This window comes from Haliotis rufescens, unplaced genomic scaffold (genome assembly GCF_023055435.1).
Source record: "Haliotis rufescens isolate VD_foot unplaced genomic scaffold, xgHalRufe1.0.p SCAF_10, whole genome shotgun sequence".
NCBI classification, from domain to species: Eukaryota; Metazoa; Mollusca; class Gastropoda; order Lepetellida; family Haliotidae; genus Haliotis; species Haliotis rufescens.
Window position 1 is genome coordinate 642219 of NW_025963780.1, and position 60948 is coordinate 703166.

General features: G+C 41.7%; 3 protein-coding genes across 5 annotated transcripts in view; 1 reads left to right on the top strand and 2 right to left on the bottom strand.

Annotated features, from left to right (window-relative positions):
* The window catches only part of LOC124112076 (parathyroid hormone/parathyroid hormone-related peptide receptor-like), a 201280-nt gene extending 198754 nt beyond the window's left edge, over positions 1-2526 (top strand). For both annotated transcript variants that reach the window (XM_048386243.1, XM_048386246.1), the window contains exon 13: positions 1225-2526. In XM_048386243.1, the coding sequence (XP_048242200.1) occupies positions 1225-1572 (348 nt within the window). In that variant the 3' untranslated portion in view covers positions 1573-2526. The remainder of the gene's footprint in view (positions 1-1224) is intronic.
* A 12146-nt stretch (positions 2527-14672) lies between these two features.
* LOC124112072 (2-amino-3-carboxymuconate-6-semialdehyde decarboxylase-like) lies at positions 14673-32472 on the bottom strand. The gene is made up of 10 exons (XM_048386253.1): positions 32370-32472; positions 28813-28954; positions 27296-27345; positions 25319-25478; positions 24126-24202; positions 23117-23210; positions 22381-22476; positions 19252-19424; positions 16014-16112; positions 14673-15443 (listed from the first exon to the last, which is right to left on the bottom strand). The coding sequence occupies exons 1-10, from the start codon at positions 32424-32426 to the stop codon at positions 15381-15383; spliced, it is 1011 nt and encodes a 336-aa protein (XP_048242210.1). The 5' UTR covers positions 32427-32472; the 3' UTR covers positions 14673-15380.
* Positions 32473-45770: 13298 nt separating this feature from the next.
* LOC124112071 (tubulin gamma-1 chain) lies at positions 45771-60001 on the bottom strand. 2 transcript variants are annotated; one of them, XM_046472005.2, is made up of 13 exons: positions 59902-60001; positions 59048-59098; positions 58427-58488; positions 56823-56990; positions 54625-54693; positions 53827-53906; positions 52367-52493; positions 50774-50860; positions 50344-50493; positions 49889-50047; positions 48658-48819; positions 47666-47857; positions 45771-46026 (listed from the first exon to the last, which is right to left on the bottom strand). In XM_046472005.2, exons 1-13 carry the CDS (start codon positions 59948-59950, stop codon positions 46003-46005), a joined length of 1380 nt encoding a protein of 459 aa, XP_046327961.1. In that variant the 5' UTR covers positions 59951-60001; the 3' UTR covers positions 45771-46002. The 2 variants fall into 2 exon arrangements, with proteins under 2 accessions (XP_046327961.1, XP_048242218.1); XM_048386261.1 differs by having other exon boundaries at positions 49853-50047.
* Between the last annotated feature and the right edge of the window lie 947 nt (positions 60002-60948).

The window sequence follows — 60948 nt, forward strand, 5'->3', positions numbered from 1 at the left end:
GATTGCGGATTTTTCAACGCCGTCATTAACACTTGCATCCATTTGCTTGTTCAGTTTAATTAACAGAAAGTTGTTGTTGTTTTTTTCCAATTTGTGTTAATCAAAAATACAGAATGAATAATCTATTGTTGAGCTTAATTTTTTTCTAATTATTGTTGATGTAATTACATGAATAAAACATATACTTTGTCCGTACGCCGAGTTAAGAACATTTGCGGGAAATATTAATACATGTATAGATACTGTGCGCGTATTTCGATGCCTGCATGAAACCTGTAGATGGGATGAGTGAATGGGGTTTAACGTCGCGTCCAAGATTAATGAACTTATTATATAGCGACGCGAATGCACGTGTGTGTGTGTGGCTGCTTGTACTAGTCCGGACTGATGCCGATTTATAGTGCTAGCTCACTGAGATACCATGTCGCAGTTTAACATGTATACCCCACTCAAACACAATATACTGACTCCGAGCCCACTAGTCCTTCTTTTAGCCCCTTAATGCCGAGCACCAGACAGGGTAACAACAAGTACCATATTTAACGTCTTTTGGTATGACTGTCGGGGATCGAAGCCCGGATCTTCCGCTCTCCGGGCGAACGCTCTACCACTAGACCAGGGAGGCGGTCCAAACGCGTAGACACGAGAAGACATACTTGTTCTAAGTAATCTAATAAGCAATATATGTGTTTAGTATGCCTCTAAGTGAGATTGACCAATCAGAGAGCAGAACTACTGACTCCACATGAGCCCGTATACCGTCAGTAACAGCCATCTTGGATTTTCCAACACCCACCTCACATATTTCACATGAAAATTCTTGTACCGAAATTCGTTATTTGACACTGTTTTGTGTTTTACTATCATTAATTGTCATGTGCAAGGACAGTAATCTGTTTTTCAGATCACGTTCGTTACTTTTTTGACAAAGATTATAGTTAAAATTGTCAACAAGGTTTGGCCGCTAAGGTTTGGAGAGTAGTCTCCCTTTGACCCTTAAGGTCAACGTTCGGTTGTAAGTGTCACGTTTGTATTTTGACAAGACACGTGCCATATAGATACCAGAGAGTGAAAACTTTTCGGCATAATAAATTCGTTATGGTGTCTTCAGTTGCCGTATACAGTGTCATATTAGGTTAGCAGGAAAATATTGGGCGATGCTAACCTAATATGACGACGTTGACGGCAACTAAAGACACCATAAATAATAGTGTTTCTTTTCAGGTCCACGCAGAGATAAAGCGCATGTGGTACAGAAGGAAGAGCCGACGGGGAGACAGTGTGGCCTTGACGAAGTCATTCGTAGTGTCTTCCTTCAAAAGGGCTTCCTATATAAACAGAGGACAAGTTCGAAAAAACGGCACAATAGTGCCGACGGAGGTTCCCAAAAATGACGATATTTTAACCAAATTACGCACTAGAGCTTTACGAATATTCAGAAAGCAGGAAAGCACAGACGAAGGGGAGATAAACGAACTCCAGTCTGTTGGAGAGAGTAAAGTAGCCAAAGACAAGAACGACAACCGTGCTGAATCTTCCGCTTGTGCAGATTCTTCCGATCGAGTGTCGTGAATTCAATCGGAGCAGATCGTTTTTCAAAAACATTTTACAATGCAATGCGGGATTCCGATTGTCAGATGTTGAATGACGGACCAGTGAACTGTGCACAAAATTGAGTGTGGTCGTGAGTTGTTCATAACAATATGCTTAAACGTGATGATTTGTTCATTGCTTAGGGATATATATCATGTGGACATTTTGTTCGATTCTGAATAAAAGCCGGATGTTGGATCATCCAGGTGATCCACGGGGCATTTATCTCTGTCAGAGTGGATCTGACGTTGCAAGGATGCCTATTTTTCATCACCAACACGTTAATTTGTATTGACAGAAGCAAGGCCAAACCCTCGTTAACTCATATTGTGTCGCTAGAGAATCAATATGCTCAGTGGCCTAGGATTTTTATTTCAGAGAACATTTCTAAACACATTATCCCTGAAGAGAGAACCTAAACATCCACCATGTCCAGTAAACGATGTGTTTGTTGTATAACCCCGGAGGAAAAACTGATGTCCATTGATCCCCAGCATTCAAAATTATTTTAAGGCAGTCAGCGCACGCGCACACACACACACACACACACACACACACACACACACACACACAATAACCCCACCCCCCACCTCTCTGCGACAACAGAACAGCATATTTACCTCGACAAGGTGTGAGTGTTGGTATAATGGAGTTTAACGTTGCTTTCAAAACTATAGGCTGGTCGGGTAGCCTAGTGGTTAAAGCGTTCCCTCGTCACGCCGAAGACCCGGGTTCGATTCCCGACATGGGTACAATTCACTCACTCACTTCAAAACTACAACGCTTATGCCTCAGTCATAGGGAAAGATTAGTTTACGATGTTCGATGCCCGGCGACCGTTGTATATGTCACTGAGTCATTATATAGCGACGTGTGTGTTTGTATATGTGTGTGTTCGTGTGCGTGCATGCGGGGTGTGTGTGTGTGTGTGTGTGTGTGTGTGTGTGTGTGTGTGTGTGTGTGTGTGTGTGTGTGTGTGTGTGTGTGTGTGCGGATGCTTGTACTAGACCGAACTAATGCCGGTTTTATAGTGGTAGTCCACTTGGATACCATGCCACAGTTTTTTTAACATGGATACCCCACTCAGATACTCAGTATACTGACTTCCAGCCGACCAGTACTAGTGGTAGCCCCTTAATTCCGAGCGTCAGACAGGGTAACAACAAGTACCACAGTTTAACGTATGTTTGGCATGACCCGGCCGGGACCTCGACAAGATGTAACGAGAACAGGACAATATTGGTTGTCCGTCTGGAAATATAGTCTTAATATTTTTTCATTTCTTAATAGATGCTGATACATGACAGGGACGCTGGGACAGTTTTCATTTCACTCGGATTGTGTGCGTAAGATAAAATTTCTTTGAAATCGTTTCTAATTATATTGTGGGAAAATTATCGGATGGAGGTTCACGAAGTAATACGAGATGGCGATGGCAGGATAGGGTCATTGCGAATGATTAATGTTCTGTTATATATCAGTGCCCGTGTCCTCTGTTACGTACTGGCAACGTTTCGCGACGTTGATAACGGAACGATATGCGAAGGTATATTGTTCTCTTTCAGTGTTTGAAACACAGACACCGCGCTCGACACTGATTTGGCTTTTAAAAGTTCAACCTTCGTGATCACTCACGTAATTCTGTGACAAGCCATTTTGTTACCGGAAAGAAACGAACGGAAATAATTGCAGTTCAATATTACAGCACTTTATGCTCGCTGGGCGATCGGGTTTTCATTGTCTTTTTCCGTAGCATTTCTAAGACTTGATCAATATTAACACGGTTACTATGACAGTCACGAACAAACGGTTAGAATATGGATATTAATGGTTCATCAGTTACATATTTACCGGCCAGAAAAAGTCAAAGTACATGCGTATGAGGTGGTAATTTCAATTTGCGAGAAATACGTGATCGAGTAGAGATTTAACATGGCTATGAACCATACATCACAGCGTGTCGTCTACCACGCAGATGGGCATGGTGCTGTAAGATCAAGAATTATGTAAAAGGCGTATTCGGGATTCGAATCCTCCAGGAGAGGATTCTGGATACAGCGTGATCTAAATCTGCAAGAGGTGAGGTGAGATGGGGTGAGGTGAGGTGAAGTGAGGTGAAATGGGGGTTTACGTCGCGTCCAAGATTATTGCACTAAAATAGCATAGCGACGTGCATGTGTGTGTGTGTGTGTGTGTGTGTGTGTGTGTGTGTGTACTAGTCCGGACTGATGCCGATTTACAGTGCTAGCCTACACCATGACGCACATTGATACCCCACTCAGACACAGTATACTGACTCCGTGCCGACAAGTCCTTGTTTTAGTCCCTTAATGCCGAGCACCAGACAGGGTAACAACAAGTACCATATTTTAACGTCCTTTGGTATGACGCGGCTGGGTATCAAACCCCGGACCTTCCGCTCTCCCACTAGACCACGGAGGCGGTCAAATCTGTAAGAAATAAGAAATGGACATCCTGCATCAAATGTTCAGATACTCTTTAGACATTGTCAAACAAGATCCGTGCTCGTGGGGTCACAGGCGCCGCAATTTGATGTGCAGAGTTGCGGCCCTTATGCACGCAAGGAAACTATGATTGTCGGTTAGAATCCCGGTTTGCCCTGATTGTGTTTCTAGGTTTGTCAGCACCATACCCGTGTTCGTAGGTTTCAACACAGTGGTAACCATCTGAAACCTGCATCACTTCGGGTCTCCCTACCACATTAAGCTGACACGCCGTTATGACTGAAATGCTGTTCAAAGCGGCGTTAAACCCAACAAACTCACGCAGCAGTCTATAGACACAGGAGCACATTCTTGAGAATTGCCATTTAGAATATCACCAAATAGTGTACGGAAATAAGAACAGCTGCGCTGTCATGAATGCTTCGCTCAGACTGAATAATTTAGCCCTCGGCGCTGATTGGGTGATTAAAAAATTCGCATGATGCGACCCCCGATGGAGGGGTGTCAGGGTCGTATCGGAGAAAACATTTTAATGAGATTGTCGCTTGTCTTCAAGTTTTTGTTTTCGGAAAACAGAAACTACTTTCTCTAGGACGTAAACATGACGTTGTTATAGCTGTGAAAACAAGACTTTAAAGCTGGTGCTCTAATAGAGTGAGTGAGTGAGTTGGGTTTAACGCCGCTTTTAACAGTATTCCAATTATATCACGGCGTGTCAGCTTAATGTGGGAGGAAAGCCCAAAGTGATGCAGGTCTCAGACGTTTACCACTTCGGTGAAACCCACGAGCACGGGTATGATGCTGACAAACCTAGAAACATAATCGGGGCGAACCGGGATTCGAACCCACAATCATAAGTTTCTGGCGTGCCCAAGGGACGCAACTCTGCACAGCGAATCGCGGCGCCTTAGACGACTGGGCCGCCCGTGCCCCCTTGCTCTAATAGAAGAGACTAGTGCGTGTTTGCCTCGGTCAGATATTAAATGCACGAAAACATCTTTATCCTTGCCAAGGGACCCTCCATTTTGTCTTTTTATGTTAATCCGGATTTATAAAAATGTATATAGATTTGTTGATAACATAAGTACATTGTCGGGCAAAGGCCTGGGCTATAGCGACAAAGTGTTCATATTTTCAATATTTAACAAATATCACAAAAAGAAATTATTCCTCCCAAAGCAGATTCCTCGGCTACGAAGATCGCCATTTTGTTATTTGACTTGTCCGGGGAGATGCTGACGATACTTTGAAATGTTGATGATGGTGAGTGAGGCGCCATGGACTTCTGCCATATATGAAAGGAAGTCGCACACGAGTTTGACTTTCATTTAAAACATCATATGTCTTAGTACAGATTATTGAATTGAGTATTTAATGTATGTGTGGTCACTGACGATGTTTGAAGGAGACTGTGTTTGGTGATGCATCATAACTGCCGGGCAAAAGACAGCATACACTTAAAACTTGGATTTAACCGAAAATTACAAAAAATATCAAAACGTTACAAGGCCGAAAGTAGTCACCAAAACACTACAAAAAAATACAAAAAAATGAAGCCCAAACACAACAACATATAATACTCGTATCAAATACATCACCATCGAATATTAACCATTTCTTGTTCGTTTTAGTTTAAGCCATCAAATTTGGTGTATACATTTTTCGTCCGGCAGTTCACTTTATATAATATATATGATGAACTCTTTAATGAAAGAAATTTAAATTCCATACCATGCTCAAAGTGACGACATTTGTTGCTGCGAAGACGTGAGTGCAGTGACACAATACAGTGTTTATTCCCGTGATGTTTATTGTGATGTGTTTGTCTACATATGCGTTGGTTATGTTTGTGATTCTGTGTACACGACAACACGTTCTATTGGTTGCTCATATTTGTATTAAATATATACCTCGTCAACTCATGCAGTCATGTTTTTACTGAATAAGTTTGTAGAACGCCCATTTAAAGAGTGTTTATGTTATATCACGTCATATCAGAAGGTGAGGTGAAATGGGGTTTAACGTCGCGACCAAGATTATTGCACTTATATAGCGACGTGCATGCATGTGTATCTGTGTGTGTGGCTGCTTGTACTAGTCCGGACTGATGCCGATTTATAGTGCTAGCACACTGAGATACCATGCCACAGTTTAACATGAATACCCCACTCAGATACGGTATACTGACTCCCAGCCTACCAGTCCTTCTTTTAGCCCCTTAATGCCGAGCACCAGACAGGGTAACAACAAGTACCAATGTTTAACGTCTTTTGGTATGACGCGGCCGGGATCCAACCCCGGACCTTCCGCTCTCCGGGCGGACGCTCTACCACTAGACCACGGAGGCGGTCCCAGCTTAAAGAAGGCCATGGAACCAATCATGAAGGTTTGAAGACATACAGAAACGCGTCACGACATTCATTTTCTGCACACGACACCACTGGCATGACGTTCAGTAAGTACTAATGTGTCGAACACCTCTGTGGCGCTAATGAACACGATAATGCTGGCCACGAATTTAGGAATGCCGACAGGCTTGAAAAAATATCTCATTGATAACTTCAATGGGGGCGAAATGTTGCTGTGGATTTTTACAAGCATTTTCGGGGACAATTAACATTTTCGTTAAAATCCCAGCTCCTCCCGAGGAATTTCAAATGGTCGGTACAAGGATTTGATCTACTCTGTCAGCTGTGATCAGACGTTTATAATCCTCCATGAATGAATGAATGAAAGAATGAATGACAGGACAATCTCTCTCGACTCTTGTCCCTTAACCTATATTTGTTTGGAGGCACAGTACGGTTCGGTTCTGGTGGTGAGGTGAGGTGAAATTGGGTTTAACGTCGCGTCCAAGATTATTGCACTTATATAGCGTGTGTCTGTGTGTGTGTGTGTGTGTGTGTGTGTGTGTGTGTGTTGCTGCTTGTACTAGTCCGGACTGATGCTGATTTATAGTGCTAGCCCACTGAGATACCATGCCGCAGTTTAACATGAATACCTCACTCAGACACAGTATACTGACTCCGAGCCGACCAGTCCTGACTCCCAGCGCCAGACACGGTAACAACAAGTACCAACTTTTAACGTATTTTGGTATGACGCGGCCGGGGATCGAACCCCGGACCTTCCGCTCTCCGGGCGGACGCTCTACCACTAGACCACGGAGGCGGTCCGGTATGAAAGCGTTCCAAGTGATGGTAAGTTCCAAACGTATTCCGTAGTTTCACATCGAAACTGTACACCAAAGCCTGCCAACACTCCAAACCGATCGCCACTGGTGAAGTCTGCGCATACCGGATGTTCTCAACATAAAGAGCCTCAAGACTTCCGCCGGTGACCGGAAGGATGACCTGCGCTAGCTCAAGGCACATCTAACCGACTTCCTCATCACCTCAGTGCCTAGGGACCTGGCTTCTTTGTAAATCATTGATAGTTAGTCCGTCATCTGACTGGGGAAAGGGGGGCCTAGTGGTCTCAGACATCGTAGCCAGTTAGAATTTGATTCTGGTAGTCTCTGTGTGGTTCACATCGAAAATGGACAGCACGGATTGTACCCTTGTACTGGTGCAGTGAACACTTCACACTTGTCATAATAGCTAGGCGCCTTTGCTTGTCGTGAGAGGCGACTAACGGGTGGTCAGGCTAGCTAACTTGGTTGATACATGTCATCGTATCCAAATTGCGTGGATCAATGTTCATGACGTCAATGAATGGATTGTCTGGTTCAGACTCGATTATTTTACAGACCTCCGTTATATAGCTGGAATATTGCTGAGTGCGGCGTTAAATAACAACCAAACCAACGAACACTTCACACTCAAAGTCACTCACCTACAGACGCCCGTATCGTCGGTCTGTATTTATTATAAAATATTATAAAACCTACCTTTATACATCGGGTATACCGACACAAATGCATGTGTGCCATTACTTTGGTGAGTGAGAGAAATAAAATGTAAGGTTGTATCGGTAGTGTTTAAGCCTCTTCGTTAGTGTTTATCGTCAAATAAAAATAATATATACAGGAATTTCTTTACATGAATGATTATGTTTTTTTTAATGTGAATCTGCGCACCAAATACGATTCTATCTGCGTTCCGCGAATGACACTGCTGGGTACCGAATACCCTTAATAGACCCCCTAATCCTATATAGCAAAAGGGGGTTGGCAGCCTCAAAAATGCCAAATTACTCGGGACAGCTTATCTGCAACCCTCAGTTATACTCTACCATGGTGTGTCAATTCGGAGTTGTGTCAAACGGTGTTCGGGGGGCACGGGTGGCCCAGTCGTCTGAGTCGCCGCGATTCGCTATGCAGAGTTGCGTCCCTTGGACATGCCAGAAACCTATGATTGTGGGTTCGAATCCCGGTTCGCCCCGATTATGTTTCTAGAATTGTCAGCACCATACCCTTGCTCGTGGGTTTCACCGAAGTGGAAAACGTCTGAGACCTGCATCACTTCGGCCTTTCCTCCCACATTAAGCTGACACGCCGTGATATAACTGGAATACTGTTAACAGCGGCGTTAAACCCAACTCACTCACTCACTCACCAAATGGTGTTCGGGGCAATGTCAAGGTAATGACAAGTTATGTCAGGGCCAACCAAACCCAAGCTTCACATATTTTATTGCGCATCAAACCACGCGTGACGAGCTGACAACTAGCCACTTCACTACCGGACATCCTGCCAGGCACCATGTATACAGCATGCTTCTGTCAAGCAAGCTTGATTACAAAGAGACCACAACTGTTGGGTATCAGTAGACACCGACGTACACGCCGGTAAAATGCCCGTACAAAAGCGGAAGTAAAGCGATACCATCATGCATTGCTTTTACAAAGGAGCTGCACATCCGAGTGCCCGCGAACGTCCACTACTAATGTAGGAATCGAAGAGCAATGATCCGATATTAAATCGATGTTTCATGTCTGCCCCAGATTATGGTTTGAGAATCCACATTGGAATTCCTACGAAGGTTAGGTCGACCCAACGTTTGCGGAAGAGTCGATCGGGTGATCATTTTTAACATCGTCGCTTTGCGGACACCGTACTTCGCTACCGTGCACGGGAATTGTTGTTCTGGCCATCAACCACTGGTCTCCCTAGCCCGAAAACCGAGATGGGGTCCGCCAGTCAGGACATGACCCTACGGGGAGACCAGTGGTTGATGGCATGAACAACAATTCACTTGTCCATCACGATGTAGGGTCATGTCTTGACTGTAGAACCCCATCTCGGCTCTCAGCTAGGGGGAGACCAGTTGTTGATGGCATGAACAACAATTCACGTGCAGGTCACGATGTAGGGTCATGTCTTGACTGTAGAACCCCATCTCGGCTCTCGGCTAGATAGACCAGTGGTTGATTGCATGAACAACATTCACGTGTCCATCACGATGTAGGGTCATGTCTTGACTGTAGGACCCCATCTCGGCTCTCGGCTAGGGAGACCAGTGGTTGATGGCATGAACAACAATTCACGTTTCCATCACGATGTAGGGTCATGTCTTGACTGTATAACCCCATCTCGGCTCTCGGCTAGGGAGACCAGTGGTTGATGGCATGAACAACAATTCACGTGTCCATCACGATGTAGGGTCATGTCTTGACTGTAGGACCCCATCTCGGCTCTCGGCTAGGGAGACCAGTGGTTGATGGCATGAACAACAATTCACGTTTCCATCACGATGTAGGGTCATGTCTTGACTGTATAACCCCATCTCGGCTCTCGGCTAGGGAGACCAGTGGTTGATGGCATGAACAACAATTCACGTGTCCATCACGATGTAGGGTCATGTCTTGACTGTAGGACCCCATCGCGGCTCGCGGCAATGGTCTCCCTTGCCCAGACTCGATAACTTACAAAAGTCTGCGATAGAACAAACATTCACAAATTTTTGTATGAACGCTTCTACCAAATTAAAGGAAGTTATTGAATATGCAAATTTGATGCTGATATGGTGGTTACCGGTACCCATCGGAGGGGATGTGCACATTTGTTGCTTTGGCATTTATTTATACTAGGGCCGGTGGGTCATTTGACTTCAACAATTCAATTGGTTCATGTCAATAGGGTACATTTGTAACATACCCGTGAAGATCCGGGGTAGAATGGGTCTTCAGGAACCCATGCTTGCCGTAAAAGGCGACTATGCTTGTCGTAAGAGCCGACTAACGGGATCGGGTGGTCAGACTCGCTGACTTGGTTGATGCATGTCGTCGTATCCTAATTGCGTGGATCGATGCTCTTGATGTCAATCACTGGATTGTCTGGTCAAGACTCGATTATTTACAGACCGCCGTCATATAGCTGGAATATTGCTGATTCCGTTGTTAACCAACCAACAAACAAGCAAACAAGCAAACAAACAAAACATTTGTAACTCACTCGCATACTCAGAAAGTCAATTCGGCACGGCTTTGCTCTAAATGCAGACACTGTTTGATATTTTACGGCGCTTCATTGTGCGTGGCCAAGAACGCCTGTATTTTAAACTTCCTTTAAAGGTCGCACTGTTTCTGGTCATTGGCGAAAGGATAGAGACGTCAAGCACGAACACCGAGTAGGTTTTGTGCATACGAAGAAAACGGCATGACTTATTAATAAAAATACTGCGAATCGAGGAAAAATACTTCTAGGAACAGTAGGTTCAGCGGGTGCAGCAAACAATCCATTCCAATTGAATGTTCATACCCGAACCATTGAGTTACACCACGGCGTGTCGTCTAAGTGTGGGGAATGGGGGAGTCTGAAGAGATGCAGGTCTTTGACGTTTGGGGAAACATACGTGTATGGGTTTGGTGCTGACAAATCTAGAAACGTAAACAGCGAACCCTTGATAATGGATAGACTGCATCACTCGTCCCTAAAGCCTGTTATTAAGGGAATACGGCACATAGTTATGCTAAAAGAGTAATACAACTCCTGTAAATGACCTGTGAGCATTCGAACATGAAATTCTCAGCTCCCTGGGGAGTATACAACGCATGTAAGACACTAGTATCTCATCATAGAAGCAACAGAAACTAATTTCGAAGGCAGTCAACTTGCCTGAAGAGATGTCAACTGATGGAGATACATATTTGTGTGGGACAGAATGTGTCAGGAATTAAAGGTCATGGAGTGGTCTTTTCACAAAATCTGGCCACTTTGGCTCAGGAGTAAGTGAGTGAGTTGGGTTTAACGCCGCTTTTAACAGTATTCAAGTTATATCGCGGCATGTCAGCTTAATGTTGGAGGATAGCCCGAAGTGATGCAGGTCTCAGACGTTTACCACTTTGGTGAAACCCACGAGCACGGGTACGTATGGTGCTGACAAACCCAGAAACATAATCGGGGCGAACCGGGATTCCTAGCATAGGTTTCTGGCGTGCCCAAGGGACGCAACTCTGCACAGCGAACCGCGCCCCCCCTTTGGCTCAGGATATTCGGAAATACTACAAATTATCTGAAAATGCAATCGATATCTTTTTGGAGTAAAAAAAAGTGAGTTAAATTACGCTTTGCCCAATAGATCATCTGTCATTCTTCACAGCTCGGTGGTCGCAAAATGACTGAAATAATACGGATGCTAAGTTTTAACTCACGCACTCACAGCTCGTTAACCCATGCTTGTCGTAAGAGGCCACTAAAGGCATCGGGTGGTCAGGCTCGCAGACGTGCTTGATGCATGTCATCGTATCCCAATTGCGTAGATGATACTTATGTCAGTCGCTGGGTTGTCTGGTCCTCACCCTGTCTTACCGCATGGGACCCGTGAAGTTTAGAATAGGTCTTCAGCAACCCATGCTTGCCGTAAAAGGTGACTATGCTTGTCGTAAAAGGCGACTAACGGGATCGGGTGGTCAGACTCGCTGACTTGGTTGATGCACGTCATCGATCCCAATTGCGTGGATCGGTGATCATGATATTAATCACTGGATTGTGTTTTAACTCACGCACAAGACTCGATTATTTACAGACCGCCGTCATATAGCTGGGATATTGCTGAGTGCGTCGTTATACAACAAACCAACCAAACCAATCTTACCGCATGGATATTGTGTGGTGTTAAACGTAGGAGAGACAAACCATGACTGATGATGGTCATTCTCTGAAAAACTTCTGTGTGCACTGGTGCAAGTACATAGACGCAACCACACATTGGGGCCAAGTAGATCAGTGGTCTCAAACGCCAGGGACTGATTGTTGAGATTTTATTGGAAAAAAATATTGTCTCAAAAAATGCTTGAAAAAAAATAGTTATTCTTCAGACTGTTGGAAGGGGCGGTCGGGTAGCCCAGTGGTTAAAGCGTTCGTTCGATCGTCACACCGAAGACCCGGGTTTCGATTCCCGACATGGGTACAATGCGTGAAGCCCATTTCTGGTGTCCCCCCGCCTTGATATTGCTGGAATATTGCTAAAAGCAGCACTCACTCGCTCACTCTGACTGTTGGAGAAAACTGTGTGCCACACATGTTTGGTCTCTTAATTCAGCTTATGGACCAACAAGGTCCATACAGTAGGGTTTTGTTACTGACCCAGTGTACAGTACATGCATTCAGTGGTGAGTGAGTTTTCCAGCAATATCAAGGCGAGAGACACCAGAAATGGGCTTCACACATTGTACCCATGTCAGAATCAAACCCGGGTCTTCGGCGTGACGAGCGAACGCTTTAACCACTAGGCTACCTGACCGCCCCCTCAAACATTTAGAAGAAGCCACAGCCAATGGTAGATGACCAGATGGTTGAAACACGAAAAGGTTCATAAACCCAGAATAGACATGTCAAAAATGGGTGTTACCCTGGGCAAGTGACTTGATTCAGATGTGCCTTTGTTAGTGCCTAGTGCCTAGTGAGTTAGTGAGATATTGAGTGAGTATGGTTTTACGCCGCTTTTAGCAATATTCCAGCAATATCACAGAGAGGGGACACCAGAAATGGGCTTCACACACTGTTCCCATGTCGGGAATCGAAACTGGGTTTAGAGACGAGTGCTTTAACCACTGTTTATCTAGCAGGGAATGGGTACCCAATATGTGAGTTGTATGTAAAAACCTTCTAGCTCCTGTTGGCAGCATGGATTGTATACTCCCCAGGGAGATGAGAATGGTAACTCGATTGCTCTGGATCGACTGACCAGGGATCAAATATAAACTGCATTTGAGCAGTGGATAAGTGTCAAATATAAATAAATTGTTCCATCTTTGAAATATATTTATTTTGTCCCATTTTTTGTATTGATACGCTAAATAAAAAACATTGCAATGAATCTGCAACACATACAATAACTTCCTAGTAGTAGCAATATATAATATAATGTCCACAGGAGAAACAGGCTCGCTGACTTGGTTGATGCATGTCATCGATCCCAATTTCGTGGATCGATGCTCATGATGTAAATCACTGGATTGTCTGGTCCAGACTCCTTTATTTACAGACCACCGTCATATAGCTGGAATATTGCTGAGTGAGGCGTTAAACAACAAACCAACCAAAACAACCAAAGGAGAAACTAGCGATTAATACAGAGGTCCAGTAACAGATTACATATAGTGTACATGAGTATGTGTGTATGGTAATAGTGAACATTACATGACTTACCAGTATACATATATAAGACATAGCATCATACATATATATAATCAAAGAAATATATCGTCGGAAATTCATTGAAAAGATGACTAGCGACAGGTTATAACACACATAGTGTGCATGTATGAAGAACAATACTTTCTATATTTTTAACCAGGCAGTATATTTCTTTAGGAACAAGAGTTTGCCACTAAGGTGGCTATATCCTCCACCCCTGTTGCAGAATTTATGACATTATTAAATTTAAACAAACCCTAACCTTTTTTAACCGAGGTGGAACTTGTAAAAAAAGAAGAGTTTGGAACCCAAGTCCAACTTGTTGCCATGGAAGCGAAAAAATAAATTTTTCGAAAATTTCGAAAAAGCAAAAGGCACCAGTTCAGCATGTACTTGACAGACCTGCAGAGTTTCATGAAAAAATATTGAACGGTTTCTGAGTTATGCTCCGGAAACGAAACTTAATAAAGGGAGATAATAAAAAGTGACTAGATACGATGGTCCTTGGTCTGCAGCAAAATGGGCCTTTTGGCTTTCCCAACAAAATACACATCTACAAATTGAATGATTTTGTACTGACGAATACTTTTCAGAGCAGCATTTAACTACTTTCACTCACTCACTCAACCATTCACTCACTCAACCACCCAACCACCAACCATCTTCCTGAGGCAAGGCAGCTAACTGACTATAAAAGTCCAGTTTCCGCCCTTGTCGACCTAGGCTGGAATTTCTGGGCTCAGCACAAGGAGTGGTTATTACAAGTTGTGTCACTTCTGTGCCTCTCCTATTGACCAATCAGATTTCGCCTCTTGTATCATTTGCATTTGTTTCAAACAAAATGGCAGCCCAGATTCAAGACTATCTGATCAACATTCAAGATCTATATTCTGATAAAACGGGTCTTACATGACAAAGTGCATCAAATCGTGTGAGCACCTTGATAAAAAACATGAAAAGATTTGGAAAATATCTGTTGACGCCAAATTGGCAGTGCACATGCTTTCCAAATCCGTCATTCAACTGAAATCTGCACGACAGTTTAGGAACCGGATTTTGATTTCCTTTCACAATTTTGATTGGACTATGCATAGCCTTGTTAGTCCAGCCAAAATATAACTCAAGAGTGGAAACTTTACTTTTAAAGTCAGTTAACTCATTTCCCTGGGGAAGATGCCCACCCACTCTCACTGGTGAGATTACTAAATAAATGTCTAAGGCGTAGGCACTACGAGGTCTACCGCTCACATTAAGCTGCAATGGCATCACATATTTAAAGCATGGTTAAAGGGGTGTTGTGTGTCAGACTCACTCACTCACACATAATACCTACCTGATTGTAACCAATTGGCAAGTACCGGTAATATATCTGACACAACCTTGCATCATTCAGAGCTCTTATTTCATATTCATGTTACATATTTTAAAGTTTGTAACCAAAATTGTGCTATTCAATCGTCTCCAATGTATAAAATTTGAAGGCAACCACTGTCAGTGTGGCAAGCGATTTTTGCGGAGGATAGAAATATTGACTTTGTTTTTTGTGTGTTTTTTTTAAGCCATAGCAGCAATATTCCAGCTATATCATGGCAGCTTGTATATCATTGTCTGCACCATTCTGTCACCAGTTACTTAAGAGCAACGTCACACAGTGTCCAGGATTTCAGTTTTTGGTTATCTTCAATTCTTGGGTAGACCAGTAGGAGGGTGATGAAGACATTGTGTGGTCTTCATGGAGAGCATCACTGAAACTTGGCCCTGTCCAGGCCAAGAAATTCCAGTGCATTTCCAGCCAGCAAATTATCCTGGAATGAATTCAATAGATGAGTGAGTGAGTAAGTAACTGAAAAATTCCAGTTCATTGCCAGGCAGCAATATATCCTGAAATGAATTCAACAGCAAGTTATCCTGAAATAAATTCAAGAGTGAGTGAGTGAGTGAGGGAGGGAGGGAGGGACGAAGGGAGGGAATGTATGAGACATTCCAGTGCTTTGCCAGCCAGGAAGTTATCCTTAAATGAATTGAACAGATGAGTGAGAGAGTGAGTGAGTGAGTGACAGTGAGAGAGAGAGAGTGAGAGAGAGAGAGAGAGAGAGAGAGAGAGAGAGTGAGTGAGTGAGATTGAGAAATTCCAGTGCATTGCCAGCCAGCAGGTTATCCTGGAATGAATTCCACAGATGAGTGAGAGAGTGAGTGAGTGAGGGAGGGAGGGAGTGAGCAAATCTGTGATCGAGTGAGCAAGCAAGCAGTAGTTCTACGGACAATGAGGTTTTCATTATAATAGGTTTGGACTTTACAGGGTTTCATCGTATTAAGCAAACATTTGTAAATTAAAAGATATCCTTCATTAAAAAATATTTTTAACTAGGTTATACCTTGAGATTTGCATCAAATCCCTCCATGGACTCCACCAGCTTGCCAGGGTGGTGTTCCCCGAGAGGGAAGGGGTAGTCACTCCCCAGCAACACTCTCTCCTGACAACACACAGGAAAATAGAAAACTTCGCGCAATAAGCAATTATGAACAGACGTTTTCAACAGGAAATAACCATTTGTAACATTAACCAGCAGTTCTAGGGACCTTGTGTCATGTACCATCTATAACATCAACCAATAGCTATAGGGCTCTGTGTCATGTACCATCTATAACATCAACCAGGAGCTCTAGGGACCTTGTGTCATGTACCATCTATAACATTAAACAGGAGTTCTATGGACCTTGTGTCATGTACCATCTATAACACCAACCTGGAGCTCTAGAGACCTTGTGTCATGTACCATCTATAACACCAACCTGGAGCTCTAGAGACCTTGTGTCATGTACCATCTATAACATCAACCTGGAGCTCTAGAGACCTTGTGTCATGTACCATCTATAACATCAACCTGGAGCTCTAGAGACCTTGTGTCATGTACCATCTATAACATCAACCTGGAGCTCTAGAGACCTTGTGTCCTGTACCATCTATAACACTAACCTGGAGCTCTAGAGACCTCATGTCTTGTACCATCTATAACATCAACCAAGAGCTCCAGTGACCGTGAGTCATGTACCATCTATAACATCAACCTGGAGCTCTAGAGACCTTGTGTCTTGTACCATCTATAACATCAACCTGGAGCTATAGAGACCTTGTGTCATGTACCATCTATAACATCAACCTGGAGCTCTAGAGACCTTGTGTCTTGTACCATATATAACATCAACCTGGAGCTCTAGAGACCTTGTGTCATGTACCATCTATAACATCAACCTGGAGCTCTAGGGACCTTGTGTCATGCACCATCTATAACATCAACCTGGAGCTCTAGAGACCTTGTGTCAAGTACCATCTATAACATCAACCTGGAGCTCTAGAGACCTTGTGTAAAGTACCCATCTATAACATCAACCTGGAGCTCTATGGACCTTGTGTCATGTACCCATCTACAACATCAACCTGGAGCTCTATGGACCTTGTGTCATGTACCATCTATAACATCAACCTGGAGCTCTAGGGAACTTGTGTCATGTACCATCTATAACACCAACCTGGAGCTCTAGGGAACTTGTGTCATGTACCATCTATAACCAGCAGCTCTAGGGCTATGTGTCATGTACCATCTATAACATCAAGCAGGACCCACCTTGCCTATAACATCAACCAAGAGCTCCAGTGACCGTGAGTCATGTACCATCTATAACATCAACCAGCTCTAGGACTCTGTGTCATGTACCATCTATAACCAGGAGCTCTAGGGCTCTGTGTCATGTACCATCTATAACATCAACCAGCTCTAGGGCTCTGTGTCATGTACCATCTATAACCAGGAGATCTAGGGCTCTGTGTCATGTACCATCTATAACATCAACCAGCTCTAGGGCTCTGTGTCATGTACCATCTATAACATCAAGCAGGACCCACCTTGCCTATAACATCAACCAAGAGCTCCAGTGACCGTGAGTCATGTACCATCTATAACATCAACCTGGAGCTCTAGGGATCTGTGTCATGTACCATCTATAACATAAACCAGCTCTAGGGCTCTGTGTCATGTACCATCTATAACATCAACCAGCTCTAGGACTCTGTGTCATGTACCATCTATAACCAGGAGCTCTAGGGCTCTGTGTCATGTACCATCTATAACATCAACCAGCTCTAGGGCTCTGTGTCATGTACCATCTATAACATCAACCAGCTCTAGGACTCTGTGTCATGTACCATCTATAACCAGGAGCTCTAGGGCTCTGTGTCATGTACCATCTATAACATCAACCAGCTCTAGGGCTCTGTGTCATGTACCATCTATAACATCAACCAGCTCTAGGGCTCTGTGTCATGTACCATCTATAACATCAAGCAGGACCCATCTTGCCTATAACATCAACCAAGAGCTCCAGTGACCGTGAGTCATGTACCATCTATAACATCAACCTGGAGCTCTAGGACTCTGTGTCATGTACCATCTATAACCAGGAGCTCTAGGGCTCTGTGTCATGTACCATCTATAACATCAACCAGCTCTAGGGCTCTGTGTCATGTACCATCTATAACATCAACCAGCTCTAGGGCTCTGTGTCATGTACCATCTATAACATCAACCAGCTCTAGGGCTCTGTGTCATGTACCATCTATAACCAGGAGCTCTAGGGCTCTGTGTCATGTACCATCTATAACATCAACCAGCTCTAGGGATCTGTGTCATGTACCATCTATAACATCAACCAGCTCTAGGGCTCTGTGTCATGTACCATCTATAACATCAACCAGCTCTAGGACTCTGTGTCATGTACCATCTATAACCAGGAGCTCTAGGGCTCTGTGTCATGTACCATCTATAACATCAACCAGCTCTAGGGCTCTGTGTCATGTACCATCTATAACATCAACCAGCTCTAGGGCTCTGTGTCATGTACCATCTATAACCAGGAGCTCTAGGGCTCTGTGTCATGTACCATCTATAACAACAACCAGCTCTAGGGCTCTGTGTCATGTACCATCTATAACATCAACCAGCTCTAGGGCTCTGTGTCATGTACCATCTATAACATCAAGCAGGACCCACCTTGCCTATAACATCAACCAAGAGCTCCAGTGACTGTGAGTCATGTACCATCTATAACATCAACCTGGAGCTCTAGGACTCTGTGTCATGTACCATCTATAACCAGGAGCTCTAGGGCTCTGTGTCATGTACCATCTATAACATCAACCAGCTCTAGGGCTCTGTGTCATGTACCATCTATAACATCAACCAGCTCTAGGACTCTGTGTCATGTACCATCTATAACCAGGAGCTCTAGGGCTCTGTGTCATGTACCATCTATAACATCAACCAGCTCTAGGGCTCTGTGTCATGTACCATCTATAACATCAACCAGCTCTAGGGCTCTGTGTCATGTACCATCTATAACATCAAGCAGGACCCACCTTGCCTATAACATCAACCAAGAGCTCCAGTGACCGTGAGTCATGTACCATCTATAACATCAACCTGGAGCTCTAGGACTCTGTGTCATGTACCATCTATAACCAGGAGCTCTAGGGCTCTGTGTCATGTACCATCTATAACATCAACCAGCTCTAGGGCTTTGTGTCATGTTCCATCTATAACATCAACCAGAACCCACCTTGCCCATAACATCAACCAAGAGCTCCAGTGACCGTGCGTCATGTACCAGAGCATCAGTGTAGAACTTCCCCAGGTACTTGCGAGGGTTGACACTGTTTTCAGTAGCACACAGATCAGGCCGGACATTGAAACCGTGCTCTATCCTGCCGACTGTGAAGGGAAAGGCCCCACCTAAAAGAACGTAACAAGTCTCACATGAGGTGTGGAGGAATGGGGGTTATATGTTACGCTCAACCTGATTGCACGTATATAGTGCCAGCCTCAACATGATTGCACGTATATAGTGCCAGCCTCATCATGATTGCACGTATATAGTGCCAGCCTCAACATGATTGCACGTATATAGTGCCAGCCTCAACATGATTGCACGTACATAGTGCCAGCCTCAACATGACTGCACGTATATAGTGCCAGCCTCAACATGATTGCATGTATATAGTGCCAGCCTCAACATGATTGCACGTATATAGGGCCAGCCTCAACATGATTGCACGTATATAGTGCCAGCCTCAACATGATTGCAAGTATATAGTGCCAGCCTCAACATGATTGCACGTATATAGGGCCAGCCTCAACATGATTGCACGTATATAATGCCAGCCTTCGTCTGTGTCTGCTTGTACAAGTCCAGAGTATTGCTGTTTTCAAAGTGCTAGCCCACTGAGATATCATGCCGCAGTTAAACATGGGCACCCAACTCTGACACAGTATATGGACTCCAAACCGACCAGTCTTTGCCGAGTGCCAGGCAGGGTAACAACAAGTACCATTTTTTACCATTTTCAGGTATGAATGAGCTGGGGATGGCACCACTGAGCAAACTCTATCCATTGGACCACAGATTGTTTGTTTGTCGTCAGCTGTGACTTGTGTCGTATTGGTTTCATTGTTCATAAGGTTTCTTAGACTCATGCTTTGATGCCTTATTTGCGCTTTCTTTAAAAGGACTCTACTGTGTGTGTTAGGTATCAAGTTGTGGAACAACTACAAGCTCCATATCTTTTATTGTATTCCGCCATTACAGATGCCATGTGCTTACATTTTTCAAAACTTCGACAACTATTTAACAGCTGTGACAGTTGAGACAGTACAGTGTTCAATCTCATTAAAATCAGATCTTAGTTCTCGCTGCCACTAAACAAAGATCTGAGGACATCCCATTACGGGTCACGTCAGACCGACCTTTCGTGAACTTTGACCGACCAATGGAATGACTAACAAGAAGGCAGCTTAATGGAATGACTAATCAGAAGGTAGCTTAATCACGCTTTACGGCATGAGTTTCAAACTGGCGACTACGCTTCGAAACATATTTTGACATATGCTCGATTAAAAAATTAAAAACTGAACAAAAGAACATTCTGGAATGGCTAATAGATGGTCTAGATTGTATAAATACAGACATAAACCCATAACTGTCGTTCTGAATATCCTGTGTGGTTTTTTTCTAGGTTGCACGATCAAAAATCACATTCCAACAGTCACTTTCATGATCTGACAATCGATTCTCTGATTGGTGTTAGGTCGTTCTTACGTGACCCGCAATGGGATGTCCTCAGATCTTTGTTTAGCGGTAGCGAGAACTAAGATTTGATTCTAATCAGATTAATACAGTGTGTGAGCTTGTGGGTTTCCTAAAAGGTAAACACAATGACGTACATGTTCTTTCCATGTTCCTATTTTGTTCCTGGTAATCATATTGTTTCAGTGTCTCTGTGTGGTGTCTATATCTCTGTTAAGTTAAGTATCAATGTTGCATGTCCCTGTGATGTGTCAAGATTGTTTCAAGTCCATGTTGAATGTGCCAGATTCCATTCACCAAGTTCAGGCTAATGTTCATTGTGCTACAAGTGTCAGCAGTGTCCGAAATAACTGCCTGCCCACCTGCCCGTGGCTGGTAACTTTTCTGTCGGGCTGCATGAACGACTGTCTGGTAGATATTTTTAAGACTGCTTATCAATTTTTATTATAACCCCTCGTAGATTCTCAAGTAATTGTTACCATCATTTCAACTGAATCAAGACGCGATTTGTCTCTCTTTTTTTGCAATTTTTCAACATTATAAAGTCAGAATGTGGGCAGGTAAACTGTCTTGGGTTTTTTAAAATTATTTAAACATAACATCAGAAACAGGCCAGATTATTTCAGGTGTCATGCGAAAACTAATGTGTCAGCATCCTTGATATTACGGGGGCGGTCGGGTAGCCCAGTGGTTAAAGCGTTCGCTCGTCACGCTGAAGACCCAGGTTCGATTCCCCTCATGGGTACAACGTGTGAAGCCCATTTCTGGTGTCCCCCTCCTTGATATTGCTGGAATATTGCTAAAAACGGCGTAAAACCATACTCACTCACTCACCTTGATATTACGACACCGAACACAATTTGTTTCACGCAGGCGTTTTAAATGAGTGAATCAGTAGGTATGGATTTATGTCATTTTTCACATAATTCCAACAATATCACGGCAGGGGGACACCAGAAATGAGCTTCCACATTGTACCCATGTGGGGAATTGAACCTGGTCTTTGACATGACGAGCGAACGCTTTCACCCCTTGGCTACCAAGCCTAGCAAGAGTTTTATGGAACAGCGTGATGAATACCATGTAGAGATCAGTCATTTGTATATTCCTGGCTCTGACACTTGAGATAATGTTGCTCTCTTTCCTAGTCAAAGACCGCCTCCGTGGTCTAATGGTAGAGCACCCGCCCTGAGCGGAAGGTCCGGGGTTCTATCCCCAGCCGCGTCATACCAAAAGACGTTAAAAGATGGTACTTGTTGTTACCCTGTCTGGTGCTTGGCATTAAGGGGCTAAAACAAGGACTGGTCGGCTCGGAGTCAGTATACTGTGTCTGAGTGGGATATTCATGTTAAACTGCGGCATGGTATCTCAGTGAGCTAGCACTATAAATTGGCATCAGTCCGGACTAGTACAAGCAGCCACACACACACACACAAACACGTACATGCACGTCGCTATATAAGTGCAATAATCTTGGACGCGACGTTAAACCCCATTTCACCTCACCTCACCTAGTCAAAACCCAATCAATAGTGAGGCTTGACTCATGGGTAGAACAGTTAACATGCTGCAGTCAATGAGCGTTGGAGTCTTGCCGTAATTTACCTCCATGAGCAAAGCAGACTTTGAGCTTGGGAAACCTCTCCAGTACTCCACCAAACAGCAGGGAACAAATGGCTGTAGTCGTCTCGGCTGGCATGCCTGAAGTTTCAAATGTCCCTTGATTCAAGGTGTATAACAATACATATACAAGCATGACCTGTGTCTCGTAGACTGGATCCTTCTTTGCAGAACACACATGTGGATTACTTTGGCTAATTAATTATCCTATTTTTCATTGGATTTCAATACCGGTATCTATTTCTTAATACATGAATTTTTTGACACATTTTGTAACTTTACTGCAATTGTCATTAATCCCATCATGTTCTCCAACCTACAAGCCATGGTAACAAGTACAGACCTAACTACAAGCCATGGTAACAAGTACCTACCTACAAGCCATGGTAACAAGTACCTACCTACAAGCAATGGCAACCAGTACCTAATAAAGCCATGGTAACAAGTACCTACCTACAAGCCAGGGCAACCAGTACCTACCTACAAGCAATGGCAACCAGTACCTACCTACAAGCCATGGCAAGCAGTACCTACCTACAAGCCATGGCAACCAGTACCTAATAAAGCCATGGTAACAAGTACCTACCTACAAGCCAGGGCAACCAGTACCTACCTACAAGCCATGGTAACCAGTACCTACCTACAAGCAATGGCAACCAGTACCTACCTACAAGCCATGGCAACCAGTACCTACCTACAAGCCATGGCAACCAGTACCTACCTACAAGCCATGGCAACCAGTACTTGCTCATCCGCCCCCCTTGATCCATGTCCCAGGGGTGGACAAAGATGGAGCAGTCATGTTCTTCCGCTGCCTGGAAACAAACGGGAACCTTCGGATGAATAACATCAGACCACACAGAGTGTAGACCTCAAAAATTGTGTTGTGGCTTTTATAAATGTCAAGTCAAGCCACTCATAATGGCTCAACGGATGAAAGTCCCAGGGAGTAAACAAAAGGAAACAGAACTGAATCAATATTCTATTTTGAATGGTAGTGTGAGCTGCAAGCTGATTGGTTGATAAACATCGTTGAATAGGATTGGATCCTGGAATCTTTCAGACTTTTCACTCATTGTGAGTGAGTGAGTTGGGTTTAACGCCGCTTTTAACAGTATTACAGTTATATCGCAGCGTGTCATCTTTATGTGGGAGGAAAGCCTGAAGTGATGCATGTTTCACTTCAGTCAAACTCACGAGTACGGGTATGGTGCTGACAAACATAGAAACATAATCGGAGTGAACCGGGATTCGAACCCACAATCATAGGTTTCTGGCGTGCCCAAGGGACGCAACTCTGCACAGCAAATTGCGGCACCTTAGACGACTGGGCCACCCGTGCCCCCAAATACTTATGAATACCTTTTTCTCAATCCCAAATTTGCAAAAAGGCTTGGTGAAACGAAAACACATTTTAAACATAAAGTTTGATCAATATTTATCAATAAAACTTCAAATTAGCTTAATTTTTTCACATTCGGCAAAATGGGTGAGTTGTTATGATGGAAGCATGTGACGTCATCCATTTTATCATGACATTATTGCATTCCAGAGTGACGTCATGTTTGTCTCAACTGTGGTACTTCACACAGCGACAGGGAGCTTCAGACAATACTGATAATTTTTGTATTTTACAATGTCAATACACATCATGTGTTTTCAGATTTACAAAATGTATTTATTTTTTTACATTCACATATTTATGTCACAGAATAAAACAGTCAACTCACAGCAAATACTGGCTGCAGCTCAGGAGCATCTAGATTCCAGTCATTGATGTGAGATCCGATCTGAACACCATGAAAACCTGCACAAAACACAGTGTACAAGTGACTTACCGTATTCGACTTAATAAGCGCCCAGGGTGCTCTCAAAATTAGAAATAGGGGGTTCTTATTAGAATATTATATTGGTGGAAAAAAAAGAGAGTTGAAAGATCATAAATTTTGTGGTTTACCGGGTATGCTGACAGCCTGAAATGTTTATATACGACAGATATATTTTTCCAGAAATTAATTGCCCATGCGTATTATACATGAATGAATAAGTCTTGTGTACATTGATCAATTGGTAGGGGTGCTGATTGGGATTGTTCACTAGCCAATATATTAGCAAATATCGCCGTTGGTGCTTATTAGAGCGGGGCGCTTATTACGTCGAATACAGTATTTTGAAAGTCAAATACTTTGGCTAGACTGGTTTGGTTTTTTTGTTTACAGATTATTGGCCCATTCAGGTTTTCAGGTTAAAAAAAAATTACATATTTAATTTCAAATAATTTTCTGTGATTTCCTCAAATGTTAAGTAGGTAGGAAAATAAAAAAGGGGGTGGTGGTCTATACGATAACTTTCAACAGGGTTTTGTCATAGTATTTTAAATAATTTTTAATATTGATAGTGATGGGAAGAGTTAAAAAAGTGAATAAATGTTTATGCATGTAACCAGTAAACAGTCCCAAAATGCAGGAAATAGCATTTAAGAGCATCTAATTTTTTAAAAATTCAGGGTGGCATGCCCCATACCTGTCATTGGTTTTGCTTACACTTAAAATTAGCCTAGTTGTGCCCAGGCACACTTGTACATTATCCCTCTTGTCTCCATCATTTCAGGGCGGTCGGGTAGCCTAGTGGTTAAAGCATTCACTCGTCACGCCGAAGACCCAGGTTCGAATACCGACATTGGTAAAATGTGTGAAGCCCATTTCTGGAGTCCCCCGCCGTGATATTGCTGGAATATTGCTAAAAGTGGTGTAAAACTATACTCACTCACTCACTCACTCCATCATTTCAGGGTTAGGTAGCACAGTGGATGAAGCATTGTGTCATTAAACCAAGCCCTGGGTTCGTTTCCTGACATGGGTACAATATGAGACAACCATACCTGGTGAAATGTTGCTAATTACATAACACCTCCCTCACTCACCCAGCTCTTTCCTACAACGGATGAGTTCCTGAACTGCCAACTCCGGCGCCTGCATGGGCAGTGTGCCAAGTCCGGTAAACCTCTTTGGATACTTCTTCACGATGTCAGCTATTCCGTCATTGAGGATCTTACACAGGTCCAGCGTGTCTTCTGGCTTTGCCTATTTGAAATATTGGATATGTTTCTAACACACAAGAAACTACATATTTCAATTTTCTGGAGTAAAGTAATAGATATGTCACATGAGAGAATGCCTGCACATACTAAAAGTGCAATAAGTTTTGCAAGATTACCACAGCATGCAAAATGATATTTTCACTGTTTGGGAAAATAATAAAGAAAATGTCAAAATGCTCTCATCCTTTTTTAGACCTGTGAAGATCTAGGGTAAAATAGGTCTTCAGCAACCCATGCTTGCCATAAAAGGCAACTATGCTTGTGTAGCAGGGCGAGGAGTCATCCCACAGATGACATCCTTACCTTGTCAGCTTGCTGACGGGGTTAACCTCTTTGGTCATGTGGACAAAGCGTCTGACCTCGGATCAGAAGGTCCGTGGTTCGAATCTCATCATGGGACTCGGAAATTTTATGGCCGCTACACTTGTCGTAAGAGGCGACTAATGGGATCACGTGGTCAGGCTCCGGTTATTAAAGAAGTTTTAACATCACTGGTGTAGCACCTCAAATCGGTGTGACAGAAAGTTGAGGTATCTGGTGACTATAAATTGAGTAGACTGTACATTCTGATATTTAAGTAGACTCTGTGAAATCTGACATTCCGTCTAATCGTTAACATTTTGTAACAAATGTTATATGTGGGATAACACTTTCTTTATAAAGTACAGATTCTAGTACTTTTTGGGGTTGATTCTCATCCAGGATTCAAACCCAAACAGCAAGGGTCAGGCACCGAATCGCCAGTCCACAAAGTCAGCGATCTGACCCACTCAGCCCCTCTGACAAGTGTATATTGGCACAGTTCCCATGGCTGAAAGCTATGAACACACGATGCCATTTAGAAAATGTTTTGGTCCCGGCACAGTCCCTATATATTATCAGCTAAACAAATCAGACACCTGTCTATTCCAAATTCCGACACTGTTTTAAAGGTCGCATGAGCAAATCCATTGCGTAACCCGACACAAGAAAATACCTTCAATAAACACTCAATTAACAATTAACAAGAATCATTTGACAATGAACCAATAACTTTTCATGCTTGCTGCAACATGCAGTTTAATCAATAATTGTTTCTTTAATTGGATCACAGATTAGTGAGTGAGTTGGGTTTAACGCCGCTTTTAACATTATTCCAGTTATATCACAGCGTGTCAGCTTAATGTGGGAGGAAAGCCCGAAGTGATGCAGGTCTCAGATGTTTACCACTTCGGTAAAACCCACGAGCACGGGTATGGTGCTGACAAACCTAGAAACATAATCGGGGTGAACCGGGATTCGAACCCAAAATCATAGGTTTCTGGCGTGTCCAGGTGACGCAACTCTGCACAGCGAATCGCGGCGCCTTAGACGACTGGGCCACCCGTGCCCCCGGATCACAGATTAACAGTGTATCATGTCAGCCATATGTATAATCCCATATCTGTGTAAACTGACATTTTTCCACCTACACTCAGTCCCAAACAGTGTCGGATTACACAGAGTCTACTGTATCGTGGGGGCACTGGTGGCCCAGTTGTCTAAGGCGCCACAATTCGCTGTGCAGAGTTGTGTCCCTTGGGCACGCCAGAAACCTATGATTGTGGGTTCGAATCCCGGTTTGCCCCGATTATGTTTCTAGGTTTGTCAGCACCATACCAGTGCTAGTGGGTTTCACCGAAGTTGTAAACGTCTGAGACCTGCATCACTTCAGGCTTTCCTCCCACATTAAGCTGACACGCTGTGATATAACTGGAATAGTGTTAAAAGTGGTGTTAAACCCTACTCACTCACTAACTATTGTTTCATTGACTGTCTTACCCAGTAACTGAACATGACCGGCACAGTGGACAGAGCTTGAACGTCAACGCCTGAAATAAATACCGCACAAATACGAGACTTGTTTTGGAACAATTAGTTGGCAACATACAAAACTCATCATTTATTTTCGAGATCTTTTCCCATGTCAGGACATTGAAGACAAAACTTAAAATCTTTATGTTTCTTAATGGTACCCTTATTGGTTTTTTTATAAAACAAACAAGTTTGATTGCATTTGTAGACATTGCAAAAAATATTTAATTAATATTATTAATATATTGAATGTACCATTGTTATTTTTTGTGAAATAAATAGAATAATCACAGCATGATCAAGAAGTACATGATCACAGCTTGTTGCATAACTTCCGCTCATGAGTATACTGTAAATCTTGAAATGAATGCGACTGCTGGCCCCAAGCCAAAATTGCGACTCAAAATAAATGCAAAGTAGAATACTTCCGTAAAAAACAATACATAGTGTTTTCCTAAAAACAACAGATAATCAATGTGTTTATTCTGTTGACTGGCATTAAGGAAATTCAAAGGAAATAAAATAACTTAACCAACTCAAGTTGATGCAGTTGCAAAGAACAAAAAACATTGTGATGCGTGGGTGGCGTCTGTCTGGACTCGCAGGAATAATCAGAGAAGTATAGTCTGGCATGAGTGAATGGTACTCGTGACCCTAGCAGTGACAATTCATCGGATGTCCATTTTGTAATTGCTAGTGTTTGAATGACATTGTTATACTTGTTAAAAGTGCTGCTCAATAAAATAGTGATGTGGAATAGATAAAGATCTTTGTTTTTATGGCCAAGGTTTATTTTTTATGGTATATCTGCTATCCAGAACGTGAAGTGAGGCCATCTTATTGTTGATAGTCATTTTGAAATATGACCACCTGGTCCCATTTGTCGCCTTTTACGACAAGCATAGTCGACTTTTATGGCAAGCAGGGGTTGCTAAAGACCTATTCTACCCCGGATCTTCAAAACATGAAGTCAGGCTGTCTTATTGTTGATAGTCCTTTTGAGATATAAATGTGATGTTTGACCAATGCGAGCAAAGATCACTCCCATTTTTCACATTTAATTCATACTTGTGTTGCGGCCATAAAAATTCCGAGTCCCTTGATGGGATTTCTAACCACGGACCTTCTGATCTGAGGTCGGACGCCTTGTCCACATGACCAAAGAGATTAACCCCGTAAGGTAAGGATGTCATCTGTGGGATGACTCCAGGCCCTGCTACACTTGCATTAATTTCAAGATTTACAGTATATGTTCTGCTTGGGTTGTTGAGGTGTGTCAGGTCAACAGTCATCCACCCCCAGTACGGGTCACGCTCCTTTACCTGAATATCACCGTGTCATAAGTGCAGCTGATGTCTTGCGCAAATGGTGATAACGTAAAAGAAGACATGGCAATTTGAAAGAAAACTATCCTTAATTCCTACTAAATGCAATGTACGTTTATCTCAGGCCAAATATGAACCTGGTTGTCATGGTGACCTGACCTGTAGCATCCATCTCCTTGATGCGAGATTCCGGAGACCAGCAGTTGTCGTCAATCACACGGAACAGCTTCCCATCCTTCATCATCTTGGCCTGCCCCGCACAGTGATGTTCCAGCTGGATAAACCCACCGTAACCATAGCGCTGGACAAATTATAAAATATGACAATTATTACCTGGCCATGTTGAGGCCTGTACTGAGATGCTAAGCAGGAAAAACCCTGCAGGGTTATAAGCTATAAATAGATAACTTAAAACCAATCACATAAAGTGTTTTCCTACTTAATAAAAGTAAGAGGCAACTAACGGGATTGGGTGGTCAGGCTCCCTGACTTGGTTGATATGTGTCATCGTATCCCAATTGCGTGTATCGATGCTCATGATGTCAATCACTGGATTGTCTGGTCCAGACTCGATTATTTACAGACCGCCATCATATAGCTGGAATATTGCTGAGTGCGGCGTTAAACAACAAACAAACAAAACAAAACCTTAATAAAGTGACTCAGGTTGTAGATAAAAGCATAAATATTTGTTTAGTACTGGCAAGGGGGCACGGGTGGACTGGGCCCAGTCGTCTAAGGTGCCGCGATTCGCTGTGCAGAGTTGCGTCTCTTGGGCGTGCCAGAAACCTATGATTGTGGGTTCGAATCCTGGTTCGCCCCGATTATGTTTCTAGGTTTGTCAGCACCATACCCGTGCTCGTGGGTTTCACCGAAGTGGTTAAAGTCTGAGACCTGCATCACTTCGGGCTTTCCTCCCACATTAAGCTGACACGCTGTGATATAACTGGAATAGAGTTAAACCCAACTCACTCACTCACTCACTCACTCACTCACTAGTACTGGCAGGGTACTGAAGACTCACTTTCATATTTAATATTTTACCCATATTTTATTGTTTAGCTTTGGTAGGTTAAAATAAAAACACTTTTGTTTAGCTCAGTATTTTTTCATTTTATTTTCATCAGTCAGTTTTGTGGACAAGAAAATGCAAATTCTGTCAAAAGTGAAGGATGTTTCATATTTACACAGTAACCATGGCAACATTTACATGATATATTCCTGGTTTTGTTTTCTTTATAAACGTTTTGACACATTTGATCAATCAAACTTGAGCTAACAGTTAAATTTTGTCTGATTTTGCCTGAAGGTTCAACAAAGTTTTGTTTTGTTTGTTGTTTAATATCATACTCAGCAATATTCCAGCTATAGGACGACTGTCTTAACATAAGCGAATCTGGACCAGACAATCCAGTGATTGACATCATGATCATCAATCTATGCATTTGGGATACGATGACATGCATCAAACAAAGTCAGTGAGCCAGACCACTTGATGCCAATGGCCTCTCACAACAAGAATGGGTTGCTGAATACCAAGTCTGTCCCACTGAACAATGTGAAAGGTATGTTGGTGAAATGACCGCCAACCCCTCAAACTACGTGTAAAAGACGACTATGCATGTCGTAAGAGGCGACTAACGGGATCGGGTGGTCAGGCTCGCTGACTTGGTTTGATGCATGTCATCGAATCCCAATTACGTGAATCATGCTCATGATGTCAATCACTTGATTGTCTGGTCCAGACTCGATTATTACAGACCACCAGTTGGAATATTGCTGAGTGCGGCGTTAAACAACAAACAAACATGTACTGACATACCATCCCATAGTTCCTCAGTAAGCTCATCCCATAGCTTTTTGTTGTTTACTTACTGTTTGTGTCTCGTTATGTGATTGTATTCCAAATGTATACTGACCAAGGAAGTCAACAACCTAAATAACATATAACTGTATTCGACGTAATAAGCGCCCCGCTCTAATAAGCGCCCACGGCGATATTTGCTAATATATTGGTAAGTGAACAATCCCCATTAGCACCCCTTCCAATTGATCAATGTACACAAGACCTATTTATACGTGTACAATACGTACTCGTGTGTTATATGCACCCTTAATTATGGGCAATTAAATTCTGGAAAAATATATCTGTCGTATATAAACAGTCAGGCCGTCAGCATAAACCACAAAATTTATCTTTCAACTCTGTTTTTTCCACCAAAATATTATTCTAATAAGAGCCCCCTATTTCTAATTTTGAGAGCGCCCTGGGTGCTTATTACGTCGAATACGGTAATTGTCACTACACACTGAAATTATGCATGTTCCTGCATGCTTTAGATTGTTCACTCGCTTGGAATTAACAATGTGAAAGTGATATGAAAGAACAGAAAATATATTATTCTGCATTAATATTACTCATTTAACACAACATTCAAGTTCAGCGAAAAAACTAACAGTTTTAGTCCACTAGTCCTTATAATGATAACAAATAGCAAAACCCTTAAAAAGTGCAAATGTCTACTACTCTTTATGATACCTTAACTATTCGGCAGTTTGGCAAGGACAACAGGATTAGTGCCAATTTCTAATGCTGGAGTTTCACCGTTGAATGTAGGTTTTGAATCCTAACCCCACAAGGTAAACATCAACAATAAACTAGGAATGTTAATTGTTGTTTCTTAATTTCATTCCAACCAAACAGTTGGAAGCTGCCTGTTTTCACATCAATTCATAAAACATACATACATCTATTTTGTTTCCTCTCCCTCTGAGACTGGGCCACCCATGCCTCCAATTTCAAGCACAGAATTGAAGAACGACAAAGAGGTTATCACACTTGTGTGTTTGGGGATGGTAAATAACCTGTCTTTGGGATAAAGACTATGTATTTAGCTCGCCAAGGCTCGCTAAATAAATGTATATTCCTAATACAGGATATTTACCATTCCCAAACACACTTGTGTGATCATGTGCTAACCTCTATATATCATCAATATTATTTATTGTTGCATGTAAGGGCGGTCAGGTTGCCTATAGTGGTCAAAGCGTTTACTCATCACGCCGAAGACCTGGTTTCGATTCCCGACATGGGTACAATGTGTGAAGCTCATGTCTGGTGTCCCCTTGCGTGATATTGCTGGAATATTGCTAAATGTGGCGTAAAACAATACTCACTCACTGTTGTTGCATGTTATATAATGTATACCTCTATTTGTACTTGTTCAATGTTATGTGAGATATTGTTAATAATCAAACATGTACCATCAAACATGTACCAGCTATGGTTTATCAGTTCATATATGATATAATAATTCATTGTGTTTGATGACTGGTGATTAATAATAAGGAGGGGGGGGGGGGGGGGGGTCGTGAGCATGACAGCTAAAGGAGGAACGGGGGTGTGGGGTCATGAGCATGACAGCTCATGGCACAATATTGAAAATATACACTGAATAAAATACGACCTAACTAATATACCTATCTCTGCACACGGACATATGACTGCTCGACCTACATGTTGTGCACCTGTTGATGGATGTTCGGCGTTCGACGTGTTCTCGCCACTGGAACTGGAAGTTCGCGTGTACTGTGAATGCGAATGCGGCGTATTGGGAAGCGGCACACAATTTCCTCCATGCTTACAAACACTGTCATAACTCAGAACGGTGCTCAGACCCATTGCCAAACCATACTGCATCAATATTTACACCTACCTCTTTCAGGTCTGGCCAATTTTCTGGCAAAATGTGAGTGTGAATGTCGATTTTCATGTTACTTGGTCCTCTCGTCGTCAGTGGTACAAGAGGTCATAGGTCGTGACTTTCAGTAACCAATGAAAATCCTTCTTAGTGGAGGTGTGGCGCTATCAAGTTCGAGGTCATCTGTGTGTCAGCGCGTCCTGATTCTGCACACAGACACATTCTCCGGTTTCTGTGTTATCAGGTCATAATAAAAATGACGTGTAAATATGAAGACAATTTTCATTTGTGCACAAAAAAGAAGCATTTAAACGCTGTAATGAATTTGTTTAACTAGATATCTATACCTACATAAAGTGAACACACTTACACAGAACTTCACGTAACTATATATGCTGTTTTAGATAAAATGGGTCGCGCTGGTATAACAATGTAACCGAGTAATATTAACTATTGCTGTGCTTTCTGGGCCACTCGCTTGATACAGAGTTAATTAATGACAGGTTGCAATTTAAGGTAACAGCTCGGGATAGCAGGAGCGCAACTAGTTGGGCTAATTATAAGTGTAAGCAAAACCAATGTTACGAAGGCTCGAAATGGTCGAGTTTGGGGGTTAAAGCGTTCGCTCGTCACGCCGAAGACCTGGGTTCGATTCCCCACATGGGTAAAACGTGTGAAGCCTATTCCTGGTGTCCCCCGTCGTGATATTGCTGGAATATTGCTCAAAGCGGCGTAAAACTATACTCACTTACTCATGAAACATCTATGTTGACAAATTAGACTTGAACATTAAAACGAATCAATATTACTTTTAGGTGTTTTTACATGTTCATTCGTAGTATGTCATGGCTATAAATATTTTCATATTTAAACGCGAGCCGATCTGTCATTGTGATGAAAACAATAGTGAAAATCCTCAATTAAGTGTGTAAAAATTCCGATTTTCATGTTAGACAATTTATAAGATACATGGGGGCGGTAGGGTAGCCTAGTGGTTAAAGCGTTCGCTCGTCACGCCGAAGACCCGGGTTCGATTCCCGACATGGGTACAATGTGTGAAGCCCATTTCTGGTGTCCCCTGCCGTGATATTGCTGGAATATTGCTAAAAGCGGCGTAAAACCATACTCACTCACTCACTATAAGATCATGTTCAACCGTGTAGAGTTCAAATTAATAATTTACTGCATAGATGGTAAATTGAGGTTTACTTATAAAAGACATTGTGCTTTCTTAGGTGTAAGCAATTGCTTTTCTGCTGCAATGGTAGTTTCGCCCCTCGATAGTACGACGAACCATGGTAAAGATTTCCAGCGTTTATTTGTAACGGCAAAATAAATATTGAAATAAAACAAATGTATTTGACTCGACCCAAGGTGAAATCCTGAAACAAAATGCAATATTCGTTTTATTTTATTTTTTTCAGAATATAATATATGACTAATTGCTGACGTCAGTGTATATCATTTGATCGTGACTAAGATTCACTCGCTATAAAAATACATCAACCGTGGTGACATACAGAACAAATTATTTTTTTACGATAAACGGACTAGGGAATACAGTATAACGGCTTATTATTAATGTTTATTTAGAGAGAGGCACGGGTGGCCCAGTCGTCTAAAGCGCCGCGATTCGTTGTGCAGAGCTGCGTCCCTTGGGCACACCAGAAACCTATGACTGTGGGTTCGAATCCCGGTTCGCACCGATTATGTTTCTAGGTTTGTCAGCACCATATCCGTGCTCGTGCGTGGGTTTAAGTCTGAGACCTGCATCACTTCGGGCTTTCCTCCCACATTAAGCTGACACGCCGTGATATAACTGTAATACTGTTAAAAGCGGCGTTAAACCCAACTCACTCATTCATTTAGAGAGGTCAAGTTTTGTTCTTCACAGATAGGGCGCAACCGGCGATGTTAATAATAATATAGAGGCATAACTCTTCTTAGTATTTTCAGTTAATTATTTATTCTTCTATCATCAAAATACTTGGTTTTTTTGCGGATTCTTATAACAAAATAAGTGAGTCGCAAGATGGTTTTAGAAAGGGATACTCGGTGATTGACAATCTTCTTATACTTTGTAGCAGTGATATTTTCATGGCATTTTGATATCTTAGTTGGTTAGTTAGTTAATTTAACGAGCGCTTTCCGACATACAGCGAAAAATCCGTAAGCGTCTTACTCACACTGAATATCTTAGTCAGAGAGAGAGAGAGAGAGAGAGAGAGAGAGAGAGATGGGTATTTTACGTGCGCTTTCCGATTTTATGCGTATTTTTCTCAGTTACTCTCCTATTTAACGTGCGCTTTCCGACTGCAAGCGTATGTCGCACACGGGCCCGGCAAGGCCATTTAATGTGTTTCCGAAAAGGAGAAAAGTGAGTTTGTGCAACCCAGGAGGGGGGTTTTAGGGGTTGCTTATATAGTATTTTTGAAATTTTGAGATTTAGAATGAATGCCAAGAGTGGGTGGAGGACGAACTAAGGGAGCTGTGTGTGTTGGGTGGTTGTTAGATAAGGTAGTTTTGGTTTTAATATTTTATTTGGGGTTTTTAAATGCGACTAATCAGTCCTGTTTTAATTAGGTATATGCCTAAGGCTTTGAATTTTTCTAATTTATTTTGATGATTTAGGATTGATTCTAGTGTTAGTGCGGTTTTCAGACTTAGGGTGGTCTGCAGTGTTGTTCGGTGTGTTTGGTAGTGTGTGCAGTGAATGAGTACGTGTTCTGGTGTTTCTTGTTGTTTGTAATGTGGGTAGTTTCCTGTTGTGTGTAGATTTAGCTATTTTACGGTGATTATTTCGTTTGGTGTGGCCTGTTTGTAGTTTAGTAATTATTCTGTCGATTTTTTTGGATGGGTGTAGTATTTTTGGTTTAGTTAGGTGTTTTTTAGTACTATCCTCGTTTGGCTGTTTGAGTTTTGGTATATATATTGCCATTTTATGTTGATTTTTTGTTCAGTGACATTTTTTATTTCTGATTTTGAGCTTGGTAAGTTTAAGCTTATTTCTGGGAGATTAAGGGATAATTTTGCTGCTTTATCTGCGTTTTCATTTCCAAAGATTCCTACGTGGGCGGGGATCCAAATGAACTCTATTTATTTAGCTGCCTTAGTTTGAGCCTATGAGTATTTGATATATTAGTTTAGGGCGGTTTTTAGTGTTTTTATTTTTGAGGGCTTGTAGTCCACTGAGGGAGTCGGTTAGGATGAGGATTTTGGGGTGTTTTTTAGATTGCTGATTGTTTGCAGTGCTGAGGCCATGCCCATGACTTCGGCCGTGAATATGGATTGGTTGTTTGGGAGTCGGTAAGATTGGGTGTTTTTGGTTGGTTGTGCGATGTGGACTCCGAAACCTGTGTGTTTTGAGATCGGATCTGAGGATCCGTCTGTGTATATGTGACACCAATTTGGCCACTTTTCGTGTATGTATGCTAGTGTGGTTGTTTTAGCGATGTTAGGATCGGTTTGTTTATTTAGTGTATCGGCTAGTGTTGTGTCTACTTTTGGTATTTTAAGTTTTGGAGTGAAGATATTGGATTGGATTTATTGTTTTGTTTAAGATTATTTATTTTGTATTCATTTCGGTAATTGGTTATTCTTTGGGAAATTGGAGTAAGTAGTGGATTTTTCCCTACGTAGTTTAAGTGGCATTTCTCCTGTTAAGGCCTGGAGTGAGGTGGAGGAGGTGCCATGTTGAGTTCGTGTGATTAGTTTTAGGGCCTGATACTGGATTGAGTCTAGTTTTTTAATGAGATAGTTGTTTAGGGGGTCGTAAATGGCACTGCCATAGTCTAGTTTGGATCTAATTAGTGATATATAGAGTGAGAGGAGGGTGTTTTTAGAGGCCCCCCAGTTGGAGCCGGTTAGGCATCTTAACGTGTTTAGGTCTTTGCTGCATCTGGTTACTAGGTTTTTAATGTGAGCATCCCAAGTGAGATGTTCATCGAAGATTAATCCTAAGAATTTGGTTTGTTTTTTAAATGTATTTGGTTTGTGGTTTAGTTGGAGGTGTGGGGAAGCGGGTTGCGTATTTTTGTGTTTAAATACTATTCCTGTTCTGTAGTAGGTGTTAATTCTGCAGCTTGTAAATATGTAAGTATTTTTAGTGTAGATAAGGTATCATGTCTTTTCTATTTCAACTTGTTGATTCAACACACAGGTTGTGTCATTTCCTGGTTTCCTGTCTGTCATTAGTTGTGTCCTTATCAGTATTTGCTACTAATAAGATTCTACTGGGTCAAAGGTCAATGGTTCAGTCTATTTTACTTCCAAGGGTGTTTTGTTCTATTGTTTGCTCGTCATTAGGTTAACCTGTTGTTAGCCAATTAGTATACCTTTCAATTCAAATCCCTCCCTCACCTGCCATTGCTAATCTTATGCTGCAAACACACCTGCACTGCACAGTAAGTCATAATGGATTGAACATCACGTAATCAAGGTTAGTAATCATAATTAATCTGTATCAATCTAAACATTATGCTTTCAATCATTAGTTTAAATCAAGTACATAAGTAATAAAATAGGTTTTAAATAACTTGTAAACATAAACAAACGATAGGCTGAGTGAATGAGGTGAGTGTGATGTGATTAGGGTCTGATTCACGAGTATTGCTTATCTATACATATATTTTATATTTCAATGCATTGGTTATTTGGTATTTTGTGTATTTTGGTATTTGATGCATATTTGCTATTATTTAGTAAATCTGGTGTATTTCTAGACTTTGTACATATCTCTCGCGATGTATGCATGTATTTATTGATAGTTGTATGAATGACTGAAGTTGTATTTCAGTGATGCATGTATATGCTGTGATTATTTATATGTTATTTACAATATTATAATTAATATTGTATCTGTATTTAGGGTCATGTGACTGTCGAATGAGACGACTGGCAAAAGGCATCTTACACTCTCGTGTCACACACAGGGTATGTTTTGTATATAGTTTATCTGTATAATATGTTCATGTCGTGTATTCATTATGCATAATATGATTTTCTGATGATTTAATGATTTCCTCAGTTATGCGTTTAATAATGTGTAATTAAATTGTCTTTGTATAGGAAGGTACATTTGCACCGATTAGATATCGAGGCAGAAATATATTTGTGTGTCTGCTGTAATGATGAGTTATTAAGAAGGAGATCAATGCTTTACGTTTAACGTGTTATTGTTTCTGAAACAAGTGATATATTGTGATTTTAAATTGTTTCAGGAGTGTTTTCTTTATGCCTTTGCTGAAAAAACTGATATTCTCACAACCCCGTGGACTGTAATCACTTGGCGACTAAGGGTTACACATAAGGTCTACAACAGTTTTTTCTGAGTTTAGGGAGAAGCCCCATTTGTCAGCACATTTTTGTATTTTATTTAGAGATTTTTGTAGTAAATTTTGGGCCATTTTATGCTTTTAGTGCGTCCTGAGGGAGCAGTCCCCAACCCGGTAAGCCAGCAAGGGCTCCGAATGGAGACAAGCTCCCTCGGAAGTGACTTTGAGAGGTCTCTCATTATCAGCTTGGAAGTTTGGAGATCTTGGGAGGACGTGTGCGCTGGGCGAGTGTCCAAGCCAAGATGGCTTCGTAGTTACTTACGTACTTACTTTGGAGATTTTACGTGCGCTTTCCAACTGATGCGTATTTCGCACACTGGCCTGGCCAGGCCATTTAATGTGTTTCCGAAAGGGGCGAAAGTGGTGTTTGCAACCCAAGAGGGGGCTTTGGGGGCTGCTTATATAGATTTTAGGAAATTTGAGATTTGGAAAAGATGCCGATGGGGTTTGGGAGGAGAACTAAGGGAGCCGGGTGTGGTGGTTGTTTGTTTGTTTATGTGATTTTGATTTGGTAGTTTATTGGGTTTTTAAATGCGATGTTTTGGTTCCGTTTTGATTAAGAATACGCCTAAGGCCTTGAAGTTTTCTAGTTTATTTTGTGGGTTTAGTATTGCTTCTAGAGTAAGAGCCTTATTTAGATTGAGGGTGGTTTGTAGTGTGGTTCGGTGTGTTAGGTAGTGTGTGCAGTGTATGAGTGCGTGTTCTGGGGTTTCTAGTTGTTTGCAGTGTGGGCAGTTACCTGCTGTGTGTTTTTAAAAAAAAATTTAGGTGGTTATTTAGGTTTGTGTGTCCTGCTTGGAGTTTAGTGATTTCTCTGTCGATTTCATTTGATGGATGGAGAATTTTTGGTTTGGTTAGAGGTTTTCTGAGTGCTTTTTTTATTTGGCTATTTGAGTTAAGATATAGGTTGTGCCATTTTTTGCTTGTTTACACTTTTTGCTTTCTGATTTTGAGATGGGTAAGTTTAGGCTTATTTTAGGCGTAAATATTGATTGATTGTTTGGGAGTCGGAAGGATTGTGTGGTTTTAGCTGGTTGTGCGATATGGACTCCGAAACCTGTGTGTTTGGAGATCGGATCTGAAGATCCGTCCGTGTAAATGTGACACCAGTTTGGCCAATTTTCGTGTATATATGCTAGTGTGGTGGTTTTAGCTGTTTGGGTCGATTTGTTTGTTTATTTGGCTAGCTAGTGTTGTCTATTTTGGATATTTTAAAGTTTTAGGGTGAAAATATTTGATTGTTTGCAGTTTTGTTTAAGATTATTTATTTGGTGTTCGTTTAGGTAGTTGGTTATCCTTTGGGATATGGGGTAAGTAGGGGGTGTTTACGAGCTAGAGCTTGGTTTTTGGGACTGATGTTTTTGTTTATTAAGTTTTGGATGAGAGGATTGGATTGGGACGCGGCCCAGAAGTTTAAGCTCAGCTGTTCCCTACGTAGACTTAGTGGCATTTATCCTGTTAAGGCCTGAAGTGAAGTGTAGGAGGTGCCATGTTGGGTCCGTGTGATTAGTTTTAGAGCCTGATATTGGATTGAGTCTATAGCTAGTTTTTTTAGATAGAGAGTTATTTAGGGTGTTGTATATGGCGCAGCCGTAGTCTAGTTTTGGTCTAATTAGTGCTGTATAGAGTGAGAGGAGGGTATCTTTGGAGGCCCCCCAGTTAGAGCCAGTTAGGCATCTTAGTGTGTTTAGGTCTTTACTGCATTCAGTTGTTAGGTTTTGGATGTGAGCATCCCAGGAGAGATGGTCATCGAAAATTAGTCCTAAGAATTTGGTTTGTTTTTTAAATTTGATTGTTTGGTTTAGCTGGAGGATTGGAGAGGCGGGTTTCATGTTTATATGTTTAAATACTATTCCTGTTGTTTTTTCTGAGTTAAGGGAGAAGCCCCATTTTGTCTGCCCATTGCTGTAATTTATTAAGAGATTTTTGGAGTAGATTTTGGGCCATTTTAATGCTTTTACTGCGGATCCAGATGGCTCCATCATCCGCGAATTTTGATGTGTTTAGTTTAGGGGATAGGCCCTCGGATAGATCATTTATCATTTTATTGAAGAGGGTGGGTCTAAGATTACTTACTTACTTTGGAGATTTAACGTGCGCTTTCCGACTGGTGCGTATTTCGCACACGGGGATCTAAGATTACTTTGTTTTCATATAACTATTTTACAATTATTGGATATAAAATGATGTTTAATATTTTATTGTTGAAAAAGGAAATAAAAATAAAGATAATATATAAGTAATTGAATTGTTATTGAAACTATTGAAGGTTGGTGGCAGTATTCTAATGTTTGTGGTTTTAAGTGTATGTCAATTATATTGACAATTGGTTATATTTATCAACCATTTCACATGAATGTCATTCATCTGAAAGGTTATGAAGTCCCAGCTATCATGAGGGGCGGTCGGGTAGCCTAGTGGTTAAAGCGTTCGTTCGTCACGCCGAAGACCCGGGTTCGATTCCCGACATGGATACAATGTGTGAAGCCCATTTCTGGTGTCCCCTGCCGTGATATTGCTGGAATATTGCTAAAAGCGGCGTAAAACCATACTCACCCACCCACCCACCCAGCTATCATGCTGGATCAAGAGTATCGTCTTATTCTGGAACCAGGATGAAACATGTTTATCACCTGATAATTATTAGCTTCTCATTGGCTAATTTCAAAACTAAGATAGTCTCCCTGCACCAATCTGACCACCTCACAGATTCAGCCAATCACAGCACAGCACGTGAGGCAACAACAAGGTGGCAGCAGGATTAAACAGGTCAGTTAAATACTTAAACACTAAATAATATTCAGGTTTATTAGGTCTGTTATATGTTCATTAATTATGTTTCTTAAACAGTAATGTTATTTAGTAACTTGGTAATGCTGACAAATGTATCCAAGTATCTAATGTTGATCAACTAAGTCCAAGCTAAAGTTGGTCTCCCTTGGTCTTCCGTGGTCTTCCTCTAGCGTGAGTCACCACCTCTTATGACATGTGCAGTGATTGGTGCTTCAACACTCGTTCATTGGGTTTCATCGGATTGGCCACCCGATGCTACTCGTATGTTTCCGGGTGTGATCGAGGCACGTGATCAACTTTCCCGCCAAATCTGACAGGTGACAAGTGATAGATTGAGACTGGACAGGAAACAACGGACGAATACGACACCGAAGCCAACTCCACCTCGACCCCCATCTCGCTTACGCTTATCACTAGGCTTTCACAACACATGCCTCCATTCCACAAATAGGTAAGGGTTATCAGAGCTCCAGATAAGCTTTTGGTGTTGTGGGTATTTTACCCATGCATTTTAAAACCACTGCGTATCAGCTATTCCATCTGGGTATTCAAATTTCTGTTACCCACTAGTTTTTACACATGTGGGTATTAAGTTAAATATTTAAAAACACTATTCATCTAGTCCCTGCAAACTGGTGTTGTGTGGGTTCGAGAGCTTTATAGGACTCATAAATACCACGATACTTCCACAAGAAAGTGTGAAGGCAAATGATCATGATGTAACTGTCATCGTGAAGTTTGGCAAGGTTGACGGAATGCCCGTTTATAATTTCAAAATAAGTTGCTGATTTGCCAATCGAATACGCAGGGTTACTTCACAATATTTTGAATATACGCACAAGTTATATTTTTGTAGCGTATCTGTAATGTTCGTTGCGTATTTGATACGCTTGGATATTATTTTACTGCGTATTTCTGAATTTCTGATGCGTATTTTACGCAGATACGCAGCTTATCTGGATCTCTGTTTATTATCATGTATAAATATATTTTATCTTTCAGTACTCGTCACGATATGGCTGAAATATTGCCGATGTGACGTAAAGCATTACCTCACTCACTCAATTATCTTTAAGTACACTTTGTGTAACCTTTGAGGATTACAAGATATTTGTCTAATTGTACGTCATGTTACTTGTGGAATGATGTCTGTTAGATATATGTGTAAATATTGTTTCAATTGCGATTATGTGGGGAAAAACGTCGTTTGTGTTATTCCGGAGACAAGCCGAATAATTAGTCGTGCCATTTGTTTGCAACTGAGTGCGCAAGCGGGCTTAAATTGTCAACTCATTGAGTAATGATTCACGTATATATTGAACAAAAGTTCTTGTGACATTGAATAAGATTTAATGCAAAGTTATGTTTTTTACCAAATCTGAAACAATTTCGGTTTGCAACAGATAAAAGACTCCTGTAAGTGTTCAAATGGCTTAATTTGCCATACTGAATTCAGAAAATGCGTGATTTCATAAAAGAAACACCACACGAACATGCCAAAATGTCAATTTACAAATCAATAGCGTGTGTGTCCACTTCTGGTTGCGATGCGAGCAACACATCTTCGTCTCATGGAATGGCCCAGGCGTCCCACAAAGTCCTGTGGGATATCTGTCCATATCTGCTGGAGCATGATTCGAAGTTCCTGGAGTGTCTGTGGAACACGTGGTTGACGTCGAAGGCGCCAATCCATCTCATCCCACATGTGCTCGATTCGTGAGAGATCAGGGGAGCGAGCCGGCCAGGGGATGACATTCATGTTGTTTTGTTGAAGAGAACTTCTTGCAGGTTACGGACAGAGGAGAGTGGTAACGAATGGGCAAAACGTGTTATTTGGCGGTAAATTACCTCCCTATGTCATGAGTTTTCATTACCTCCGTTAGTGTGGTGACTAATTTATAAATTTGTATGACAATTTACATGTTGTAAGATGCCATAGTACCACTACACTTTTGTGATTATAGACCACTTGTGATATTCATATATAAGTGATATAATTTATGGTCGTTACTATACTGGTATAATTGTTTCAGGGCCAAAACTGCATGAATGCATAAATAGTTTCAAATTAAATAGCTAGGATAGGGTTAGCCTAGGGTTTGAAAAATTCATAAAAAAATGGAAAATTAATAAAAACAATTTTTGTTGTTTTGACTGCACCCCTCCATATGACACAGATTATATGTACTAAGTTTGAGATGAATCTACTGAATAGTTTAAGAGAAATCGCGTGGACAAAGTTTTCGGACGGATGAAATCTTGGTATATTTTGTCGGGGGTATTCACTGGTGTACTAAATCAATAATGCCTCATTTAAAATGCTGATTACATTTAAAGCAACTAACATAGAATGCAATATAACATACAATATATGAATTACCTTCAAATAACCAAAAGAAGCCTCTGCTAGTGGCCAGTCTTTACTTGGTGGATCTCATCAGTGAGGTACACCGAATATAGGCCGTTATTTATATGATGTATGTTAAAGTATCACTTATTTAAACAATACCTGTAATGTTGCCGTTCTGTATTTAGAGATTACCTCGAAGTTTTGAAGACATTAGTATGTAGTAATATTGCATAGCAGCTGTGGGGGAGCGTATTATCATAGTAATGTTTACTTGTCTCTCCGGACGGTACAATCATGTAGTCTTAACACTTAGCACATAATGCTTATCAACTAAAACTTGGGAACGAATGCAGGCGTATATCAACACCGACAGTACAGATATTAAGTAATAAGTTATCCTAAACATGTTCTGTGATATTCTGAAAAGTCGATAGAAAGACATTCAGCACGAACAGAATGATGAAAAAAGGTGCAGGTATACTATTATAACCGCTCGCAGTCACCCGACTCGTATTGTAACCATGCGATCAAAACTCAGTTGTCATTAATGTAAGTAATATTCCTTATCAGCGGAAAGGCTGTTTTCACTTTAATTAAGTATTAGCACACATGCAGCTATCTTTGTTAATAAACTATCTCGATATTTCGTGATTCAAGTGGCCAGGATCTCAGTGGGCTAGCACTATCAACCCGAAATTTGTCCTGACTAGTACAAGCAGGTACAAATGGGTGGTATTACGCGTGAAGCCTATTTCTGATGTCTCAAGGCCGTGATATTGCAAAAAGCAGCGTGAAACCATACTCGCATCGCTGTGATGGGTGAAGAAGACACGCCTCTGCTTAGATCTGCAGGAATTTCTACAGACAGCACGTCTCCGTTATGACGAATTTGTGGTGTTTTCTGTCGGCAACAAACTGTTTGAAAGTTCGACTGTTTCTTATCCAGCACACCATTCATGCTGTCTGACGAGAAGTTAACTGTTTCAATCCCAATCTGAAGGACATTGACTTTTACTCAGAGACAACTTTGTGAATCATAAGCAACGATGGACATGTGCCTATCCGTGTAAGTACCATTTACATCCTGTGATGCGTCAAAGAATATTGATTGAGAATCTTAGCAAGAGGGGCAAACACCTCAGTACCTGAACGGCCACAGTGCCATTCATTGTTATCCCCCCCATTGTTACCATGTGGGTAAACAATGTATGCTTCTTCAAGAACATGCGACTCATTACATACAAAATTGCAAATTTACTTGTGGTTACTTTACAGACAGCTGGGGATATGTCATCTTTCTGTTGACTTGTTTTCTTTCAGCTTGTGTACTTCATTGTTCTTCAAAATAAATTAATAATTTCTGACCTAAATCGTCTCACTATGGCAATTGCAGTTTGAAAACCTGGCTGCAACAAAATATACTTTCAGATGTTGAACACTATTTCCTGATGTTGACAGTGAAGAGGTCATCTGAGAACAACCTGAAGATTTCATAGACAAAGGGTATTCACAAAAATCAGTGTTAACATGATCTCTTTGAAGTTGGCACCGGAATAAAGGTAACAAAAGTCATTTAGGTAATTTATTGGCACCATTTTCATACATTAATTTATTGAAACAATAAAATGTGTTTTGTTTGCATTGAATTTCTTTTGGAAGTAGTATAAACATGAATTACCTAGTATATATAAATATAAATATATAAGTATACTCAAATGATTCTTACAATAAATAAAATAGCGTGGCCGCATTTATCAGCACTCAAATGAATCCTGCAGTCTATATCGCCTTTCTGGTACAGAGCAGTTTTCGGTGTGGACTCACATATTTCCACAATTACTACTCAATATTGGATATATCCAACATCTGCAAAACCAGATTCTTTAAATAACAATGAGCCTAAAATGGCTTGCAACAATGTATTTTGTGTGTAGCTTACATTTGCTATTTGGTTGGACTTTGACTATTTTGGTCCTTACCAAACGTTGAGTACTATTTGATTCCATCACAGTGGAGCTTTGTTCATACAATATCCATATAAAAAAAGGGTCTGAATAGTCAGGGTCTAAAATCCTACAAAACCATCACATGTGAGTATTTCAATTGTATCACAGCCATCAGCTTAATCATCAGTTGTTTAATGCTGGAACCAGACATGAGCATCAATCCACACAATGACATCAAGTGAGCGAGCCTGACAACTCGATCCCGTTGGATGCATGGGTTGCTGAAGACCTATTCTAACCTGGATCTTCATGGGTCCAGCTTGATGTGATATCAAAGAAACATGTTCACACTCATCTAATCACATCAATATGACAAAATTCAGAAGTAGGTTGATATTGTATGTATAATTGCAGATCTTTTCGTGTATTGCTTGTGATCGTTATGCTGTTTGAGCTGAATATCTTTTACTGAACTTATGTCATCTGAAAACTGTTGTATATAATACATAGAGAAACTTGATCAATTGGCATGCAAACATTTCTGTACAGCCTGTACTGGATAAAGTCAACATAACTAGAGCACACGGTATAAATATGAGACTCCTATCCTTTGATTCTCAGATCTGTGGAGGAAATGAGTGAGGTTTAACAGAGCTCCAGATAAGCTGCGTATCTGCGTGAAATACACATCAGAAGTGCAGAAATACACAGTAAAATATAATCCAAGCGTATCAAATACGCAACGAACATTACAGATACGCTACAAAAATAAAACTTGTGCGTATCATCAAAATATTGTGAAGTAACCCTGCAAATCAGCAACTTATTTTGAAATTATAAACGGACATTCCGTCAACCTTGCCAAACTCCACGATGACAGTTACATCATGATCATTTGCCATCACACGACACCAGTTTGCAGAGACTAGATGAATAGTGTTTTTAAATATTTAACTTAAATACCCACACGTGTAAAAACTAGTGGGTAACAGAAATTTGAATACGCAGATAGAATTACTGATACCCAATGATTTTAAAATGCATGGGTAAAATACCCACAACACCAAAAGCTTATCTGGAGCTCTGGGTTTAAGCATTATTCCAGCCATATCAAAGGGACACCTAACAAGGATGTCACTCGCTGTACCTCTATGGGGAACTGAACACAGTGAGGACTATTTGTGTAGATATCGGTGACCAGGAAGTTTTCCGCCCTGGTGTCGCCATCATGCCTGCTCTGCAACGGCTCCCTGCAATACATGTAGAGTGAGTGATCATCCAGAATGGAAACTTTAATAATAATGATTGAACAAATAGATATAAAGATCACAAGTGTAAACAAGATTACACAACAAAGGTAACAGAACTGTCCACACAGTATTCTCCTTGAGAGTAATTCATCATTGCTAAGACAAATTGATATACTCAACAACAAAAGTTCCTGTGACACCAATATTTTAGTGTATTTTTCCTACAAGAAAAGTTTGGTTTTCAATATCAAGTCACAAAAACACAACTGTTACAGTTCCATGCAAAAGTTGACTTTTATGCAAGCCCCATGCTTGAATGGGTATAAAAACATGTGCGTTAACGGGATTCCATATGCATTGTTTAGCATCGTGCTGACAACAACCACTCAGAAAAACAACAATTACGCAATTATCCAACATTACGAAATGCCACGCCTGTCCGAAAATGAGCGTCTGCGAGCCATTGGTATGCTTGAAGCAGGATCGAGTCAATGTGTTGCATGACAATTTAACGTCCACAGAAACACCATTTGGTGTGTTTATGGCAACAGACGAATGCAGTCAGAGACCATCCTTGGAGTGGCAGGCCATGCGTAACCAATAATCGACAATACAACTGGATTTGAACAACACGCCTACGAAATCGATTCCAGCCAGCAACAGTGACTGCAAGAAGCATCCCTGGCCTTCGACGAATATCTTCACAAACCGTACGTCGTCACCTCAGATGTGCAGGGATTGTGTTAGAAGATCCGCCACACATCCCATTTGACAGGAAACCACCGTCAAGCACGTCTACAGTGGTGCAGACAGCGTCTACGCTGGACGGCCATGCAGTGGGGACAAGTTCTATTCACTGAAGAGTCTCGTTTTCACCTCAGCCACAGCGATGGACAGATTCGAGTGTACCGACGTCGAGGTGAACTTTACGTCAATCATTATGTCATGGAAGAAGATCGGTTCCGGGGCGTTATGGTATGGGGGTGGGATTACAGCAAGACAGAGGATAGTGGTAGAGGGAAATCTCAATGGACAGTGCTACCGCGAGGAGATCATTGGCCCTGTTGTTCTACCGTTTTTGAGTCGTCATGGCATGACAACGCCCGATTCTCTTCTCAGAATACGTGAATGTCATCCCCTGGCCGCCTAGCTTCCCCTGATCTCTCACCAGTTGAGCACATATGGAATGAGATCGATCGGCGCCCTCGACGTCAACCATGTGTTCCACGGACACTTCAGGAACTTCGAAACATGCTCCAGCAGCTATGGACAGATATCCCACAGGACCCCTGGTCCATTCCATGAGACGAAGATTGCTTGCATCGCAACCAGCGGTGGATACACACGCTATTGATTTGTAAATTGACATTTTTGCATGTTCATGTTTTTTATGAAATCACACATTTTCTGAAGTCATTATGGCAAATTAAACCATTTGAACACTTACAGGAGTCTTTTATCTGTTGCAAACCGAAATTGTTTCAGATTTGGTAAAAAACATAACTTTGCATTAAATCTTATTCAATGTCACAGGAACTGTTCTGAATGCATAGGTAGAGGGGCCAAACAAATGTCATAACAAGTCACAGAAGTCATGTCCTGTCCAATGAAGAAACAAAGATGATGATCAAAGACCTACCTGTCGTGTGCCCCAGTCAAGGTAGTCGTGTCGCGTGGCGGCCTGGTACTCGTCAACTAGCTCCTGCAGGACTTCTCGAGAGTTATCAAACTCATCCAAGTTGTCCTTGAAGATCGGCTCCTTCTTAAACTGGTCCATGAAAGCTTCTCTTTTCCTCAGTTTGTCAAACTGGCGAAGGATTCTCTCGAACAACTGAAAGAGGAAATCAGCAATGAGGTGAGTAAACAAACACTGCATCTTATTTTTTCTTATGTTTAAAACTGAAAATGGCACAGTGCTGCCATTACCATGTACATAACTCCTGTCATAGCCAACATTTTGCTGTATCTGTTTCTTCATTAGAATTACAAAATGTATTCATAAACTGTTCTATCATATCACGACATATCATGATACGAATCATATTGGTGCCTTCCGTATCGTTGCTTCCCAACTAACACTCTCATAATGAACTTCCCCAGATATGCATCAAATGGGCATTGATGACTTGGCAGCAAGCAAACACTATTCTGTTGGTCAGTCAACTATCAGGGTTCACCAATGGTTAAATCAAACTAGTCTACATGAACATGTCTGAAATGAGCTGCAAAGTAACTAGATTTGAGGAGAAAACAACTAGACCCTCTAGTTGTCTCGGACTCCGTCAGGCCACTAAACCCCATGTCAGACTAACAGACTTGTGGCCATGACTGTCGGACTATCATTACGACTGTTGTTGGTACTAGAACACAAAGCCAGAGAAGATCCGGGGAGATCAGCAACCCATGCTTGTCGTAAGAGACGACTAAAGGAATCGGGTGAGGGCTCACTGACTTGGTTGATGCATGTCATCGTATCCCAAATGCGTGGATTGATGCTCATGATGTCAATCACTGGATTGTCAGGTCCAGACTCGATTACTTACAGATCGCTGTCATATAGCTGGAATATTGCAGAGTGAGGCGTTAAACGACAAACTAGATCACAAGGAGTCCATGTAGTGTTGGACCTACATGAGAGATGCTTGTGTGGTTGGCCATCATGAGGCCGCTGACACGATGGGCCGTCTGGATGTAGGGAGACTTGCGTGACAGCGCCACCTGGATGCTGGCTGGACCCCAGGGGATGAACTGGGCCAGCTTCCGCTCTCGGATCCTCTGGAGGCTCTTGTGTACCTGCAGATCAGACAGGACAGTGTGAGTGAGTTCAACATTTAACAAACACAATTCTCGCAGATCCTCCGGAGGCTCTTGTGTACCTGCAGATCAGACAGGACAGTGTGAGTGAGTTCAACATTTAACAAACACAATTCTCGCAGATCCTCCGGAGGCTCTTGTGTGCTTTCAATGATTTGACAATGATTTGGTGTAAATATAACTCATCCATTCTGCAATCAACCAAAATTCTAGATTGTTCTTCAGTAATATTTCAGCAATATCAGGCTGCAACATATACATATGTTTGGTTCTCTAGGGTCCAGCTGTATGTACCCCCTGTGTGTGCCTCCCCTGTGTGTGCCTCCCCTGTGTGAGCCTCACCTGTGTGGGGTCCACCTCCCCCTGTATGTGCCTCACCTGGGTAGGGTCCACCTCCCCCTGTATGTGCCTCACCTGGGTGGGGTCCACCTCCCCGTGTATGTGCCTCACCTGTGTAGGGTCCACCTCCCCGTGTATGTGCCTCACCTGTGTAGGGTCCACCTCCCCCTGTATGTGCCTCACCTGGGTGGGGTCCACCTCCCCCTGTATGTGCCTCACCTGTGTAGGGTCCACCTCCCCCTGTATGTGCCTCACCTGTGTGGGGTCCACCTCCCCACGTATGTGCCTCACCTGTGTGGGGTCCACCTCCCCCTGTATGTGCCTCACCTGTGTAGGGTCCACCTCCCCCTGTATGTGCCTCACCTGTGTGGGGTCCACCTCCCCATGTATGTGCCTCACCTGTGTGGGGTCCCCCTGTATCTGCCTCACCTGTGTGGGGTCCACCTCCCCTGTATGTGCCTCACCTGTGTGGGGTCCACCTCCCCCTGTATGTGCCTCACCTGTGTGGGGTCCACCTCCCCCTGTATGTGCCTCACCTGTGTGGGGCCCCCCTGTATGTGCCTCACCTGTGTGGGGTCCACCACCCCTGTATGTGCCTCACCTGTGTGGGGTCCACCTCCCCCTGTATGTGCCTCACCTGTGTGGGGTCCACCTCCCCGTGTATGTGCCTCACCTGTGTGGGGTCCACCTCCCCGTGTATGTGCCTCACCTGTGTAGGGTCCACCTCCCCCTGTATGATGTTGAGAATAGAGATGTAGCAGTGGCTGGCCTGGCGATGTGCTCCCACCGGCGTCGACACCATCATGTTCTTGGGCTGCAGCAGCCGTCTCATCACATCCAGCACCGTGGTCTTCCTCACGCTGGCCACCTAAATCAGTCAACTGTCAGTCTTTTGCTACAGTTTAGGAACTTGTCAAATCTAATGATAACTCTACAGGGTCTTAAGGGCAAAGCTCCCATTAGCCCAACTGCATAAATTGTGTGTCAAAGCATCACGAATAAGTACATACAGAAAAAGATGACACAGAAATCTCAGGGAAAAAAACCATTTGCAGATAGTAGCGGTACTGTCTTAAACCTCACCTGTGAGTCAGTTGTGAGGGGTGTGTACCCAGACATGAGGATATGGAGTCTGGGGGTCAGGATGAGAGGGGAGAGCCTCACCTGTGAGTCAGTTGTGAGGGGTGTGTACCCAGTCATGAGGAAGTGGAGTCTGGGGGTGGGGATGAGAGAAGCTATCAGGCCAATCAGATCATTGTTCATGTAACCAGGGTAACGCAGGGTTGTCGTACTTGTTGACATCACAGTTGACACCTGAAGTAAATGAAATTATATATTTATTATGTGAATTTGAACTTGTCTATTGTAGTTCAGGGAAAATAACTCGGCGCCATTGGTCACAGATTCTTATAAAGAGAAGTTAATGGCTAATGTTTTCTGTGGTGAATTGCCAATCAAGAAAAGCTTTCAAAAGACCTTGCACATTGTTGGTTTATGATGTTTGTTTCTCTATGATTGACAACTTACAGACTGGATATTTCCTACACAGAACATTTTGAGAACACTAAACTACAAAGGCATCCTGTCTCCTCACCAGCTGGTTGATCTGTGCCAGGGAGGGGGTGTCTATGTGAAGCCTGTCGGCGGCGATCCTGTTGAGAGCCGTGTTGTCCAGCACCACCTGAAGTCAAACAAGGAAGTACAATTAAAATCTCCAGCAGTCATCAACAAAACAATCATGACACAGGGTTTTACCTTGATTTACAACAGGGGGGGGGGGGTCTAGGGACCCCAATAATTAAATTATAAGGATCCTTGCAGGCAATATGAGGGTCCTGCAAAGTAATGAAATGGTGTTATGTACTGTACATTTCGATAATTTCATCAGAACCTGGAATGAATCAAAGATCATATGGACAGCGGCCATAACTGATTGATGAAATGACACCCATAACTGCTCTTTATGTGCTGTAGGTACAGTGGGTCCCTCGAGACAGTGTATTCTTTTTCTGTGTCTGGTCAGCAGAAATAGTACAAGTACAAGGCAGGCAAAGACCACTAATTCATTTTAGTTTCAAGCAACAATTACAAACAACAATTACTATTGTACTTCAATTCACATTAACAAAGTTTCTGAATTCCCAATTTTCTATTATTATCACGATTACTACTACTGTTTTGAACGATGTTGCCTATGCTAACTCCAAACTGAATTTCGACACATGGCGCACATGCAAGCTTTTTTCATGCTTTTAGATATGTATCCGCGAAGTAAAGCAGTGTGTGAGGAACACAGGAACGAAACAGAATGACCTGTTCTGAAACATAGCATACTCACAGCAATACAATCTGTGATGACAATATCCTTATGTCCAGTTCTCTACTTTTGTGCATACTGGACGCACATTTGTGCGTCTTGTGAACCCTATCAGAAGATTGTCTCAAATGTACACTGGTTTGAGTGAATTGTGTTTAATGCCGCCTTGAACAGTATTCCGGTTGTACAACAGCAGGTTGGCTTAATGTGGGAGGAAAGCCCGAAGTTATGCAGTCTTCAACATTCTGACAAACCGAACAACATAATACCGGGTGAACCAGGATTCCGCCTAATCATAGGTTCCTGGTGTGCCCAAGGTACACAACTCTGCACAGCAAATTGCAGTGTTTTAGACGACTGGGCCATCAAGTTGTACAACCAAACTCTACATGTGGTCGGCATTTACCATCTCCAAGTTCAAGATGAGGTTTACTTTGAAGAACACGGTTCCCTAGCATGACAAATCAACACATTAGTCACTAGGTTATTCGACGTTCACAAGGGGAGATCAACACAGACATTGTGTTCAGTAATATCCCTTCTTAGTGTCAGTAAACAAGGTCTGGTTACTAAAATGCCTGATCTGTACAGTCAAGTGTCAGTAGTGAACGTACCACAGTCTGCATTCTGTGTCAGTAAACAAGGTCTGGTCACTAAGATGCCTGATCTGTACAGTCAAGTGTCAGTAGTGAGCGTACCACACAGTCTGCATTCTGTGTCAGTAAACAAGGTCTGGTCACTAAGATGCCTGATCTGTACAGTCAAGTGTCAGTAGTGAGCGTACCACACAGTCTGCATTCTGTGTCAGTAAACAAGGTCTGGTCACTAAGATGCCTGATCTGTACAGCCAAGTGTCAGTAACATGCATACCACACAGTCTGCATTCTGGGTCAGCCTCTTGAGAGTCAGTATGGAGTTGTACGGCTGAACCACTACATCAGAGATCTCGTCCACATTCGGGAACACTGAGTACGTCTGGATAAGCTTCTTGGGAAATCTGAAATGAAAATTTAGGCTTTTAATTCTGTAAACACTTTACTACCTTCCAAAACTTGCTGCAACACTCTTTTAAATTAATGTCATATGACTGGGAATACTATTACTATGTAAACTTGTTGTTTTAACTCCGAACTCACCAATATACCAGCATCCTGTAAATAATCAAGTCTGGTTTGGACACTGATCCACATCATAGATCTATGACAGTGTTTCGGCAATTTGGCTCATGAGTTTTGTTTGTTGTTTAACGCCGCACTCGGCAATAGTCTGTAAATAATCGAGTCTGGACCAGACAATCTAGTGATTGACATCATGAGCATCGATTCACACAATTGGGATCGATGACATGCATCAACCAAGTCCGCGAGCCTGACAACCCAATCCCGTTAGTCGCCTTTTACGACAAGCATGGGTTGCTTAAGACCTATTCTACCCCAGATCTTCACAGGTCGAGTTTCTAGGGCTTTGTTCCTGCCCCGCACTGTAACACATGTGGTGTCTCCATTGGCAAGTGACTTTGTTCAAAATGTGCCTCTGTTCACCCAGAAGTGAATGAGTACCTGGTAGGATGAGATGGCAATGTGGTTGTTAACCTTCTAGCGCCTAACAAGCAGCTTGGGTTGTATACTCCCCAGGGAGCTGATAATGATTGTTCAGTGCACACTGATCCAGAAACCGGGGTAATAATAGCGCTTTGAGCATGCCCCTGAGTGGTGTGGAAATATGCGCAATATAAATGGCCTATTATTATTATTATTATGAAGACACACAATCAACCAAGTCACGATAGTAGTGGGACAATACACCGATGCATCGGTGGATCACGATATTTTAATTCTCGATAAAAGTATCGATCACAATCGCACACTGAGTAAAAAGTATCGATTCTTACCTAAAATGTATTCTTCAATAAATGTTACACCAAACACTATTTACAAGTGAAAAGAACATTGCACCATTCCTGACACTGCCAACTGTAATTTGCTAGTGTGCCAGGTATTTGGCCATACTGTCTATGAAAAAAATTGGCTTACGCACCACTGATAAGAACACATGCAAATATCGTGATATGCATCGGATCTTGAGCAAGGTATCGTGATATGGATCGAATCACACAGTGGGTGTATCGTCCCTGCCCAAGTCACCAATGGATCTGATTCTAAGATTTCTGATATTTGTGTACACACCTGTCTCTCCAACAGGTATAAGTAAGTTAAGACTTAGGACAGCATCTCTTCCAGTTTGCATAAAGTCTGCTTGAAAAGTGAAGATGAAAACATATTTTTGTTTGTTCTAGGATTGTTGGTTCAGACTGTTATTTCTGTACACACCTGTCGTTAAGTCTCTCCAACAGGTAGGATCCCATTCCGGACCCTGTTCCACCAGCAATAGAGTGACTCAGCACAAACCCCTGGAACAGACACGCAGCCCTCAGACAATTCTAAACATACTCATCTATATCACGACACAAACGTCGGTTAATTTATCTTGATGTTCCCCAACATACATACATACATACGAACCCAGGTCTGCAATTATGAAAATGAAAAACCCAAATTAGTAAGACAAGGCTCTGATGCTCACCTGAACATAATGATCAATTTGTGGCGGGCATGTTTACAATCAGATTGGAATTCTCTGAGCACCTTGTAGAGGCACTATAGCTAGGAGTGAGTGAGTTGGGTTTAACGCCGCTTTTAACACTATTCCAGTTATATCACGGCATGTCAGCTTAATGTGGAAGGAAAGCCCGAAGTTTACCACTTCGGTGAAACCCACGAGCATGGGTATGGTGCTGACAAACCTAATAACATAATCGGGGTAAACCGGGATTTGAACCCACAATCATAGGTTTCTGCCATGCCCAAAGGACGCAACTCTGCACAGCGAATCAGGGCACCTTAGACGACTGGGCCACCCGTGCCCCCACTGACAAGAGGACTAATAAACAAATAAACAGATAAACAAGATTCACACTTAGTAATTTAGTTACCATTGGTGTCTGAATTTAATATGTTTCGGAAAAAATAAATTCTCAAAAGAAATCCAGTACTGGACTGGATATAAAATTGTCTGCACAAAATCCAAGAATAATTCCATCAATATTGACAACAGAAGATTTTCCATACCTCCAAACTGTCACTTCCATCTGCCTCCCTGTCTATGATGTCAAACACATCCTCATACAGCCCTTCAGCCTGAACATAAATTATATATAGTCATATCTTGTCTTGAAATGTAGACAAGGAACTCTGGACAGTATCTGTGTGTGAAAACATTCTGTATTTAATTAGTTTGTTTGTTGTTCAGCGCCGCACACAGCAATATTCCAGCTATTATGATGGCGGTCGGTAAATAATGGAGTCTGGACTAGACAATCCAGTGACTGAGAAACAAATGCTAACACCAGTGACTTTTAGTGTAGCTATGGAGTTCCAGATAAGTTGGCCATTATTTATTAGTTGCCTGTTAAATAAACATACAGCTGTACATTGTGTAATACCAAAGTGTGTGTTTATGTACTGCGGGAACAAGTTCCAATAACATCATTGAAAGTTTTCACTAGTCACTTACCAGAACTATTCACTCGTTTCATAAAATTGGTATTACACGGGAGCTCGTTTATTATTCTATATTTATTACTTCCCCGTGAAGAGATCACCTGTTTAATAAACATACAGCTGTACTACACATTGTGCAATACCAAAGCGTGTGCTTATGTACTGCGGGAACAAGTTCCAATAACGACCATTGAAAGCTCTCAGCATCTCTTGGCTTATTCAACGACATTGCATTTGGGGATGATAGATCACAGAGAGGAGCTTATGCACACTCAATGACCCCAGCAACCTTGTTGCTAGGCTGACGTCACATGGCATTGTTTCGACGATGGACCTTGTAACAAAATTTCACTAATTACATCATTGGGTATTGTGACGTGATTGTAAACTTTGTGGTGCAGAGCCCTGTTCCACAAGGTGATCGTACTGCAGCACAACGCCAGTAGTAAGTTTCTGTTAAAGTATGTGAGTTACGATAACCTTAGCAATACGATAACTTTGTAGAACGGACGCCTGAATTCTAAAGATGGGCGGTTGTAAGGTATTAAATTAATGTGTCAACGTTTTACGTGTTTGAAGTATTATTCTGTTAAACTCAATTGAACTACATTGTGGATCGTGTAGGTGTCTGGCTATTCATACACGACAGTGAAATCTAAAAAAAAGGTTATAAATGGCATGTAATAAATAAAATACAAGCTCCAGTGTTATACCAATTTTATGAAACTTGGGAATAGTTCTGGCATCTGACTCGCTTTCACTCTTCACTTACCAGAACTATTCACTGGTTTCATAAAATTGGTATTACACGGGTGCTCGTTTAGTATTCTATATAAATTTAATAATAATACTTCATACTTAGGAGATAAACATACTGTGTTTTCAATGTAGAGCTAGGTTACCTGTAGATTTAACCCCGCTAAATTGAATTTGGAACCGAACGCGCAGCGTGAGGTTTCAAATGTTAAATTTAGTGCGGTTAAATCTACAGGTAACCTAGATCTACATTGAAAACACAGTATGTTTATCTCCATTCTACCATGACTAAATAAAACGCGAACTCTTTGGTGTTAGCAAATATACTGAGTGAAGCGGCATGGGTTGAGTTCAGTGTTTTGAGTGGGTTATCGATCTGAATTACGGAATCACCGAACCAAATATGGTGCTGTATATACTCAAGCAGTTTGTTTACTCCGTAATACTTCACTCGAACATATGACAGGCATTGAAAGCATATAAGCATGGCAAGTTGGTAAGCTAACATGAGGCGGCCATCCCTAAGAAAACAAAGAGGGCTTTGCAAGGCTTTCGCTCTACATCTCACATCACCATTATGACGTCATATCGCTCATTGTGACGCAAAATATATGACGTCACAGTCGTATATAGAAAAGCGCCAAAATTTCAAGCTCTCTGTTGTCTCCAAAACGTAAATACATTCCCTTTGTTGATTTCTGTCGTGTTTTTCTGCACGAAATGTATTGCCACACATCCTTTGAATATTGTAGTAACCGCATCTGTGCATTTTGTAACCTGTTATTGTAGATATAGTTATTTAAATATGCCTACTGACAATGACTGAAAATAGTACTATTCTATGAATATTAGCTTCCGCGGTGATGCGGCCGTCAAACCAGCTGTTTCAATCAGAGGGGGTTTATTGTGATTTAATAGCCTCTGATTGACCAATCAGAATCGAGTAAATTCCAAATTCATGGTAGAATTATGATTAAACTCACAGCCTGGGTTTTCGTGGTTGAACTTACCTGTCTGTAGCCACTGGCCCAGTTGTTTCCAGCACCACCCCCATGTTTTGACAGGTACACGTTCTCAGGGTTATACAGCTTGGCATAGGGTGAGCTGAGGATTGAGTTGATCACCCTGGGCTCCAGGTCCAACAACACTGCCCGGGGGATGTAGTGTTCGTCATCAGCCTACAAAGAACTTATACGTGACAATATCCCTGACCAATGTTTTATCAAAACAACTTCTTGTCAATTTTATTGTTGAAAATTAACCTAAAAATCTAAACATTCAATACAGTTTTCAATACACGAGAAAAGACTGGCCATCTTCCTGAAGCAAGGGAGTTAACTGACTATAAACATGATAAAAGTCCAGTTTCCACTCTTGCCAAAATAGACTGGAGTTATGGGGTTATATTTAGGCTGGATTAACAGGTCTATCCATAGTCCAATCAAAATTTCAAAACAAAATCAACATCTGGTTCGTCAACTGCCGTGCAGATCTCAGTTGACTGCAGGATTTGTAAAGCATGTGTACCGCCAACCCGGCGTCAACAGATATTCTCCAAATATTTTCATGTTTTTTAATCAAAGTGCTCACGTGATTTCAGGCTGTTATGGGTAGTTGTGTGCCGAGAAACTTGATCAATACTTTAAGCAGGGGTGAAATGGTTAATGAACAATGAATGCATCTCAACTGTCCAAGGCTCAGGCAATACATTCAACAATCCCCCTTGACAGACTGCCAAACAGTTAAGGTATCATAAGGACTAGTAGTTATTTGCCATATTTAAGGATGATACTATACGTTATCAGTATAAGCACTAGTCAACCAAAAGAATTAGTCTTTATAGCTGACATTGATGGAAACTTGAAAAATCAAAAGTTGACATTAGTAGCATTGACTGACATGATAGCTGTAGAAAAATGTGTTATCCATAGGGCTAGAAATAACTGAGCTCATAAAAAATTGTGCACTTGTGCAAATATCACTTCTTGGGCACCTGTGTATTGTTTACGTCACCCGGATGAGATTGTTGATGTCACGTGAATCTTATTATGAAATGAAGTAGGAATTATGTCAAACTAGAAACGACATAGCTGAAGACTGTTGACGACATTTGACAATTGTGGTTTTGCAAGACGGTGGTCATGATTTGTACACTTATAAACAGGAGCTCAAAAGGATTAAGAAATAATGTGTCATAAAGGAATTGCTACACTCGCATGTGTGTCATCCTGATTTTATGAAACTTGTGTAAGAATTCATGCCTCTCTCTGTCTCTGCCTTGGAAAGTACAAGAATTCTAACTCTCGTTTAACAAAAACAGTATGACACAGGCTCTAGTAATAATTTCTATGAACAAAATACAGCTAATAATTAAATTATCATTCATTCTGATTCACAATATATCTTGTTTGAAGTGACATGTGGATATTCATGGAGAATACATTCATAAATACATATATATCAGACAAGTATCCAGGGTACATCTCTGAACTCCTTCAACACGACTTATCATGACTCCCAAAACTCAATTTGACCAGGCAGTCGTGACCCTCAGATCATGCTGGCCAGGGAATACCCGGCATCTGGTATACTGTTAAAACCAAACTGATCCTACCTGGTAAAAGAACACATCCTTTCTGTCCGTTCCTTCTGTGGCATACTCCTCAAGAATACCCTCTGAAACATGCAATGTGAAAATATTACATTTTTAAAAATAAAAGTTAAATAGAGTGAAACCCATCTTTTCCACTGAAATCTCCCAGATTAATAAATTTCCAAACTGATGAGTTATGGTTACCATGGTTATGGGGGCATGGGTGGCCCAGTCATATAAGGCGCCACGATTCACTGTGCAGAGTTGCGTCCCTTGGGCATGCCAGAAACCTATGATTGTGGGTTCAAATCCCAGTTCTCCCCGATTATGTTTCTAGGTTTTTCAGCACCATACCCATGCTTGTGGGTTTCACTGAAGTGGTAAACGTGTGAGACCCTCATCACTTCGGGCTTCCCTCCTACATTAAGCTGACACGCCGGGATACAACTGGAATATTGTTAAAAGTGTAAACCCAACTCACTCACTCACTTACCATGGTTACTAGGCATGTGCGGTATTACTGGCATATCGTTTAACTGAGGTTAATTCTTTCCACGATACATATCACATTATCATTTTTAAATGTTTGGTAGATCGGGTGATTTTAAATAGCAAATTTTTTTATATTAGGTATATTTATACCTGGACTTATCCCATGTTCTGCACACAGCTGCTTCCAAAATTCCATTCCAACTGGAAAGAGAAAAACAAAGTAAGTAACTATCTAAATGACATGCGCATGTTAGCGTAATTTTGTTGTAGCGGAACAGAAAGTATAACCCCTAAAGATCCGGGTAAGAATAGGTCTTCAGCAACCCATGCTTTCTGTAAAAGGCGATTATGCGTGTCGTAAGAGGCGACTAACGGAATCGGGTGGTCAGACTTGCTGATGTGGTTGATGAATGTCATCGCATCACAATTGTGTGGATCGATGCCCATGATTTCAGTCACTGGATTGTCTGGTCCAAACTATTTATAGACCACCGTCATTTAGCTGGAATATTGCTGAGTGCGTGTAAACAACAAACAATAAAGTATATACCCTAAAGAACTGCAGTGCTACTAATTATTCAATTTCCTGTGTAGTGTCAATTAAGTTTAATCGATTGTTCAGTTCATGCTGGGCCAGACTGATCAAACATTACCAGTTTTTATGACAAGCATGGAGTAGGCCAAGATAAACTACTTTGGGTGGGAGGTGGGGTGTTTACAAGTATTAACGCTGACAAAACTTTTTGGAAAACAGTTTCAGCGAATACTTCTTTAAAATTAATGTCATTTTATCTTGCCATTAGTGGATAAAACTTCAGTTCCAAGGAACGTTTTATCCACTTCACTGTAGTTCACACAAAAAATAATGTCCTAGGCCAACATCACATCGTAAACAATACAGGCCTTCTGTGCAGTTCCAAATTAAATATTATCAACGTAAAGAGATGTCACGGAACAGTAATGAATGTGCACATTCACCGACAAGTCATAAACCAATACTGTACTTTGATTTCCACATTGCCCGAGCTGTAGTGTGATTATTTCCCGCGGCATGTTTTGAGTTTGACTTTTGTTTTCCTGTCAGAACTCGAAAATGGCGGCAGTCAACACAAAAGTTGAAATGAATAGAATACGGAAAATGAACCGTTAAAATAACGGGATCGGTGGTCAGGCTCGCTGACTTGGTTGATGCATTTCATCGTATCCCAATTGCATGGATCGATGCTCATGATGTCAATCACTGGTATGTCTGGTCCAGGCTCGATTATTTACAGACCGCCGTCAAATAGCTGATATATTAATATTGCTGAGTGCAGCGTAAAACAACAAACAAACAAATATATGTAGTCAGCCTGAAACAATGAAACAACATAAGCAAATATGAAATAAAATCTAAAATAAATATATACAATCTGTCAGGTACTATTTTTATTTATAACATATCACTGTCATTAATGAATATCACTTCTTTATATTGAACAATACATCACACATATCGGCACAATACATCAATATATACACAGATACGAAATATTAACATAATTATAAAGTGATAATGAACATACTGTAAGTAACTCTAAAAAGTATTATAAATCATGGAATATAGAATATTTATGAAATAGCTGAGATGATATTACCTATCCGACAGGTGAAAACTGTACTGGTAATACCGGCGAACAATGCGCACACGGCAAAAGCTGCCACTGCCAAATCTGCATAATAAAGAAATACATAATTATGCAGAAAACTCTGTATATATTCAAGTGATATTCTATGGTAAAACTCATACACCTGCACTTAACAAGATACATCAATCAGTCATATCAAACATATGCAGACATACATTCACATTTACTTTCCATTGCTGTAAGATGGGTTTAACATATATACAATGTATATGATGATTAGTTTATATATATGTTTAGGTTTGAGTTTAATTCTTTCGTATACCATCTTCCCGAGGCAAGGGAGTTAACTGACTTTGAAAGTCCAGTTTCCACGTGGAAACTGGACTTTTATAGTCAGTTAACTCCTTTGCCTCGGGAAGATGT

Excerpts from the sequence above, each read along its gene's own strand:
- LOC124112071 (XM_048386261.1), bottom strand. The coding sequence starts at position 59,950 with ATGCCGCGGGAAATAATCACACTACAGCTCGGGCAATGTGGAAATCAA. Across the intron at positions 58,489-59,047 it reads AGAACATGGGATAAGTCCAG|AGGGTATTCTTGAGGAGTAT; the intron begins GTATAAATATAC and ends TGCATGTTTCAG. Across the intron at positions 50,048-50,343 it reads CCCTCACAACTGACTCACAG|GTGGCCAGCGTGAGGAAGAC; the intron begins GTGAGGCTCTCC and ends TGACTGATTTAG.
- LOC124112072 (XM_048386253.1), bottom strand. The coding sequence starts at position 32,426 with ATGAAAATCGACATTCACACTCACATTTTGCCAGAAAATTGGCCAGAC. Across the intron at positions 22,477-23,116 it reads CTGGTTGCCATGGCTTGTAG|GCATGCCAGCCGAGACGACT; the intron begins GTAGGTACTGGT and ends TTGAAACTTCAG. Across the intron at positions 19,425-22,380 it reads AGTCTGCTTTGCTCATGGAG|GTGGGGCCTTTCCCTTCACA; the intron begins GTAAATTACGGC and ends ACGTTCTTTTAG.